Source organism: Mercenaria mercenaria, unplaced genomic scaffold (assembly GCF_021730395.1).
Source record: "Mercenaria mercenaria strain notata unplaced genomic scaffold, MADL_Memer_1 contig_3423, whole genome shotgun sequence".
Taxonomy (NCBI): domain Eukaryota; kingdom Metazoa; phylum Mollusca; class Bivalvia; order Venerida; family Veneridae; genus Mercenaria; species Mercenaria mercenaria.
The window spans coordinates 455-72,543 of record NW_026461559.1 but is presented as its reverse complement, the minus strand read 5'-3'; the positions used below and the strand labels follow the sequence as shown (position 1 = coordinate 72,543).

At 34.4% G+C, this 72,089-nt stretch overlaps 1 protein-coding gene across 1 annotated transcript; it reads right to left on the bottom strand.

Moving 5' to 3' along the window:
- Positions 1 to 40,106: 40,106 nt before the first annotated feature.
- Positions 40,107 to 69,513, bottom strand: LOC123542873 (interferon-induced very large GTPase 1-like). Its single transcript, XM_053534153.1, has 6 exons — positions 69,396 to 69,513; positions 67,701 to 67,908; positions 60,274 to 60,407; positions 57,756 to 57,978; positions 51,267 to 51,359; positions 40,107 to 49,862 (listed from the first exon to the last, which is right to left on the bottom strand). Exons 2-6 carry the CDS (start codon positions 67,882 to 67,884, stop codon positions 45,028 to 45,030), a joined length of 5,469 nt encoding a protein of 1,822 aa, XP_053390128.1. The 5' UTR covers positions 67,885 to 67,908; positions 69,396 to 69,513; the 3' UTR covers positions 40,107 to 45,027.
- Positions 69,514 to 72,089: the final 2,576 nt, after the last annotated feature.

Genomic DNA, 72,089 nt, shown 5'->3' with positions numbered 1-72,089 from the left:
AACACATCCATCATCTTTTATAGTTGCATTGCATACCGCCCGCTTAGCTCAATTGTTTAAGGGAAAGCGCAGTTATACGGGTCACGGGGTCGTGCATTTAACTCCCGTGCGAGGCGTATGTTCTCCGTACAAATTTGATAAATGACATTGTGTCTGAAATCATTTTCCCCCACCCCACCGCCTCTCTGACTCATGTGGAGAAGTTGGCAGCTACTAGCGGAGAACAAGTTATTACTGGTACAGAATCAAGGGACACTGGTTGGGTTAACAGCCCACCGTTACATAACTGATATACTGCTAATAATGGCGCAAACACACAAATCAAAATACCTCATTAAGGTGCTGAATGGCATCCTGGGCAAATGTGTCAGAGCTAAAGGCTTTTTTATCCAGCAGAACTCGAATCATTTCATCGATATATTTGATTACTTCGTCATCTTCCAGGGAGAAAGATGCAGAGTGAAGTATAAGGTTCCTTATGTCTTTCACCTGTTAAAATGAATGTGATAATTTATCAAACATTTGTTTATCAAAGTATAACAAGCAATGTCGGTGTGTAAAATATTTTGTTATCGTTGTTTAAATACACGCCGACTCTGCGCACCTGTCCGATTTAAGCTTTCAATTTTGGATGCTTTGAGTAATCGAGAACAATGTAGAGTTCTACATTACGTCTTCTTAACGCAAAAAAAGAGAATAAGTCCTTCTTTAACTCAATAGAGTTATCCACTTTATGCACTAAAGTGACGATTGATGCTCAAAATACCACAGTACGAGGGTCATTCAATATATAACGCAGTCAGTCTGACAACAATTAAACGGCATATCAATATATAGTATTAACTCTTGTTGCAAGCGACTCTACAGCATCAAGTACCCGCGTTGGTACACACTTGTGTTGTCACGTGCTGTCAATGTCATAGGTTATGACGTCATCAAATTTTACCTGTTAATTGATCTTATACTGATTTAAGTCTGAATCTGTGAATTATTTTTAAAAATAATCGAGTAAGTGTTATAGGTTATTAGCTTTGTACGAGGCCTGCAGCGGAAATATTGCACGACTTCCGGACCGAAATATTATTCCGCTAAGAAACGAGCACATATTTCTCGATGCAAAGCTAATAACCGTTTTATTACATACAAAATCACACGTGTATTGATATTTTATGAATATTATGAATTTGTTCAACAGCCTGAATGAAACTAAACACTGATGTTAATGAAAAAAAGTAACGCAACAAATTATGACACAAAATGACGTCACGTACCCGATTTGAAATTCAGACGTCAATATGGGAAAACCCATTGACGCTTCCTGTTCCGTTGAAACTTAACAAAGAGTAAAAATGAGTAGCTAATGATATGAAGTAGTGAATGCCACTTGTATTATAAGGTGAACGTCTTTAGTTGGTATCTCAACAACATGTTTGATATAATATACACTTTTAAATATTATTGTTCATAATGCGTGTGATTTGCGAGGTATTTGAGAGACAAGTTTCATTATATTTAGTTTAGTTTAAACATATTTTATTTCAGTAATACATGAAATATTTACAGAACATTAGTTAGGAATTAGACAGAATTGTCAGCTTACGGATGTCCTCTCCTTATTGGTACAGTTACATATTTACATATTTTTCATGGCATAACTGATTGTACATGAATACAGTCTTATATGAAAGAAAAGAAAAAAAATGACATATTTCAACAAAACAAATAATAATTTACATATCTAAAATAAATAGTAACCTTTACGTAAGCTTAATTAAGATATAAGAGTTTTGAAGCAATGAATTTAATCGAACCATTTCGAAAAGAGTTGTGAATTAACATAAACAATTGTCATTAAGAGTGGTATTGGAAACTAATTGAAATTGAAAGTGTAAAGTGAAATAATAATACATTGTAATGAAATAAAGAGTATAAATATATTATATTTCCTACTTTGTTTCATCTATACTTGTATAAACTATTTTCACAACAACTATGTTTAACGCATCAAACTAATAAATGAAATGTTGTCACTAATTAACTGTTGAAAGCGCATATATCTAAAATAACCAACCTTGGTAAGGGTTTCTATATCTGTATCCATCCTGTCTTGAATGTAGATATCGTTTATCGCTATACTGAGCAGACCTGTGGCATCAGTGTCCGCCGCACACTGCTTGTCCTCATAGCCGGGGGAATTGAGGAAGCACTTCCCAAGCTCCCAGTAGTCCGTAAACCAGTTACTTGGATTAGTGTTGGTCCATAATGGATCGGTAGTGCTGTGTGCTTTTACAATGTAGTCATACAAAGAGCTGCATATTTTGTTCGGGCAAGATCGTCTAAAAGTAGGTTGACTGCAAAAGCAGTGCCTACGGTTCTTTTGAATGCATTTCTTCCGGCTAAAGTGGTCAGGCAGGAGGTTTTCTGATGTACACTGGTCGCAATGTAAACACGAAATCCCCTTCTCTACTTTCAAACGCCTTAATAAATCTGTATGATGGCTTTCGATCTGTTTGTCAATAAACTGTTCAAATCCTTGTTTGAAGTACCTGAGACTCAGTGCTGCCCGAACCCAATTTCGATTTGACTTCTCATTTAAGTGTTGTTTAAGGTTTTTAGCCATGTTTTCTGAAATTAAATAATAACACTATCCAAGCATAGGAAATCTTTCTTCCTGAAACAAATTCTATTCTAAAATGTAGTACCTTTTACATTGTATATTCTATTCATGCTACCCTAATGCTTCTACAGTAGGACTTTTAAAAGCTTTTTTCAAGCTGATGGTTTTACAATAATTTATCAAATTGATTTTTTTTGTATCTAGAAAGCTAGCAATATTATGATAAATACCAATGGTTGGCTTAGTTTTACAAACTGCAGTGTGTATTGGTAATTGCATAATAATTTTTATTCAACCTATTCATAGAAGTGCTCTAATATGTAAAATGATACCACTGTATAGAGTTAACGTACAACGGGTGCATTAGATAGAAACAACAATATTGAGAGGAAACATAAAATAAAAATGTGTGTTTTTAGATATAAAACGATAAATTATTTTAAACTGCAAAAAAAATAAAAAAATTAAAAGGGTCGCGGTGTCTTTGCTATAATCTAAAAATATCATTTACTTGTACATTTATCTTGTTTATCGTTCTTCATTACAAATAAATACCCTGTCTTTATTTGCACCTTTTCAAGTAGTTGCTAGATTAGCAATAACCACAGAAAAGATAACGCTTGCAAACACTTGTTTCAGGATTAAAAAAAAAAATGTCACCATAAAATCCATGTCATTTTAAAACGCAATTAAATTACTTGATGACATTTATTTACTGTTTGTTTTAAACAATGTTTAATTAATCACAATTCCTTTACAACATATACATATATCAAAAAGGCATACAGGATTGAGTAGGAAGCTGAAATCTTATTTTAAACTCCCTCCTGATTTACTGTTTATTGGTACAATAAGTCACAGATCATTTATGTGTGTCGTTTAAGGAGGAACTTCTACACAACAAGCGGCAGGGGCACGATTGAAACGCGTGTTAGTATAGACAAGAGGACTCCAGCGCACTCGACAATAATGCTCATAAAACAGTCAAAATATGAACAGCTATCATTCTCTCTAGACTAGTACATTTTATTAATTTTTATTTAATAAACACTGTGCTGCTATGTTTTATTTCTTAGATATGAAATGAGAAAGAAATGATAAGTTAAAACATATAACTTTGATGGCAACTTTCTTTTCAAAATGCCTTATATAATGATAACGGAAAGGGAATTAACTAGTACTGGTGAACTACATTCAAGGTAAATAGCTACCATAAATGATTAAATGCCGTTTTATGATATCAAGACGAAGCATTTCTGAAAGACCCTGACTTTAACACAAGCACGATAGCTCGTTCGTCTACTTGTAAAGAGTGTAAAACTAAAATATCTGCATATTGCTATACAGGTACAAATATAAGATATAATAGCACTAAAGAAATGTAATAATCCTGCTTGGCTGGCTATTTATGACACACGTTAAAAGGATCCATAATGGACCTCCGTAGACCAGTGGTTAAGGTCGCTGACTACAAATCACTTGCCCCTCACCACTGTTAGTTCGACCCTTACTCGGGGCGTTCTTCATGAGAGGAAGCCATCAAGTTGGCCTACGTAAGGTCGGCGTGTATATCACATGTGTTTTAATAATGTACGAAGGAGCACCTAGGGTATTTCTCTACAATCAAAGCTGGAAAGTCGCCATATGACCTTAATTGTGTCGGTTCTACGTTAACAGTATGCTAAAAAACGTGGTGATAAGTATGGGCGGCGGTTACCGCCAAAATTAGTAAATATACAACCCACCCATAAACAAGTCAGTCAGTGCAGTGCATTTCAATGCCGTCTAGTCTAAAACTCCATCCCGTCCAATATATGTACATTCAACGCATTGTATTTTGAAACCATTTAATACAAAACTTCATTCCATCCATTTAAACATGGAACGATGCATTGAAAAACTTGTTGCGATGCACCGTAATATGAAATCATCCAATAAAACGTGACACCATGCAGCTCAAAGTGAACCCGTTTAACGCAACATGAGTACGTGCAGTGTAAGATGAAATGATTCATTACAACTTGACGCTGTTTAATGCACATTGACACCGTGCAGTCCAATGTGAAGTGAAACGATTAAAGTTTGGCGCCGTCTAATGCATACTGAAACGATGTCGTGTGATTTGGAGCGGCGTATCAAAATTTGATGCCATGCAGCCAAATGTGAAACCGTTTAATGAAACACGAGTTTGACCTGTTATAGATTATGGATCAGTTTTATAAAAAAAAAACATCTTGAAATTTTTCCTAAAACCAACTTTGTTATACTATTCTTACGTTTAACCTTAAACTGTTCCTGCGATTTATCTGAATATTAAAAGGGACCTTACTTTCGTGAAACATCTTTCTTCTTAGGTGAAGCTTGATCAGAAGTAGGCTTTTTTTTTTCTTTTTTTTTTGTTTTGGTTGGACAGGATCCTTTTCCGTTTTTAAACAATATTTCATTTAAGTTGAAAAGTCAGTTTTCTGGATTTCATACGACCGAGCGAACGTAGCAGATACTTGTGGATATAAAGTTAATACTAGCATGAAATCAAGGAAACTGACTGTCCATCTTCAATGAAGGACTGTTTAAAAACGGCTTATGATTCTCCGGCGCCACTCCCCTCCCACTCTCCACCTCTAACCTGCTCGCTTAGCTCAGTTAGGGTGAGCGCAGATGTACGGATCTTGGGGTCGCGAGTCCGATGCCCGGGCTTGGCTATGTTCTCCGTGACGATTTGATAAAAGACATTATGTCTCACATCATTCGTCCTCAGATTCATCAAAGACCTATAATATACATAATAGGTGTTGGATTCATGTAGGGAAGTTGGCAGTTACCTGCTGAGAACAGGTGTGTACTGGTACAAAATCCAAGAACACTGGTTAGGTTAACTGCCTGTCGTTACATAACTGAAATACTGCTGAAAAACGGCGTTAAACGAAAAACAATCAAACAACCCCGCCCCCACCCCCCACTCCCCCCCCCCAATCCCGACCCCAAAAAAATCAACATACCAACAAAAATTGTGAAGTACATATAAGTTTGATATACTGTCTAAAAGCATAAACATGTAAACATAAATTTCATAGGAATAAAAATTTACTCAATTTTGGCATTATTTTTTCTTTCACTGAGTCTGTTTCACGAAGCATACTTCTTACAAAGCTTTAACTGAGAAGAAAGATGTTTCACGAAATAAGGTCCCTTTAAATATTCAGATAAATCGCAGGAAATGTTTAAAATTAAATGTTAGATTTTTACTACAAGGTCGGTTTTAGGATAAATTTCAATATGTTTTTATGTAAAAACAAGAAAGAATATCCAACAGGGAAAACCACGTTCCAAATACACAGCCTCCCCAAAGGCACACACGAACAACACTCACAAACCACACATACAAACAAAATAAACATACAAGGACAAAACAAACAAATACAGGAACACAGTGGGGCACCGCCTTGGAACGGTTAGTGGCAAAACCACCACTGAGGAGTTTAAAGCGGTTTATAGTGCACCTAACCTCACTCTTAGTCCCATGTTATACCTAGCTGCCAGGTGAAACCCTAACATACGTTAAGGCAACAGAAGGAACGTATTGTAAAACTGAAAGGTCAAACCTATGAACTGATAGTCTTATTAACCTTTTACAATGCACGTACTGGTGTTTCATTAAACGGTTTCACATTTGGCTGCATGACATCAAATTTTGATACGCCGCTCCAAATCACACGACATGGTTTCAGTATGCATTAGACGGCGCCAAACTTAATGAATCGTTTCACTTTACACTGCACGAACTCGTGTTGCGTTAAACGTCTTCACATTGGACTGCATGGCATCAAGTTTTTATACACCGCTCTCAATTACACAAAGCGGTGTCAATATGCATAAGACAGCGTCAAGTTGTAATGAATCATTTCATTTTACACTGTACGTACTCATGTTGTGTTAAACGGCTTCGCATTGAGCTGCATGGTTTCATGTTTTATTGGATGATTTCATATTACGGTGCATCGCAACAAGTTTTTCAATGCATCGTTCCATGTTTAAATGGATGGAATGAAGTTTTGTATTAAATGGTTTCAAAATACAATGCATTGAGTGTAAATATATTGGATGGGATGGAGTTTTGAACTAGACGACATTGAAATGTATTGCATTGACTGACTTGTTTATGAATGGATTGTATATTTCCTAATTTTGGCGGTAACCGCCGCCCATAGATAAGTCATTTCATTTAAATATCAATTTTCGAGGCAAATGTTTAAAAATGTTTTCTTGTTTCTGTTTTTTATAAACGATACGTGGTATGGTACAAATAACATTATAGCCAAAGTGGATATCACTCTGAAAATATTTTCTGATATCGTGCAATATGCATGTATCTGACAACCTTTTGACAGTCAGATAAGATCTTCCCGCAATAATACAATTATAACTGGAGAGTAAATATCAAGGACTAGCCGCATGAGGGTAAGAAGTTTCAGAAATGATTAAACAGACTGCTTCATTGGGCATCTATCACTAAAATATCTTATCTTTAGATAATAAAATCCTTATAATTTGTATTTAGCTTTACTAAAGATATAAATTAAGTTTGCATTTAGAACTGCATTCATTATTAAATGTCATGATTTAGGTGGTAGTACACATTTACTGCATTTGTCTATGCATGTATACTGCGTTAACTATTCTTAACCTAATGCATAGTACTATTAATACATATAAACTTGTTTATGTTTATGTTTTTAATTATGAAATTTGGATATAATATACCTTTAAAAAGGATCAAGTTAGGACTTTAGTATTGTACTCGGTTTTAAATGTTATAGCTTTAGTTTTTAAAATGTTTTTCGTAGTTTTAAAATTTAAGGTACTATCTCTACAAAAAGGTTAGCACATGTTATCAAAATGGCCTCCATCGTCTACATATTAGGTAATTTGCTGGTGAACATGTGTTCGGTTTATACATTCTATTTTTGAACCTGAATTAACGGGATGATATGCATGTATGGTGTTGTATATGTGTACTTACTCTTTGAGGTTAATAAATAAAAAGAAAATTGAAAAATTACATACCTTTTCATTATATTCCAAAAATAGACACACGTTTACCTGCCGCACACCGTTTCGGCTAAATGGACGACCTTCAACGGTGTATTTATTCTATCCGCATGGTAGGATTTCGCTATCATTTAATCGCCCCTGTTGGATGAACGCACTTAGTGACATAAAGCATATTTGACCACCTTGATATTCTTTAAATGGTAATTATTACAAGTAATTCATGTATGAAACTTCTGGCGCTTTCAAAAATATATATTATCAATATCTTACCGATATTTTAACAAAATTGAGTTACATCGCTGTAAATTTAGAAATAAAAAGTGGAAAACCACATGTCGTCCAACACGACATAAACGAAAATGTTGCGGGCTCGGTTTAAGCCTGTTCATGGACTTTAGAGTAACTACAAGCTACCGTCCACGCCCTCTAGCCCCGGGTTGAACAGAATTCAACATTTACATGGTATAAGTACTAGAATATAATTTAGGCATTGTAACTGAAAATGCAGATTTCAAGTGGGAGCTATCTATATTAGATATATGTGTAGTTAAAATACAAGGACTGAAAAATGTTTAAAATATCATTTCCTGAAAAAAGAGTTATTTGAGCTGAAAAAAAATGATCCCGGGTAAAATATTGGGAGAAAATGGAGACAACTCCGCTAATACTTTATGATAGGCTTAGGTGGCTATTGACCTAGACCCTCATGCAAACTATGCACTTTTTACCTCTAAGCATGGAAAAAGCATGCATACTTGCCACATGGATTAGCAACCTAAATAGAAAACTACGTAAAGTTTAAATAATTGATTGCCCTTTGGGAAAGTGGGACATTTTAGGTGGTGAATTTGTCAATAAACAGACGATTTTTTTTAAAAAAGTCAAAACCCACAGAATTTCACAAGATGAAATATGTTGAAAAGGCTACTGCTGGAAAGAGAACAATCTCAACTAACAATATGCGGACACTATTAGAAAATATCTAGAAATATGAGAAAATCGAAGAAATCAATTTCAGGACTGTTAGATGCATAACTGTGTTATCGTGCATGACATATAGCTTAGATAGGTAACTTTTCCTTTGCACTGATATAACATGTACAGGTTTAGGATTAAAAAACAGTGTTCACTCAACAATTTCGCTATATAAACAGATTGTTTCCCTTGTGTAAAGAAGGCTTAGGGTAAGTCTCTATATAATTTAGAGACATTTGAATGCATATTCATACGGCGGTGCACAGAACCGTAAATGATGGACAGTGTGCAAATCCAAGAAAAGCGGCGTATCGTCCCCAGATTTAATAATGACTTTGTCCTAAAAGAGAAAACAATAGGCAGAACTAAACAAACTGGAAGAGGAAAACAAATAAATATACCTGAATGTTTTTAATATCATTTATAAAAGTTATTGAATGGTAGCAATGGAATTCTGATATATAACACACATTAGCACAAATTGTTGACCGTCTAAAAGGAGTAATATAATAGGAGAGCTTGTGCAAGAGTGAAAAAAAAAATCAACTAAAAACACATAAAACATAAAAAATTGAATGTTTCAGAAAAATTACAGACCATGCGTGATGAAATTATTAGGCTACTATTTACGTTTACACGTTAACCCTTTATTAAAAAGTGCGTTACTTTGATAAAACGTTTGAATACAAGTATAGAGAAATCAGTTTCTTATCGTTCTGATTTCGAAGCTTATACTTGACTTATGTAATATCTACGGTGATTGGTTTGGTAACTATTAAGTTATGGTCGATTTTTGGGCAGTTCAAAATGCCTCACATTTTCAATGCATATAGTCAGCTTTTTGGGGGTTTTGGGGTTTATACGGGGAAGGGTTCCATACTTGTAAATACTAGCGGATTAGTATTTGAAACTATTTCTATTTACAGGGAAATCCCGTAGGGTTATGCACTACAAAATGACAATGTAACCCCACCCGTAGTGTGAACTTGTTTGTCTGATACTTACGCACTAAAAAGGTTTATAATTTCAAATATCTGTAATATTTTATATATATTATATATATCTGTATATACGAGTATATTATACATAATACACGTTATTAAACGTAGCTACTTATGCCGTCCGTCCTGACGCCATTTTGGTAGATTAATCGAATAACAAAATATTTGAAGGTAGATCTTAGCATGATTTGATATACAATTATGTACCTAAATCTTTGTTACTACATGTATATCACAGATATCCAATGCACATCTTTCACTAAAATATTTTATCTTTTACAAACTATATGCAGTAACTGTGTACGTAGACCCGCTTTCATGACTGGATGTCATGTAGTTACAGTTGATTGTCGACTGTGTTTAGTTAAACATGCATTAGAAGTCTAAACCTATGCTTACTACTGTATATATACACATAAACTTGTTAATTTTATATTTACATAAACCATATGAAATTTGGGTCAAATATAACTTGAAAAGCTTAATTGTTATTAACTTTCCTACTATATTATGAACTTCGTTGTTACTATTTTATCAACCTTGTTACCATATTATAACCTTATTACAACTTTATTGCCATATCCTATTAATATCAATGTATAGATATCGCGTAGAAAGCAGTCGATAAATACTGTGGCTTACCTTAGTCTGTACTGTAACATAATTACAAGGTTAGATTTTTTGTAAAGTTTGTTTGTTATTCAAACGTTCAACATAACTGAGACTGAAAGCTTTCTGACGTATGCAATATTGATATACCATCGAGGAGGTCACTCAAAACGGAAACCCATTGCATGTAGAAAAAGACTCTTTGGGTTTATTTATGCCAATACAGTAGCTAGTTGTCAGCTTGACAATGCACTTGAAAATGCTCGCAGAGAAAGCAAGGTAAAAAAAGAAAACACCTGCATTCGATTCGAAAGATTCGGTTTTTTCGTTGTTTTTAAACCTTTCGTCGACCCGTCTAGAAATAATTCCACCTGAAAACGTGCATATCTCCGCTGCTGCCCGAGGAAGAACTTGATATGGAACAGGTTTATGCAACACTGCAGTTCTATGTAGCTGACAGTATTGACGAATATAAAGACCCTTAACACGAATATTACACTATTTATGAAGATGTTAAGAAATACCGATTAAATGATACAGATAGTAATAACATTTTGATAACTACAGATGCTGGTATTGGGGAAAAATCTTATATAATAATATCTGACATTGTATGGTTTGCAGCTCATAAAATCTTTGTCATGAAAATACTTCAGTCCTGAATATACAACAACAGCATTTCGTAGTATAGTATTTTCATGACAAAGATTTTCGCTTTCAGTATTGTGATCAGCAAATTCTGTGTCGAAGAAATGATCTTAAAGCGCGTAATGGACGAAATATACCAACCTCGGTTACAATGTGGATTGACAGCAGAAAATCTAAAACATTTTCCGGAAATTTGGATTTAGTAATTACGACTTTGTTACGGAAAGAGTATCTTAGAATGGTACAACACTATTGCGTTCATTCATGGAATTTTTCAGGATTTTTTGCCGCCGTCTATTTTTGCATATACTTGACTAAAATGTAAGGTTCACACCGTAAAGTATCCTGAAAATGAGTCTTTTGGTTCAGTTATTAAGTTGGTTGAAATTTGGTGCATTGCAGGTTATCTCGCACAGCATTATCGATAATGAAAACTGCATGAGACTAACGATGTGACATGTCATCCTACCATGGGAGTTAGTACAGAAGACGGTCTGCAAAGAAGAATCAAGATAAAGTATTTAGGGTTCTAGGATATCTAACTTATAAATATATGTCAGCAATACCTTGGATCTGTTTTTGGCTGACTGAGGTCGCTGTATTGTGATGCATACACAAACATACATTTAGTAGCTATATATATATATATATATATATATATATATATATATATATATATATATATATATATATGTATATATAGAGAGAGAGAGAGAGAAAGAGAGACATGCTGTACTTACATGTATGTCGAATGCTTGACAGATACCATATTTTGATACCTATTTAGAAGCAATAAAAGTACTTTAACATGTCCGAAAAAAGTTCTAAATGAAACCTGCGGAAGTGCATTTCAGATCGATAGTTTATTCCTTGCCTAAAATGTTAACATTCCAAAAAAGAAAAGAGAAAAAAAAGCATCCCACAAAAATTGACTGAAATACACAACAAAAGTACAAATTCAACGAAATCAGCAGTAAAGAATGTTGATTTAGGATCGGATGTCCAGCAAACTGTGTTTCAAAACAAACACAATTTCAATTATGTTACATACAAACCGTCGAATTAAGCCATATTTGCTTATCAGAATTTTTAGATGCTGTCGGCAATTTGCCATTTGAGATATAAGAGTTAACTTAGATGATTTACAACATGACGAAGGAACTTGTAAAAGTTCTACTACATCTTTTAAAGTACAATATTTTACAGATACAGTGTGCTTTTTGCGCAGTAAGAAATTGTGTAAAAAGTGCAGTTATGCTATATTTGACGGATTATCAAATTCTTAGCTTCTGCAGGCACCTTCCGCCACACTCTGATGATTATATTGAGCTGTCTTGTCTTTCTTTTCAAAGAGAATATAAGATATCAAACTAGGAAGTATAAACCGAAATGGATGTTCACACATTAAATCCATTCCTGGTAATACAGAATAATGAATGTCAAACATAAGCAAGTTTCTTTTCATTATACATTTCCAACATTGACACGTTTGCATACAAGCGTACAGATCAAGGCAAAAAAGTTTATGAATGAATGAAACAAAAGCACTTGTTGATTATTGAAATCTTAAATTGTAAACATTTCGATAAACTTTGTTATACATGTTGTGCACAAGTATCTCACTGTGGGGAATCACATGATCAAAATAATCTGTAAACCAAAGTTATATTTTGAAGAACATGAATAAATTTCCTATCATGATAAGATATGAAATTTAAACGTAGCCTAACATATGACTAATAAAAATTGTTATATCATTATGTAGTTGACAATAATGATAGATATCCTGTAATTACAAACACAAAGGAAAATGAGAAGTCTCAGCTTCTTTGAGTGCTCCAGATAATCAGAAGGTATTTGTGATTGACAACTATGTAGTTTTTAGATACATCTATGTTGCCATATGATAGGCTATATTTTAGATTTACAGCAAAATTTGCTTCATTATTAACCCATTGTATTCATAAATTTATTTTGGTTTAGAGATTATTTTGATCATGTGATTCCCCACAGTGGTATCTGTAAACTGACAATAGTACTTTAGATGAATTCAAAACATTTCATACAATAAAAATGACATGTGAAATACTTACTATATACCTATTTACTTCATTTCTCGTCATAGCGCAAATAAGCAATGAACATGTTAATTAAGGAAACAAGAAAAAATGCTGTAAACCCTATGTTTTGCTTTTTTTAAACAGAGCTTGGCATTGCATTGTCAACTTTGTTTACATGTGCCAGCTTCTTGAGAACTTTCAACGTTTTCAGATTTCTGAGACATGAGATTTTTTGCAATATTTAATTACAAATATTATTGGGGTATAACTTAACGATGATTTCATTATTGTCAGTAGATGTGACTTGTACCAATATCTATAGTTCGGTAATTTACAAGGAATCTTTCAAAACTATATAACTTTTTGTCATCGTTTATATGCATCAATTGATTTCAGATTCATGGTAGGCGATTCAAATTGATATTGGTTAGTTTTTTGAAAAAAAAAATGATAATTAGGAAATAATTGAATTATAAAGTTTGTATCATTTGCTTCATCCCTCCTAAGGTTTTGGCCTTTGTTCTTCAAAATAAATATTCCAGAGAGCTTGGTTTGAAACTGTCCAGTTGCATTTTATAAATATTATTTTGGTTGCACATGGTCTTGTATTTCGTAGACTTCCTTTCCAAAAATATTGTTTCATGAAATACGAGAATATTATATATGTTTTTCACAGGGACGCGGGTTCATTTGGTATAATCACGTTCAAAGAACACATTTTCCCAGAAAAAATAAGCCTTACATAAGAGTTTGCATAGATGTGTGAGTGATTAACATTTACGCAAAAATACATTGACAAAGTAAAACAACTGGATAGCAATAATAGCATAAGCAAACAAAGGAACAGTTGATATTACAGCAATAAGGAAATGATAATCTTGTACCGCCTTTTCTGCATTTTAACACTTTGACTTTCATTTTCATTTCGTAAATTATCTGAAATATATGTCTTAACGTTTTAAACACTGGTACTGTTAGATACATTATTATTTTAGAATTGTTGTATTTTTCAAAACAAATCACGGGTATTGTATTAACTAACATGATAAGGAAAAAAATTTGTCTAAGAAATGTTAAAAGCTTTTAAAGTCAAGGACGGAACGTATGTTTTTAAGAAATTGAAAAATAACAAAATAACCGACAGCTTTCCATATAACAAAAACTAATGAGACAAATACATATGTACTCAATGTATAATCATAACGGTAGTTCCGTGCGCCGTTTTATTAACTGAAAGTGACGGTGTAAATTCCTTTAGTATTTGGTAAACCCAGAATAATAGTGCGTAGTAACCGTAATATGGGTAGTATAAGCTACAGTCACACTGCCCCGGATTGGCTAGCGGATAAGTTTCGGATAGCACCTGTAACGCATCCGTAGAACTTCTAACTCATTCGTAAGTCATCTGGTGAATCCGTTCAGAAATTGGGGGCATCCGGGGGCTAGGGTGCAAATTTCGCCACAGATAATATATCCGTAAGGAATCCGTAATGAATCCGTTATATTTCTGTAAAGATAGCAACAGATCGCAAGAGTCCTGGAGACAATCACTGTGGCGGAATAATACGAGCTATTACGGTTTTATTCCGGTTCTAATAATATCAATTAAGGTTCTATTATGATTGATTTAGAGATTTATATCGTAACAAATTCACCAAACCCATTTTTTCTTACACATCTGGAGCAATCTGGGGATGGGAATCCGGAACTCATCCGCAAGCCCATCCGGGGCAGTGTGATTTTTATAAATGTTGCAGGAAATATTTTATAACCCATGTGTTTAGCAGCCAGCGCTACAGTCCTAATGCTAAATTTGACAATATAGAAGTTTAGATGTAAAATAATGAAAAATAACATCAAAAAATAAGAAGCAATATAAGGATTTCTATTGATGTTTGGCACATGGTAAAAAATCAAGTAAATATATACATATACATTTTATTTGGCCATATGATGGTACATATGTTAATTTAAAACAAAGAAATGTTTGATCAAAATCTACTTTGTTGAACTTTTTCGCTAAATCCAAGGCTACAGTTCTTGGGTGCTAAACTCCTAAATAAAAGCCAATATTGGCATTTGATGTATAGAGCTCGTCATGTTTGGACTGTTTAAATGGCTGCTATGTGTATTTGGGACAGTGATTATCATTTTTGCGTGCATACTGAAGGTAGACAATGACTAGTCTGGCAGGCAAATTATTCAAAAGACGAAATGTACTTGGAAGTAACATTTTTTTCGAAGTTTGGAACGATAACGCTTTTATTAAATTAATCCGTTCGAAAAAAAAAATGTATTATATTTCAAAGAAACACATGATTTAGATTTTATTTGAAGTTGTGGAATATTTTGCAAAATAACCTGTTAAATATTCTTGAAATACAAATGTAATTGACTGTACCACTGGAACAGTGCAATTTGATCTATAACACCTGTCTAGAATGATAATCGTGATAAAGGTAAACGGCAAGTAGAACTATCCTTTTTTATATTTGGCGGGAATTGAACAGAGTTTCTTAGTTCAATATTCATTTTTATCGCAACTAAAAAGTAGTCCGTCATGTCAACAAAGGATAAAAAAAATCGTTTGAAGCATTCTAATGTATATTTTTAAGCGCAAATTGCCAGCCCTTCAAAATTCAGTGGTGACATTTAAAGGGTTGCAGGAACTAGATACATGTCTTGTCTGTATATTAATACATTTTAAATGGACTCCGAATGCATTTTGAAGCAGCCCTTGATTTTGAAAAACAAGAGCAATTTTGTAAAAAATTTCGTCAACGTACGACTTACAAACGAGCCGTAGTCATAGTTTCACTTTTTGTTTAGTAACAAACTCGCAAATCTAAATTATATAGACCCACACTTTTTTTCTGATAGAATGCACGTTTAAATGCTACGCTTATACTAAACGAGCAGCATATCTTGGTGGTATATTACATGTATAATCAAGTCATAGTACCGTTAGATGCAAGATTTGTGTTCATTACCAATAATGTGGATTAACAGTATGACTGCACGTAGATAGTACTGTTCCCTATTTGATACCAATGTATTTAAGGCAAGTCGAAAAAAATCTGTTAAATGGGCCCCTGAACAGTGTCATGACAACAAGACCTACGACTTCTACAAACAAACCGGTTTTATGATCAGGATGTCATTGTGAACCTATAGTGACGACCTTTTCACTAGTATATTACATTTGACATTTGAGTACAGATGAGCGACAGTAAAACAGAAACAAAATTTGATAAGAATGCATCAAATGTCAGTTATACAGATGTGCAAGAATCTTTTGTCACATTGACAGATGCTTGAATATCTAAGCGAGTAACTTGCAAACTACATGTCTACACTGAACATTGTGACTGAGCATAAGCCCCACCATTGCCATTTACAACATGTTTTACATTCTAGACACATTTTCATAGCATATCCTTTCCATAGATAACGTACCAAAACGTACTAGCATCTGGTGGCCCGTTCACCGCTGCCGTAGAATCAACATTTATAACACGAAATTCATTTTGAAAATATTTCTGACATGCCTAGGTCTTCAGCTCTAAAATACGAATAAATCTGGCATCCGAGGCATAAAATGACTTTTTTAGACAACGTCAAAAAAAGTTCCAAAAATCTCCATACATTATATACCCATAACGGACCCCTGTGGGAATCGTGTTTTTTTCCGATTTTAAACACAGATATATTTTCATTGCAATATAGAAACAAATACTAAAATAATATCGTATTTAGTTCTCACTTGCAATGAGCCGTATAAGGATGTGTTTTGTGACGCAATGAAACAATTCAACCAGCACCAGATGTATTTAATAGGTAATGTGTACTTACTTTTGCAATGTGAAATTTTCATTTCTGTCTAAATTGAGACTTTCATCCTGTCCTTTCCACTGCACCAATTCCAAAGCAATACATCTCACAATGTTATTCACAAGCTAAATGCACACAAAGTAGAGGCCCGATCGTACTAAGTCATGTTATATCAAGTGCTGTTCTTATTTGCATTGCTCCGTATAAGGTTCACTGACGAACTCAAACAATTCAACCAAAACAATGTATTTCTCAGATGATATACATATAAACTTTTGCAATGTAAGGGATCAATTGTTGTCCAAATTGATAACGTTATCCAGCCCTATGCACCCAAGCGATTAGGCAGAGAAACGTCGGTTTTGTTTTGTTTGTTTTCGGTTTAACGCTGTTTTTCAACACTATTTCAGTCATGTAAAGGCGGGCAGTTAGCCGAACCAGTGTTCCTGGATTCTGTACCAGTACAAACCTGTTCTCCGCTAGTCAACTTCCCCACATGAATTATCAGAGATGGAGAACGAATGAATTCAGACACAATGTCTTTTATCAAATCGCCACGGAGAATATACGCCCCGTCCGGGGATCGAACTCGCGACCCCACGATCCGTTGACCAACGCTGTCCCTACTGAGCTAAGCGGGCGGGCTGAAAAACATCGGTAATTGTACTTCACAGACTTAATACACAGATGACTTTTCATAACAACAGATTGACAAACAGTAATTGTGGCCATATAATACTAAGGCTTGTATTTGGTTCGCACAAGTGTTGAGCCGTATTAAGAAGATTTCTTTAACAGAATGAAACAATTCAACCAGCGCCAGATATATATCAAGGTCATGTATATTGACATTTGCTATGGAAATTTATATTTTTTTATCTAAATTGAAAGCCCCCATCCTGTATTAATCACTGAACCATTCAGAAACGATGCAGCTCTAATGGTAGATCACAAGCTTAGGGGTCAAGGAACAGTAAATTTGAAAATTTCACAAATCTGCGTTGATACCAGTGCGAAAAAATCATTAAAATTCCAATTCTGAGAAATTCCCGGGAAGAGGTAGGCGAATGTATTTCATATATTTAGCACTTCATCAAATGACATTTTCAGCCTGCCGATTCCTTTGTTTCTATAATAAAAACGAGAAATCTCCGGTTTCAGGACACTTAATTTTGAGGCAAAAATGGCCCAAAATGTACACCTTGTGCGACCTGTACCGCATTATCAGAAAATGACAGACCTAAAACAAATGTATAGTTTTAAAGCATGTGACCAGACAAAAAACTTATGGAAAGAACAGTGTGTCATAACCGTTTGCTTTTTTCGCAAATTTGAGCTGAATCTAGATGTCATTGAATGGATGACCGTTTCTATTTTGTCAGATTTCCGTTACCTCAGGTTAGATTTTTCACGAAGCTAGGAAAATCGATTCATGCATTTATTTATTTTACATAATAATTATTCGGACGCAGGAATCTTTATTTCTTTAAAGACAATCAATAAGCAGTTGAATATAAATGCCTTTAAAGTATATCCACCTATTTTATTTACGCTGACTGAATATTAGCTCCATTTGCAACATGTTTTACATTCTAGACACATTTTCATAGCATATCCTTTCCATAGTCGTAACGTACTAAGACGTATTAGCCCCTCTAGTGGCCCTTTCACGCTGCCGCAGAATCAACATTTATAACATGAAATTCATTTTGGAAATATTTCTGAAATGCCTAGGTTTTCATCTCTAAATTACGAAAATATCTGACATCCATGAGCGGGGGCGTGGGCAGTGTTGCATTTTCCATTACTGCTCATGAACAGACTCAATGAAACATAGTCTGCAATTTTCACAGATTGTCTTGTTCTCGGTGCTTCCGAGGGATCTACTTTTCAGGCTGTATTCCGAGTGCAAATAATAAGCTTTAATAAATACATCGACATATTTTCATTGCAATTAAGAAACAAACACTAAAGTTACTATGGCTTGTAATACCGTGTCCAATTCTCACTTGCGTTGAGCCGTATAATGATGAGTTTTGTGACACAATAAAACAATTCAACCAGCACCAAATGTATTTAATAGGCCATGTGTATTAACAAATGCCAAATTTTTATTTCTGTATATTCTGTCCTTCCGAAGCGATACTCCTCTTATTGTAATTCACAAGCTTAATACACAAGAAGTAGAGCGACAAGCAATTTAGACACAGTGGACAAATAGTACTAAGGCATGTTATATCGGGTGCGGTTCTTATTTGCGTTGCGTCGTATAAGGATGAGTTCACTGACTGACTGCAGCAATTGAACCAAAGTCATATATTTTTCTGAGGATTTGCAAAGTAAAGCATTATTTTTTGTCCAAACTGATAACGTTTTCCTGTCCTAAGCACTGAAGCGATTAGGCAGAGAAACATTTGTAATTGTACTTCACAGACTTAATTCACATATATATTTTCAAGTGTAGTCCGTTTGCTTTTATTTTCTTTACGTCCGGAAAAAGCTGAAGGTCGTTTGACGTCATTTTATGTTTTATCAAAAACATACGTATGCCTGGCGAGATTGCCTACAAATGTGCCAGCCTTTCTATGGATATCTTTGCCATAACCGTAACGTACTGAAACGTATTCGCCTCTTATGGCCATTTCACGCTTCCGTAGAAATAACACGAAAATATTTCTGAATGCCTAGGTCTGCAGCTCTCAAACACCGAAATATCTGACATCCGAGGCATATACTACACTTTTAGACAACATCAAAAAGGACCTTTTGAACGATTTGTGACGTTCCAAAAATCTCCATATATTGTATACCCTTGCACCGTTACGGCCCCCTGTGGGATTTATTTAAGTGCAAATAATAAGCTTATTACACAGATATATTTCCATTGCGAAATAGAAACATATACTAAAATTACAAACGCTTCTGCTAGAGATTTTTAAATTTACTTCGACGCGGACTGCGGACAGCGAACTGCGTACTTACAGTAGGGGTGTATATCATGATCAGGTGACCAGGATAACTGAATGAATTCAGCACTGTATAAAACTCAATTTGAAGTTGTAGGTTTTGAAATGGTTAAGAATATAATTATAATACCACTTGCGACACTTTTTTTTACCGCGTGGCATTGCCATGTCACGCATCGTTTAGTGCATATTCAAAATTCTGCGACGTACAATAACATTTCCGCGCCGCGAGTGTAATAATACGAAACTCCATATTTCCATATACTATATATTTGTGTACAGTATATAAATTCTTTGATACCAAATATTCAGCTAAGCAATAACTTGTTACATATGTAATTGTAATCCCTATGCTTAGGGATCGCCTGATCTAAATTAGCTGAAACTCTTGCGGCGCAGGTGAAGGGTGTCTGTCTCCTCACCAGGAGGTCATTGGTTCAAATCATGTATAGGGTTTGTTGATGGTTGAATCAACAGCCGTTTTCACTGCTATAAGATACTGGCTAGAACCTCAAGAAATTGACAGAAAGCACATAAACAAGTTTGCGATACAGATCCTCTAGCTTCTTGTTCATAAATACGGTCGTCAAAAGATTTAAATAGACACATTATTCAAAAGCGATATAAAAGGTAAAAGGTTAAAAAATTAAAATGCGCCCACGCTGTTAGGAATGCTTGTTAGACAAAATATATCGGTAATTCATATACGGATATTAATAAATCTTACAACTTTTTTTCTTCTCAGATATTTCAGATTGAAACAGTATTGCGGCATTAGTACCGGATGCTAAATATGCCACTGTTCAGTTATGCATAACTTCCTTATTTACAGTTTGGGAAAACCCCTATAGTAAGTCCGCAGTCCTTGGTCCGCAGTACGCGTCGAAGTAATGGGTCAGTCATACTACACCGTATAGCGTTAACGGACGTCCAAGGTATAACAACATTTTCAATCCATTCGTGCCCGTTCAAATGATTTTCGTTTCCGTTTCTCATGCGGCGCCTGCGCTCTATGTCCGGCAATTCGTTCTATCCGGTGGAAAGATTTGAGCATGTTAAAAATTTGGAACGTATACCGGACAAAGTTGTCCGTTAGATGTACGGTAGCAATGCGCTGGTATGCGTTTTGTTTGTTACTCGTGCGTTCCTTATTCTGTACTTGTTCGGTTCGCATCCGTTCTTGTCTGGTGGACCTCATGCACGGCCGGACTACTACCGTACATGCAACGGATGTGACGTATGTTCTACGGACGATAACTGACAAAAACGTTCTGTCAGTTTCTCATGCGTTGCTCTTACGTTTTACGCGGTTCAAGTCCGTTACTAGTACGATGATATTCGTTAATTGAACATTGTTCGTCCTGTATAAGTGCGTTGATCTTGCGGTCATTGTGCGTTTTGTCCGTTTCATGCGCCCCATAAACCGATCGCGAGAGCCCCGAACAGCAGCGGGTGATAGATTTTGCACCGAATAACTTTTTGCCGCAATTTTTCTATACGTTGGCGTCCATTAACGCTTTACAGTGTAGTATGACTGACCCATTAGCTGAAAATCTCTAATACCGTATTCCGTTCTTACTTACGTTGAACCGTATAGTGATGACTTTTGTGTAACAATAACACAATTCAATCAGCACCAAATGTATCTAATACGTCATGTTTATTTACTTTTGCAATTTCATATTTTAATTTCTATCTAAATTAAGAACGTCATCATATCTTTACCACTGTATCGATTCCGAAGCGATATATCTCTTATTGTACTTCATAAGCTAAATACACACGAAGTAGAGCGTAACACACTTAACACACCGTAACCCGATAGTATAAAATCTTTAAAATAATCCATTCGAAACATAGAATGCAACCAAAAAAAAAACAATCATTATAACAGGCTCGGGTTGATTGAGTCTATTCATGAGAGGTAATAAAATGTGCAACATCTCTAACGCCCTCTAGCACCGGCTTGAGCGGAACTCTATTACACATCCAATGAATGCACTTCTACAATTTCTTAATCTTTAAGTATACCGGAAAAATAACGATATACTATAAGTGGCAAGAAAGTTTTCGGTATACCGACGATTGCAAATTAGTCACAATATTCATGTACTGAAATACATGTGTTCGATCGAAGATTCCATTAAAACCCTATAAACAAAACACTCAATACGTTTCAAGGGAACTTTCCGTTTTAAGGTATTCGGGCAAAACAAAACGATGTTTATTTGATAATCGGTACATCTTTTAAACGTATGCGCATGGGTGGAAGATTGCCGATATTGATAATCTAAAACTATCTATTAAAAGCACGAATTGTGCAGGTGGCATTGAATGGTACAAACCCTTCCCATCTTTGTGAGGTTACAGGTTAAACTCTTTTAACAATGTGTTATATTTGCAACACGATTTAAAATTTATTTACTGTGCATGATATGCAAAAGTCTGACAATTTGAACTTAGTCAGTTTAAGATATAAACACAACACTTAGAATAGAATATCACATTTTAATATCTCCTCTTTATGTGTAATGAAACATTGATAACAACACTTCCATTTCAAGATCATAAAACTATAAACTAGTATACGTGATAGTTACCAGTTTTGAGATACATAAACAATATTCATTACCACCCCTAAAAATTCAAAATCAAAACTCTTATTCTACCATAAAAAACAGCAGAAATAGTTCTATCATTTTAAAGAAACATTATATCATCTATCATATTGTAAATAAATGTTTTATATATTTCATTTATAATCTATTACATTTTATCTATTTTTTTTTGACAAAATACTCAAAACTGAATCATCAGTTTATTATCACCGACCAAAATGTTGTATGTTAGAGCATACAGGTTTAATAGATATATCAACTAGACAACAATAATTGCACATTTAGTCCAAATGTTTTTACAGCCGAGACTAACAGTAGCTGAGTCGTTTTATTTGAGTCCTTGCGTGAGAGGTAATAAACTGTGCAACATCTATAAGACTTCTAGCACCGGTTTAACTGGAACTCTATTATATGAAATTATTGACGTCAGTGGACTAGGCTTCAATAAACACAGAGTAGATGACCGTCACGTAATCTTAATTTATGCGTTTTGTTTCTGTTCCTGCAAATATCAAATCTGCATCATTTATCCAGTTATCAAATGTATCAATTTTTCTTATGCGGAGCAGTTTTGATATTTCAAGATATTGAAGCAAATCTTTTGCAGAAATGCCCTCATCTTGCATTAGATAACTTAACTTTACCTCAACTTGAATTGGAAGATTGCCAATGGCATTAAGCATTTTTGATAAGGACTGTTGACTTACTACTGATGTGTTTAACGAAAGTGATTTTAACATGTTAGTTTTGAAAAAGAGCTTGCTAATTCTTCACCAGATTCAAAGTTAACGTTATGTACTCTTACTTCCGTTAATTTGGTACACATTCAGAGTAGTTCTGTCAACAGTTTTAGACTGCTGCTTACAAAGTTTAAACTTTCGACAGAGGAAAAACGGCTTAAGCAGTTGCTTACGATGCAACACATTCTCAGGATTAAATGTCTTATACTGGAAACAATCGGCAGTGTATCACTTTCATAGGATTTTATTTCATCATTGGCCAAAACTGTAACGAGGTTTAATTGAACTTCCACTAAATAGCATGAATTCGTTAAGTTTAAAAATTGGTCGTAATCTAATTCTGTTTCAGAGAGCATTAGCCGGCGTAGCTGCTGAAACATGTTTGCTGAAATTTGTATTTCTTTTAGACATATTTTAGATAGTATAAGACATTTCGAAGTACTCTCATTATTTCTTAAAAGGTTTCGTAATATGGTGTCTTTCAAGCAATCAGAACTGGTACAAGCTAGCATGTCTAATTGTCAAGCCGTTGCAATGTATGTCTATGTAAAATATGGAATTTCCATATCACAATATAGCGATCTCATTTCGCGGAAATTAATACCACATATTGGTGATATGCAATCAGCTGTTGAATAACCTAGATAGACATCTCTAAGCGCCAAAGGCTCTATCTTTATTCCGCTTCGACATCCTTCTTCTATACAAGTTGATAACATGCGTTGCATTTCAATAGCAAAACCTTTGTACGATGATATGCCACAACGGTAGTCTTGACAGTTTTTATCGTGGTCGATTATACTTAATGTTCTGTGCGAGATAATTTGCAATGCGCAAAAATTCAGCCCGCTAAGAAATCGAAACACGAGACCCATTTTCAGGATGCTTTCTGCTGTTTTGCAGCGTGAAATTTCGTTTGGGTATATACTTAAATAGACGGCAGCGAAAAATTCATAAAACATGTCATGAACAAACGAAATTGTTTTGCATCTTTTCAAGACACTCTGTCCGTATGATATTCGCTCTGACAGAATACCAATATCTCTAAAAGGTTGAAGTTTGTCTTGGGTTAATCCATACATACCGAGACCGGTCGATTCATATATGTAACGGAAATGCCTTTGGTTCTGACATAAACGGAATGCAAACATAGCAAGTGGTAAAATTACAGTATAAAAACTTTTCTTTACACATTCTTTATCTGCAAATGCTTTCAAAAATTTACACTGGTTATCAGTTGTCACATCATAAGTGTCCGGATATGATGATGCACCTTTTTTATATGATTTATCAATCAGAGAGTCAACGACTGAGCTATAGATTCCTGCAAGCGAAATGTCGAGATTCGATTTTTCGTACCATAAACACAGTAAGAATTTTGACAACAAAGGGTACCTTTTCAGGTTAGCCAGACTTTTGTCTTTAAATCTAGCAAGAAAATCTTCAGTATGTCGACGGCGGCGGGTCATCTTATTAAGGTGCAGAGACACATGATGTATGTGCTCGATCGAATATTCCTGAGCCATGCCATCTAGCCCTACGATCATGTCAAATTCTCCTGATTTAGGCCTAACTGTTGTTAGTTTCCACGGTCGTGTGGTGTAAATGGTTGCATATCTACTTTTTAGCTGTCTTAGTGGGATACTTTGAGAAATTGTTGGAGATTTTGGAGAACCTTTAGTGGGTGACCACTCACTGAGATCATCAAGAATAATAAGACATTTTTCTTTTTCAGTTTGGAGGAGTTCTTATAGGGTGTCACGGTATCTATCATCTACAAGATGTTTTAAGATCATTTCTTCAATGCTTGACTGATTTTCGCAATATTTCAGCGAAATGAAAAATAGAAAGTCAATATCACGTAAATAGCAGCTGCAGCTATTGCTGTTCGCGATATTCTCTTCTGTAGAATTGGAGGGTGGTGCAGAATTTGGAGACGTACTTTCATGAGCCGCACACCAGGCAGATATCATGTTATAACATAGAGCCGTTGTTCCCATACCAGCATCAGCCATTAGCAAAATGTTTTTCTTAACTATGTTGGCAAAGAAGTTTTTTTCGCTCAATCTTATTTTATTCTTCACGTCTCCGTAAATGTTGTAATATTCGTGCGGAAACTACAATGTCACCTGTTGTATAAAGCTGTGGTGACACATATACACTGTCCACATCAATTTTTTTCTCGGGTATATACGGAGTGACATCCGTTTTTATGAAAAATTGTTTGAATAATCTGACTTATTCTTCCTTCATATCTGAAATTGTGAAAAAAACTTTATTTATAAAGTACATATTCCTGAAAAAACACAACAAATTGAAGTATGCGACGCTGTTTGCGTAGCTGATTGGTTCGGCGTTATATAGGCAAAAAGTCACAATAACTTGAGTAACGTCTAGAAGTTATTGTAGAGAAAACACACAATGTGAAGCAGTATATAGATACAACAGAAAAGCGGGCATTTGTCTGGTATTTTGGCAACATCGTTAGTAACGTTTGTGCTATCATTTTACATATATCAACGATTACTGTTACCTTTTGCACATGTCGATTGTTTTTATAGCCATGGTATTGAACATGCAAGTCGGATTCAAAACAAGACTATCTTGAGAAAAAGAAAATTTTACCCATTTATGCTTGACACGACGGATTATGCCTTTGCAACCAGTGTAGTTCATGATCAGCCTGCAGATTGATCAAGATATGCACTGTTCACCATTCAGTCTGTATGTGTGTGGTAAGCACCCCTTTTAACAATTAGCGGTACTGTCCAAATTGCAAGACGGACAAGTTCATTATAGAAATTTAGCAGGGTAAGGGTTAACAGGACTAAGAGCGTTTAGTATTATCTAATGAACATTGGCCCATTTCATTTATTCCATTGTTATATGTTAATTGTCAATGTTTATTTAACAAATAATCTAGGCCTTCGAGTGGTTTATCGTCTGATTTAACACGGTTCAGAGTTCAGATGCGTAGGAATTGAACCACGAGGGTGCTAGCCCGAGTGGTTAAATACTGAAGCATATGAACGATGAACTGTGGTAAATTAGACGATAAATCACAAGAAGGCCTAGATTATTTTCATTCTGACATGCTCATTGATATATTTTAATAAATATAATGCTGGACTTCATTTACGCGAGGAGTAATGTATCAGACGTCATGCGGTAATTTGACGTCATAATTGACGTCATAATGCTCTCGCACGTCAACCGTTGTTTATCGCTGAATATACAGAGCTTGATTTCCTTCTTTGTTTAACTGGAAATCAAACCGAGTCATGTTAGAATGTTTAATACAATTCCATTATTTCTGAGTCTAACTTTCAATGGTTTATTAGCTACGTAATGTACGAAACAATATTTACGTGGTCTATCTTGAATGTCTTTCTATGTTTGTTTTGCTTTGTCCTTGTTTTTGTACGTGGTTATATGCGTATGCGGTCATGCATGGGTGTGTGTTGGTTTTGTGCTCGTCCATGCTATCTTGGCTATGGTTTGTGGTCTCGGGAGGCTAACCATTTTGAGTGTGGATTTCCCTGTAGAAAATCGTCATTTTTTCCCCAAAATCCCTAACAACTCTAAGCCCTTACTCTACTATCCCCCATTTTCTTGCAAATAATTAATATGCACTTTTTGTTTAATTATAACCAAGCTGTCTGCTATATCTTTCGATTGCTAAAGTTTTTTTGTTTGGCTCTCGCTATATTTGCTGTGTTCGGTGCTTCAGGGAGATATACATTGACCTTTAAATTTCGATATCTTTTCTGAGCATTAATGGTTTAGAGTTGATCATCTCGATCTAACACAATTGTGTACTTTAACACTTAAATAAAATATTGAGCTTAATTTGGTATGATGACGAAAGATGTTGGGAAATTATAAGTCGAGTGCTAGAGATGTTTACCAGTTAGAACGTCAGTACAACACACCTGATCAATTACTGTAATATATATATCTTTACTTGATACATATTGCCGAGAATTCCAATATCACAAACGATGATGATTTTGTTTTACTGTAATGTTTCTATGTATGATTAACTTTTGTATTCTAATAAGAATGGGTAATTTAAGTAAAAGTAAGCGTACCTTCTTACTAATGTCAACTGGTTTTAAACGCTTAGAGTGTTCTCGCAGAATTAAATCTTTTATTTGATCTCGTTGAAGTTTTATCCCATCCAAGACATGTGTTTCAGTTACCCGAATTTTGTGGACAGCGTCACGTGTCATCTCCTCGATAGCTTTTAAACTTTCTTCTCTCACTTTTAATTCATCTTCAAAGCTAATGTGGCACTGTACATTTTTCAACTAAAGAAAAACAAAGTAAATGAAAAATAGTATTGATATCTTACACGCATATTAACATGTAATGTATTTTGGAATGGATGCTACATATGTATATCATTTATACCGCTTCAAGTGAATATTTCAATTTCTTATTCTAATATGCTTTTCTCCGTTAAAATACTCTTACGCTAGAATGACGTCATGTTAACGTGCCGTGGCGTCAATTGTTTTGTTTGTACTCTTTTAGATTAAGGGCATATTAGAATCGAAATAATTTATAGCAAAACCGTGTTTTAACACTATTTATACTCTCGGGCGGGAATACGTCGTACAAATAATTTCACTCCTATACCGTAGAAGTGGGCAGATATACGTTTGATCTAGAGATTCAATCCGTAAATGTGGCCAGATTCTTTACAAATATGACCGTTAATGTGGGCAGACTAACGGTACTGGAAAATAAAGGAATCTGCCCAGATTTACGGAGGCCTGTGACTATATATATATGGTTTCTTATATGGCAGTTAAAGGAATCTCATGCAATTTAACCTACATTCAAAGTTCCCCCCATAAGAATAAATAGTGACAACCAAATAACAAATCATACAGTATTGTCTGAATACAGGTGATTTATTAAAACAAAATCAGTTCAGCTATTTTAGCGGCATGAAGTGCCGAACAGCATCCTTTGAAGCCGTGTCAGATCTAAAGGCTTTTTTGTCTTACAAAACGTGAATCATTTCGTCGATATATTTGATAACTTCATCATCATCTAGAGAGAAAGTCATCTAGAGAGAAAGATGCAGAGTGAAGTATGAGGTTCCTTATCTCTCTCACCTGTAAAATAAGTAATATACAGGTAAACAAACATTATTTTATTTTAGCGGCATGGACATACCTCATTGAAGTGCCGAACAGCATCCTTTGAAGCCTTGTCAGATCTAAAGGGTTTTTTGTCTTTCAAAACGTAAATCATTTCGTCGAATTATTTGATAACTACATCATCATCTAGATAGAAAGATGCAGAGTTAAGTATGAGGTTCCTTATCTCTCTCACCTGTAAAATAGGTAAAAGCTTTTTTTGTATAAAATATATTGTCACGTGTCTGTGTTTATTTACAGGTACTGGTAAACAAACAATATTTTATTTTAATAAGAAACAATGGCGACTCCGATTCTTTGCTTGAAAGAAATGATCATGATTTGAGTAACGTAGTTTTTAAATATTCAAGCAAACAAAATATTACCAAAAACGCGTTTAAGCAAAGTTTAACATTTTTTCAATTATCTATGCATTATAAATGTTTAACCAGAACCAAATGGAAATGTTTGATTTATTTTTTTGTCTAGTTCTTTACATTTACGGCTTTTCGAATGATTTCCTTATTTTGCTCAAGATAAACCTATCCGAACTAGATTTTCAAACGGCAATTGCCGCCAAATGCCTGATTAGAATAATTACGAGGCATGTGGCTAATTGGAATTCCCTCCACCCCCGCCGTGCTATGTGCTTTATCAATATAGTCATACAAACAACCACATATTTTGTTCGGGCAATGTCGTCTAAAACACGACTGACTACAAAAGCAAGATCTACGGGATTTTTGAATGCATTTCTTCTGGTTTGAGAGGTCAGGAAGAAGGTTTTCAGATGTACGTCGGTCGCATTGTAGACTCGAGACCCCTTTCTCTCCTCATATCAGCATGGTGACATCTTATCTGTTTGTCAAATGTTTCAAATCCTTGTTTGAAGTAACGCAGATTTAGAGCCGCTCGAACGCAGTTTCGATTTGATCTTTTGTTCAAGTTTTTTTCGGAATTTCTTCAGACATTTTCTTCTGAAAAAATTAATATGCATTAATCATAAACTTAATCTAAGCCTACGATTTAGTCGCCATTTTCTGTGGTGTAATAAACTCACGTAAAATGAGATACTAACTGTTCTTTACTAAATAGACGTATCATTATAATATATCTAGATGCACCGCCATGAAACCTGATTCTTTAAACTTCTAAAATACAACATTGACTTATTCAAGTCTTTACAATGACTACTAAAGACCAAATTACTTTGAGGCTAATGCTTTTTTGCATATCAAAATAAATCAGTAAAAGATCCTTTGGAAGCAGAGAATACAACCAAGAATAATAATAGCAGACTCGGTTTGATTGAGTCTGTTCGTGAAAGGTAATGAAATGTGCAACACGGAACTCTATTACACATATATTGAATAGACTCCATGATCCCAAAGGACCAGAAAATATAACAACACTGAATCCAAGTACGGGGAGACTTTTTACAACTGCCACACGGCACTTAAAAATTGTGTTAGTTAAATAAATCAGTAAAAAGATCCTTTGGAAGCAGAGAATGCAACCAAGAATAATAACACAAGACTCAGTTTGATTGTGTCTGTTCATGAGAGGTAATGAAATGTGCAACACACCTCTCATGTTGCACACAGACATAAATGTCGGGATACATCGTCAGGTAAACTGCCTCTTTAAACTTATAAAATATGGAATTGACTTACTCAGGTCTTTACAACAATTACTATAGTCCAAGTCACCTTGACACTATAATTAGGGCATATCAAGTTGCACACAAACATATCTAATTCAAAAATTTTAAAAGATTTTCTGTATCATAAATAAAATGTTTCGTCAACTCTATCCCTGTTTCATTTTAAACATTAATTTCTGCATCGCCATAACGTAACAATTACATTTTTATTAATGCAAAGTTTGAAAATAAATATGCAATTTACAGATGTTTCAACACAGGTGATGGCGTTCATGTATTACTTTTAAGATCCAAATTTCATGTTTACAAACCATGAACTTTTTTGATTGATTTAGGAGAAATGTCGCACATGACAGTGCTTATCCGAAATCGTTAATAAACGTAATGAAATGTGCAATACCCTAATGCCCTCTAGCACCAGTTTAAGTGGAATTGTATATACAAACAAGAGTTGTCCGTAAGACAGCGGGCTCCACTATTTGGCGATTTTACAGTAAAATGAATTTATATCTCAATAAGAGAGTTTTACTATAAAAGGGAGATACACCAAGATACAAAAAGACTACTTCTCAGAGGGGTTAAAGGTCAAGAATGAAAGGGTTAATGATGATGATAGTAAGATATATTTTGAGTTTCAATTCATTGTCTTATATAGTACCAAAGAAAACAAAGTTTTTCAAAATGTTTAAGTATGAAAGGGACATAATGTGGTCAAAAGTATAAATTAGAGTTATGCGGATTGTCACCACACATGCAGATGATGATAATAAAGATATATTTTAAGTTTCAAGACATTATGTTATATTGTACTAAAGTTATATCCAGAAAAACTTTAACCTTAAAATAACCTAAGTATAACACCTTTGTGACATTGACCTTGAGTTTATTGGACCCAGTCCCTGCACTTACTTTGTTTGTACGCTGGAGATTGTTTATGTGAAGTTACAGTAAGGTATAAGTCATAATAACAAATATTTGACAGAAAAACAATGGTTGCCTAAAAACTTTAACCTTAAAAATAACCTACGTATAACACCTTGGTTACCTTGACCTTAAGTTTATTGGACCCAGTCCCTGCACATACTTTGTTTGTATGCTAGATAATGTTTATGTGAAGTTACAGTAAGGTATAAGTTATAGCAACAAATATTTGTCATAAAAAACAAAGGTTGCCTAAAACCTTTAACCTTAAAAATAACCTAAGACCATGGGTATAATCGGCCCAGCCCCTGCACATACTTTGTTTGTATGCAGGACAATGTTTATGTGAAGTTACAGCAAGATATAAGCAAAAGTATTAATAACATCAAAGGTTGCCGAAAAAAATTAACCAAGAAAACTGACACCGACGCCGACACCGACGCTGGGACGAGTAGAATAGTCTCCTTCTATTCTTCGAATAGTTGACCTAAAACGAATGATCTCCATGATCCCAAAGGACAAGAAGATATGAACAATACTGAATCCAAGTACTAGGAGAACATTTACAGCCTCCTACGGGTACTTTAAAAAACACTTTTAGATGTTCTAACATTTAATACAAATGTAGCCTGGCTTTCTTTGCATTCCTGATCTCTATATATATTCATGAAACACGCTTCTTTCTGTGCATAAATGCATCATTGTTTTTCTACAGATGCTTTTCGAATTTATTTCCAAATTCTATATACATTCATTACAACCATACATACTGGAAATACATGGTTTTAGTCTGTAAATAAAAAGCAAGGGATTACCTCAGGCAGGACTGCGAAAATATAAGTATGGTGTAATCAATTCGTACTTTACCCTGAGTTTAAGGCTTCGTAAAATACGCCAGTAAGACAGTGATGTTCAAATACTAGAAACAAGTATATGTATGTATATTTAAATATGCAATGAGTTAACATATATCGATACACCTTTACACCATAAAATGTAATTTTCTGTTCTGTATAATTTGAATGACTGTATTTAAAGAATTATATCAATGTAATACCTGTATTTTCTATCCTCAGTTCACCTGTCGATAGACTTGATGCGCGAGCATTCCGAATGAAAAGTAGGCGCACACATTCAGAATAAAAATAGACCTAAAAGATAAGACTTCAAACAAGGGTAGTTTTCAATCTAATTAATCGTTAAAAGTTGAAGGTCAGTGTTACTTAATTCATAATAACAAGATAAATTATCCACATTTTCAATATATGCATTTTTCGTGAAAACTGTACAAAGATCTCCATTAAATTGCGGTATTTAAGATCTATTTCATGTGTGTCAGTCATTAAGTAAGTCGATCTAAAGTCATTTAAACATGGTATCGTGTAAAAGGCGTAGTTGTATCGCTGAAATAATGCCTAAGTTTGCAAATATAATTTCCCTTAGTAACATGAAATTAGATGAGTAAACATGATATTTGAGAGATGTCATAACAAGTAACTTTCTCAAAATGGACCACAGACGTGAAAAATCTAACATATTATCAAATAAAATGAATATCATCCCAATGTTTGATTCATACAGGATAGAAATTTGTATACTACTTTATTTCAACCCAGATATACGGGTAATGTGTGACAAATCGATAAAATGAAGAAAAAAATCTTAGATAATATAAGGTATGCAATGGATATGCTGTAGATGCATCAAAAACATTTTATCCTTCTGTTGGTACTGTCCAGTCTGCAGAAAGGAACTACCAGACACATTAGATTTTCTGCTGTCGTCAATGTTTTCAGAAAAGGAAACTGAAATAAAAGATTGCAGCGACTGACCAGTCAATTATGCAGACCAAAGTCTTTAATCGCACCATTACAACTTGGTTTAGCAGTTTAGGATCACCATTTATTTTCTTCCAGATTTCTTGTAGATGAGCTTATCAGGTGGGATTTTCATCTTCCTAATCTGAGATGCAAACTTTTGCAGCTTTATACAGAATCCCATGCTCATCCAGGTAAATCAAGTATCAAAATACTTCCCATGATAGACATGAATCCAAGTGATAGATCTTGTATCAATTCAACGCTCCACTTTGTAAATAACAAGTTTAAGAAGTATGGTGTCACTCCTGTATTAACAGTTGTTCAGCTATTATTCCAAAAGGCGACATTTATCATCAGATGTGATCCTCTCTTGAGAAACATAGTTTTACGACTAGGAGGCTTTCATACAGAGATGAGTTGCCTGGCCAGTATAAGACACATCATGTCATCCATCGGACTGCAAGAGGTACTTGAGACAATTTATGCTCCAAACGCTGTAAGACATGTTAGCAGGTAAGGCTGTTCACAGAGCCATACGAGGCCATTTTCTAGTCGATACCGCCCTGCACACTTTGATGCTTTCGGATGCCCTTGAGGTACCATTGCCACTAAAGGAAGCTAATTCCTCTGAAAACGAAGACAGAGCCTCTATAAATGAAGAGTCCAATTCAGAACTTGAAGATGTTCCAGAGATGCTTAAATAGTTAAAGGAAATGTACGAAAATCTTGAAAAGAACAAGGTTTCCGTCAGTGACGTTTGTGGCTCTTAACTTCTCCAAGAAGTGTCACAAGTCATGAATTCGGAGAAAACAAAATTAAAAAGAGTAACCGCACAGCAAGCTTATGGCTGCAATATATGAAAAATGCTGAATATAATTCGGTGTAACTTTAAGGTCAATTGTGATACTAGAAGATGCACCTGTAGAAAACATGGTCTTGAATGTTCGGTTGGTTGCATGCAGAGGTGTCAGTTGTTCGAACTCAATGACTCTTGCAGAAGTAGAGGCTGATGAAAGTACTGAATAGAAGTTGGTCGTACCCGTGATGTATCACGTTCAAATTAGAGTCCATGTTTAACTTGGTGACACACATTATTTATGTTATGAGACAAACTGAAAATCATAATATAACACCATAAAAAGACATATAATTTGCTTTGAAACAATAACGCCAGTCTAAGCAGCAATAGCCTAGATTTAATTTGGTTTATTCCCATTTAGTAGATGAATGAAAAGTCTTAGAGCATGACTTGATATATTATACTGTATAAAATTCAGTCTGTTACATCTGATGTATCATTATTACTGAAATTACTGGCACGGTATCATAGAATAATGAGTCAAAGGCTTATTCAGGTGTCAAAGATAACTGCTTTTTAAGCTTTTTACCAACGCAATGTGCATTTGATTAGTAGTTAAAGTTCTAATGATTTTTGCACTTGACTATTTGCTATTTTCGTAATGCTTTGAAATTGAAATTGAAAATATATTCATTTAAATGTTTTTGAGGTAGTTAGGTACAGTTCTAAATACTTGATGTAATGTTAATCTTCAAGTAAATGTTGATGCAATGTTTCTCTTCAAGTAAATGTGTATCATTTTCTTTCATCAAATTAATATACGTCATGATATTTTTTACTACATTTCCATGGCAACATATACTTTAAATGATGTGTGCAAATATTTTATGTCCTAAGAAAGTAGTGGTAAACTCATATAATAATTAATAATTATATTTGTTGTCATAAGTAAGAAAATTATGATTATTTTCAAAATATCATTGTAAGAAGTAACATTGTCATTTTGTCTTTATTTTTATTGTCAATGCAGTTTTGATATAAATAAAATAAAATAAAATCTAATTAATTTCATTTGAAAACAATTGTATGAAATGTTCAAAAATATTTCTGGACATGATAAATACTAAGTCTTTATAATTTATACGAGTTTTGCATTTTATGTCGAAATATAACTATTTGTTCGAAAGTGGGTGGGGTAATTTTACCCCTATAATTACACCAATGTGCAAAATTATATCTCGAAGTGACATAAAAATGTGCCAGTTACTTATTACAGGTAGTGTTTTATGTGAAAGCAAACGTCCCGATACAAAATAAACAAGAAAACATAGGCAACTGATTACAGTTACTATTTAGTGTTATTATAGCGTATTTTAAATTTTCCCATGTACATTCTCATAAAGCTCCACAAAAAGTCATTTCCATTGACCTGAAAGATGGAGATTTTGTACACAATAAACTCATAATATGTAGAAAACGAAACTTTTGCAATTAGTTCAAGGTTAGGTGCATTTTCCAGCTAGATTTACTGGACTAATAGTATTAATTTATATAAAAGAAACATTCAGTTAGAATAACGTCATATGACGTTTAAAACGAATGTGCCGCAAAGAATAAAACTTTAGCAAATTCTGCCAGTGAACATACTGTGCATCCATAACAAGAAAGAAGACAGCTGCGAAGTTTAATTAGGCTGCACACGTTTATCTAAAAGTAGATATAGGACCCGTGATGACACTAGACAATTTCCGTATGACTACACATTCTCGTTATGTAGTCCGACATTCTTCAGACGTAAACGGAGAATGCTGAAATCGCATACGGAGAAAACGTAATTTGCAAATTACCGTTACAGTTCAACCTCTTCAGAGCGTCCCTCTCTTAAGCGAAAACCTCTCTATAATAACATCATCAAGATTTCCCTAAGCTGAAATATACTATCAAATTTACCTCTCTAGAACATCAACTTCTACATAACAGTTAATATTTGTATTGCCCAAGGGTGTCAAACGTGGTCTACAGAGGTTGCACTGTACATTAAACCACTTATCTTGCATGAGTAACTTTAAACGTAATGTAACGTACGCAATTACAATCATTACGCGGTATTATGTAAAATGAAAAATAGTAATATTGACATTGAAAGAAGTGTTTAGTGTCCTTTCCAGGCCAACTTAAATTTCGCTTGTAACACGCGATAATTATTGCTTCTATCCAGACTAAAAGATACATATGGTTACAAAAATTCAACAATTCTCGCGGAGGTTTAGTACGATAAATATCGTGTAAATTCCGCATGCAGTGTAAATTTAAGCACAGGCAAATTAAGTTAACATTCTTTTTAGTCCTAGGATAAAATTTCCATTTACAATTCGTGCGCATTCTGTTTCGATTGATTCTATGTCTTTTCTGTTCTTTGAACCGCCTCGATAGGCTAGTGATAGAACGCCCGTTTCTAGCACGGTAGGTCATGGCTTTCGTTCCCTGCATACCAAAGACAAAAACAATGAAGTGTGTTTGTTTTCATTTTCTTCATTTGAATTATGTAGGAACAGTCATTTTAGATTTTTATGGTTTAAGTAAGTTTGAACCATTTTTTTGCTGACAGCGTATTTTCATTTGTTTTTGTTTTTTTTTAAGTTCATTTGGTGTGATGTTCTTTCTTAATCGCCTTAGTAACATCGTTCTTTTAACTACAATATTTGGCCTAGAGATGTTCTATTTTGTGAGATTTCGCTATTTCAGCGATTCGATTTCACTGGCCTTTACTGGTACTTGAGTAAGACCAAGGGACATCAATGGGAAAAGACAAATGGACTGTTTTGCTCCACAGATAACCTTTGTAACCATGTCATTCACCAAACGACATAATTTCTCACCATTCGGGTACATACCGAATATTTAAATTTTTCATAATCACCTTTTTCGTATTCCAAAGTCCCATTAAAATGTATTACTTCTTGATGTATGAAATTTTAAAACCATAACAATATTGGCCAGTGGAATTTAATTTGGTCTGAAAAAATGGTCAGAAACAAAACTTGTGAATACATTGTCTATATCTTAACGATAATAGGTAACTAAAAAGCATAAGGATTCAGTAAGGTGCGTCGGTGATTGTGTCTATACGATGCAGTCAAGCTGTTTACTTTATTTAAATTCAGAGCATTAAGGATAAAGTTCAAATACCTATATTTGATATATATTTGATAGTTATGAAACTGGGACTTGTCAACCTTACCCTATTTTCAACTAGTCAAACAAGACAGTGTAAATAAAAGTAATTAGCCGATGAGGTAAATTTTATCATTATCGACAAAATAGCAGACTTTAAAAAGGAATTTTTAAACATATAAATAGTGTCAGTTTGAAGTATCACCAATGCATTCAGTAAGTTTTCTGAGGGCAGAGCACCCACCTTGAGCTGATCTTTTAAGGACACAAATACCCGAGTTGTAAGACAAAACCCACTCCCTCTGTTCATTATTTAGGAAAGCATCACAGTGTCTCACACTTGTGTAGTTCTTTCACCATCAAATACGAAAGCGTAGCGACTAATTGTTAAGGTGCCAATCACCAAACATGCACTCGGTTTCACGTTCGTGTCGTCTTTTGATTACTTATCGTACAAAATTTATAATTGTTTTATTAAATCAAACAGTATGTTTAATTTTCCGCAGTTTATAAACTATATTCTGCAAGCACAGAGTGTGTGTAAAATAGCGGATGTGAAGGTCATGATGGGAGTAATAGAACCCTCGGGGATGTAAGATCTTGGGATAAGTTAGACTATTGGGTGTGTAAGATCATGTAAACAATAGGTTTGTGTTTTTTCTCAACTGTAGCAACTTGCAAAACGCTTTTTCGAGATATTGCACTATCGAATCAATGGTATTTAACTGGGCCAAAGGAAACTGTAGCAACCAACTTGCATAACGCTTATTCTGGCCATTGCTCCCTCAGATGGATGGTATTTAACTGTTCCAAAGGTAATGCAGCAACTTGCAAAGGGCTTATTCATGATATTGTTCCTTCAGATATATGGAATGTAACTGCTCCCAAGGTAACTGTAGCAACTTGCACAAAGCTTATTCTTGTCCCTCGGATGGACAGTATTTCACTGTTCTAAATGTAACTGCAGCAACTTGTAAAACTCTTATTCGTGTCATTGTTCTTTCAGACCGATGCTATTTAACTGTTTTCTAAGGTAACTACTGCACCTTGCAAAACACTATTTTTTGTAATTATACCCCAAGATCAATGACATTTAACTGTACCCAAGGTAACTGCAGCAATTTGCAAAACGCTTATTTCTTTGGAACCACAGACTTACCCTTGCATGATCGTTGCAGGAGTAGAACATTTGGGCGGAGGGTGGAGGGAGAAGACAAGTTTGGTCTCATTTGGTCGTTTCCATGCACACATATTTTAACTTTCATTAAGGAAAGGAACATGTTCACCGTAACCCCTATTTGATTCCATTTTCTTACTTGTGTCCAAAGAAACACCTAAATGAGAACAAACTTGTGTTGAAACATCCCGCACTATTGCTATATCTCTTTGATTCAAACGGGTACAGAAATTTGATTCGATACGGCATATTTTCATTTCGATGTAAATAAGTTGTGAAACCAAACTTGTAGTCTAGTCATCGAAATATCATCTGTACAGTTCTGGTTCGAAGTAAACCCAGTTTGGGTTTGATTTTCTTTGTACATGTGTCCAAAAAGTTCCGCAGGGCAAAGCCCTAGAGTGCCATGATAGTGCTTTGTGACTTTGAACGAAGTTCATGTACTTTAAAATAGTTACCACATTTATCAATATTTGAAAGCAACCAAAGAAAATTACATGACAGTATCCTAGATAGATCATGCACTGTATCCTAAGGATGACTTTCCCCACAAAAATAATTATAGTATACTATCATATCACTAGAGATTGCCAGCTGTGTTGGTTGGATAACCAAGGACTAAGATATGGAAAAACAAATCGCAACGGATAAAATTATAACAAACAATTCAAACGTATTTTATTGTGATTTGATTGGTTTATTAACAAAACCATGAAATTATATAAGTAAACTAAAATAATTTATACATGTGTATATGCAAATACACAAATATAAGTGTGTTAACCGTTTATTCTGTTTGAGAGTTTACAGTTAAATACAAAATATACAATTGTAGAACATCTATTAACATAAATACCAATATAGGTCAAACTACAGAAAATGATGATGTAATAGACAGTAAAATCATCTGACGCTTTCACAACTTTGACGCTGTTTGAGCGAAATAAAGTAATTACATAATTTTTGGTGTTACAATAGTATGGATTTCTTTATTTCAGTCTCTGCTATGTACAATACAATATTGAAACATATCAGATTAAAATAAGTACATAGCCCTTCTAATATCAGAATTATAATAGACTTATCACAGGTACAAATCAAACTCATTACAAGAATAAGCATTTGTTTATATTTACTGAAATAAGAAAGACAGATACATCGGGTAAAAATATTAGGTAACTGTTAGAGAATAGTTACAAATCAATAATAAACCCGGCCTATTACTGTCTGCAGATTTAAAAAAAGCATTTGACAGCATCGGACACGCTTTTGTGTTTCAGTGCTTCTTTTATTGATTGTGTGAAAATATTTTAAAGTGATATAAGAAGCGTAGTTATAAATAACAGAGGCTTGTACGAAAACTTTCCAGTAAAGAGGGGTGTAAGGCAAGGAAGTTCATTATCATGTCTCCTTTTCATAATATGTATTGAATTCTTAGCAAATTATACTAACACTGATAACACAATTAAAGGTGCAACTATCAATGGTAAAAAAATAAAACAAACTCTTTTTTGCAGATAATGTTACCTTCTTAAACAACGGAAAAAAATTAACTAATTCAAAAAACTTTATAATACAATCAGTAATTTTGGATGTGTGTCGGATTTAAAACTTAAGGTTTAGGAGTATACCACCAAAACACAGAAATATTTTATAAACGAACAACATCGTTACTAATATTTTACCTGACCATTACATGTTCTGCCGTACTGTCCCGTACTTAAAATATTCTGAAAAAGTTGTCCCCCTTTAAAAATGAATGCCATTTGTAAAGAAATAAAAATAAACAATTGCTGAAAACTGTGTTCCACCTAGTTATGTGAAATTTCAACACTCGCACGCTATTGCAAATGCATCAAAACGAACATGTGTAACAGTTCCTTGAAAATGGTGAGTTTTTAAAGGCGTTTGACTGTCCGGAAGTAGGGTTCCTTTAGGCAGTCCTTTTCCGGAATTCAATGTTTATATCAGTATACTGACACTTGTTTTGTAGTTTTTGTAATGATAGCGTGTATATTACTCTACAACACAAGTGTCAGTTTACTGATATAAACAGTGAATTCCGGAAAAGGACAGCCTAAAGGGGCCCCACTTCCGGACAGTCAAACGCCTTTAAAAACTCACCATTTTCAAGGAACTGTTACACATGTTCGTTTTGATGCATTTGCAATAGCGTGCGAGTGTTGAAATTTCACATAACTAGGGAGATCAAAGGGAGACAACTTTTTCAGAATATTTTAAGTACGGGACAGTACGGCAGAACATTTAATGGTCAGGTTAAATATTTGTAACGATGTTGTTCGTTTATAAAATATTTCTGCGTTTTGGTGATATACTCCTAAACCTTAATTCAGTTAAACGAACATTGTAAAAGCTGGATCGTTAGTAAACAAAGATATAGAACTATGTAATTGTAAACATTTTAATTGGCATCTGAATCGGAAAAAACATTTGAAATGATATTCTCGAACAATGCTTAAATTAAATAGCATTAAAACTGATTGAAACAATGGAAAAAATACACACACAAAAAAAAAAAACAAATAAAAAAACAAAAAAAAAACAACAACAGGAAATCAACATTATTAGGACAAAGTACAGTGATAAAAATCTTACCATTACCGAAATTTATAAATCCGTTTACAGTAATAGAGATTTTCAGCTTACTTCGACGCGTACTGCGGACCACGGACTGCGAACTTACTGTAGGGGTTTTCTCAAACTGTATATACGTTTTTATGCATAACTGAACAGCGCCATATTTAACATGTAATACGTACTATCCGGGAAAAGACAGTTATAGGATATATTAATATCCTTTGTACTGTATATATGAATTACCGATGTACATGTATTTCGTCTTACAAGCATTCTTAACAGCGTGGGTGCATTTAAAAACCCCGCCCGCTTAGCTCAATAGGTAAGAGCGTTGGTCTACGGATCTCGGGGTCGCGAGTTCGATCCTCGGACAGGGCGTATGTTCTCCGTGACTATTTGATAAACGACATTGTGTCTGATATCATTAGTCCTCCACCTCTGATTCATGTGGGGAAGTTGGCACTTACTTGCGGAGAACAGGTTTGTACTGGTACAGAATCCAGGAACACTGGTTAGGTTAACTGCCCGTCGTTACATGACTGAAATACTGTTGAAAAACGGCGTTAAAGCCAAAACAAACAAACAAACAAACAAAGCATTTAAAAACAATATCGTTTCACCTTTTATATTTCTTTTTATAAATGTATCTATCTACTCAAATCTTTCTGCTACCCTACCGTATTTATAAACAAGATATCACAAACTTATTCGTTTCATTCTCCCCTCTCCCCCCCCCCCCCCCCCCCTACCCCTTTCGAAGAAGGAGAGGGGTATATTTTTTGCAGATGTCGGTCGGTCTTTCGGTCGATCGGTCGGGCGGAATGTAGACCTATCCGTTTCCTGATGATAACTCAAGAACGCTTTGGCCTAGGACCATGAACGTTTATAGAAAAGTTGGCCATTACCAGCAAATGACACCTATTGATTTTGAGATCTTTATGTCAAAGGTCAAGGTCACAGTGACCCTGAATAGTTAAACGGGTTTTGGATGATGACTTGAACACTTGGCCCTAGGATTATGAAAGTTAATAGGGAGGATGGTCATAACTAAGAGAAGACCCCTATCAATTTTGAGGTCAGTATGTCAAAGATCAAGTTGACCCTGAACAGTTAAAGATTTCCAGATGGTAACTCAAGATTGCTTGGGCCTAGGATCGTTAAAGTTAATAGGGAGGTTGGTCATCACAAGCAGATGTCCCCTATTGATTTTGAGATCAGTAGGTCAAAGGTCAAGGTCACAGTGACCAGGAACAGTAAAACGGTTTCCGGACAATAACTCATGAATGCTTGGGCCTATAACGCTTGGACCTATTATACGCTACTGAATTAATTCAGTTATCCTGGCCACGTTATCAGGATATAAAAGATGGCTACATTATAAAATTTTAAACCATATACCGTAAGTTTTCATGAGTTTAAATCTTTGTCCAAGTTACCCACAGCCGAGTATCTACACATACCATATGTATACATGTGTTCGAAAAAGTACTCGAGTAAAAAGGCTTTGATAAAGGCTAGTCTCGACTACAGAGCTGGTTGTATCAAATGACCATACAGAATTCAAGCCCCACTGGGACCCAATGTTTTTCCATATTTTCCTTTTTCTAGTAAGATTTTACTTCTTTCAAGACTTATTATGGATGTATTGTACAAAAGTGAAAACTTTTTATTTTATAAACGATTTCTTGCTGTTCAGAGTAAATTTACCTCTGAATCAAGAGGGGTAGAGTTAGACATCTTTAAAAATACTGAGTTACATGCGGTAAACGTTCTCTATTTTGCCTTCATTCTTTAGATTACATATTGTGGAAGAAATGCCAGTAGGTTTTACTTCTCTCCCAAGGTTATTTTTGAATAAAGTGAGCAAAATTCAAAACAAGCCCACAGTATCTGACCTTTATTTTTCAATGTTGGAGTTAAAATTCTGTCTCATTATTTCTGTATCCTTGAGGCACCCTAGAAAAAAATGATATTTACAGTTTTATTTTGTGTTTTATAATTGTTAAACAATAGTTTGATGTTTCTTTAGTCATAATTAATGATGTAATGAATTCTCTGCAAACGTTTTAGATAGTGGCCATCACATTGAAATTTGTCTCAACTTGGGCTTGAGGAAATACAATAAACTGTACATAATTTACAAAAAACGGCACGGTAAACGTTGTTTTAAATTTGCAACACAGTGCAAAAATGGTCAACGTTAAGAATATACCAAGCAAATGCCATGTTTTAAACATTACTATTAGGGGTCCAATACCTTTAAACCAGGAATCACCGTTATCTTCAAATCCATGTTTCAAGTTATATTTTTTAATGCATGAACATATTAAGCTAAGGTTTTGTAGTACAGTGGGTTAACATGTCATGTCGTTCGATTCGCGTGGAGGTAAAGTAACGCCAGAAATGTTTCAAAATATAGAAACAAAATGTTAAAGCATATGGATAATTGAAGATTCTGCTTAACGCAAGTACAACAGAGTAGTTAGATGACATCTGCATATTGCGATTACGTGTTTTAAATGTAGCCTGTTCACTATCAATATATTTTCAAACGTTGGTATTGCATAATAGTAGATAATTATATCACAATACCCTAATTTGTACAATGAAGGCAAAAGTTACTACACTTATAGGTGAAAGAATCATATATACCCTAAATATGTTTTTGTTTGCGAACCTTTAAATATCTTGTGAAAAACCCTACTGTAAGTACGCATTCCACTGTCGTCAGTTCGCGTTAAAGTAAGTTGAAAACATCTATTACCAAGTCTGAAGAAAATTTACAGAAATGACGAAAACATGTATAACTTCATATGGAACAATAAACCAGAAAAAATAAATTGTTGTGCAAATTGAAAGAAGAAGAATTACATTTACAAAAATCTATCAACTGAAGTGGATTATTTATTTAACAACTTCTACACCTACTCAGATGTAATGAAACTGCACAAATAGAATTTAAAAAAATGTTAACCGATACTATTTATTATCTGCTATTAATTATTTTATTAAATAAAACTATTTCATTCCAATTCTAGTTTAGTCGTGACTAATGGAGTATCAATATTATACATTAGCTCAAAGAGATTCCGAATTACAACGATATATTTCACATAATTATTAACACAATAAGCAACATTTGACAGCAAAAGTCTACGTTATGTTTGAACAGTCCTCGTACAATCGTATTCTAAAGTATGTGTAGCAAGAAGTTAACAAAATATATGAAGTAAATTGATAGTTGTAATTAAAATAATTGTGTCAGTTACAGCACAATTTTCCATATTCTACATCAATGCTTAAACATACATTCATGCATACTTGACGGGCGTTTCTGGTAATTTTACACATGCCGGCAAGACCAATCTGGCACCCCCATGCCAGATGACTCTTGTGCTGTTAATGACAACTAGTGGTTCATGCACGCAAACCTCATTACCGCACAATGTGCAGGTGCCCTCAGGACTAATTCGTATCCGATTCGTAAACACATGGCAGATATTATTAATATTCCTTATTTAAATACCTTTAGACAAAACATCTCCGTCACATCGTCATAAAAAATATATCGTCTAGATATCTTATTCAAAATCGACCTATGTTCCATCTACTGAGCTTACTAACATGTCTGTAAGCAGTGGAACCTACTTTTAAAATTATGAAACACAAATTGTATGATGTCTAACGTATGCTCGGTTCTTTAAATTCAAAAAATGTTGCCAAAAGTACCGAGATGCGATCAATTTCTAACGTAAATTAACAACTGTATCTTATCAAATATTTTATTATTAAATATACAAAATGCATTTTTATATTAACATTGCTTCAGGTTGAATGATGTCAACGTATGTTATAGTGTCAATGTTAATCTACATTTTCACGTAGCATTAATTATGTCCGTGATTCGCATGTTCGTTATCAGAGAGTTGGCCATTTTAAACTTGTATAGGTATATGTATGTGTAGGATTTTATGTTTTGTTTCATTTAGCGTCTACAGAGTCAAAATGTTAATCAATTTGCTTGCTATTATAGCTATTTCTCAATTAAAAATATTTATTCATGGTAAGACTTTACCAAAAGCATTTTTTGCTTCCAACTCCTTTAAAAGGAAAGGAAGGTTTTACGATAGAAAATATCTGTCTGGCAATAGTTTTAAAATTGTTTACTAATAGTTTGATGTTTCTTTTATTAAAATAAATGCTAAAATAAGTTCTCTGCAAACGTTTTGGATAGTGGCTATCAGTTTGAAATTTGTCTCTACTTTAGCTTGAGGAGATGAGGAGATACCATAAGTTATACAAAATTTATAAAAAAAAAAAAACGGCACGGTAAAAGTTTTTAAAGAATTGCAAAAATGTGCAAAACACGGTTACCTTTCAGAATATACCAAGCAAAAGCCATTTTGTAAACATTACTATTAGTGACCTAGTACCTTAATTAAATATTAAAAAACCATACTGTCACAAATTATAGGAAGAAATGATGCTTGTTTTACAATGTAACTAAAATTAAGAAAGAATAATGCTCCTTATTATGAGCATCTTTCAATTCTTATAAAATTACGTCGATGGGTACAGGTTATTTCGAGAAAGCGTAACATGTTTATACTAAGAAAACTGCCGAGAGCTGACGAGATAGCTTAACTTTAAATCTGTCAATGCATCCTCAACTTGTATACTTTTCCACCAGTCTGGTACGTTTGTCAGTTTTGCTTTGTAATAACTGCTTAGTTCTTTATCATATCTACTCATAAACCACATCCAAAATTGTGAGCAATCCGAATAACTTTTTGGTTCTATGTCCCAATCAGAAACAAATAATTTATAATCTTTAAATGGATGCCTTCCTGTTTTGCAAGGACTTCTGTTTTGTGGGTTGCATTTAAAATCAAATATGTAGCATGGTGCATCTGCATCCCCAACAACATTAACATGGCATGGTCGTAAAAATAACGTGTTTTCTTTGTCACCAAACACTCCGCAAATTCCTATTGGCCTATGTTGTGCACATTTATGGCTGATTTCTCCATCATGGGTATACCCAAGTATGCAAGGTTCTCCACAAAATAAACACGCTTCGGGACAACCCCATACTTTTTCAAATAAATCGTTTATTGGATTTGAACCGCTCCAAGTAACTTCTGTCAATTCATTTGTTGCTTTAAACTCATTGAGGAGAGCTGTTGATATGCTTTGCAAATTTTCAATTATCTTATCTTTAAAGTAAAGAATATTTACATGTTCCATTCGTTCTAACTCTTTTTCCGCGTCAGAAAAACATTCTTTTGGAAGTTGCAATGTTGTAAGCAAAGATATGAAATATTCAAACCATTGTTTAATGATGACTGTATCTCCTGGAAAGGATTTGCTGCATTTAGAGAGGCACATTTCAATATCATGCATATATGCAGAAATTTCAGCTTCGGCTAATTTTTCATATAGTTTTGAGTCGTCAGAGAAAAGAATATGATCAGCCTTCTTTTGTACCCAATCTTGGGCATAGAATCTAGGACTGAGTATGTAACGCATAAAACTGATAAACGAGTCTTCACTTACCAATTCTGTTACAATTTCTAATAACAGTTTATGTTTAAGTGATGGCAATTTATCATTCAACGCGAGTTTCACCTTCTTTGATATTTTGTCGTACAAGATTACACGAAGATTGTCTTTGATTGCATGCTGCATCAGACAAGCGGCAGTATCTTCAGATCTTCGCTCCATTAAATAAGCAAAAAAACGTTCTCGTTCTATTTGTTTGTACATTTCTAGGCGACTTTCTAAACTTTGCGACTGCCGATATGTAGAATTAACCTGCTTAAATCGAAAATATGAATAGCAGCTTACGTGAACAACAACCTTCAATATACCTGTAATCGTAAAGGTGAAAGAAGAGCTATTCCGCGTATTGGCGTCTTTCATCAAACTATCAACTTTATTTAGAAATTGTCTTATATCCCTATATGTAATATCTTGTTTTTTCTGACAAACATGTTTGATATTTAGATCGACATCATGATATATACTTTGTACTGCTTCCTTCGCTCTAGAAAATATTGTTTTCAAAGACGCATCCTCGTTTTTACCGCCTCTTGAAACAATGCTTATATCGTTTTCATCAATTCCAGTTGTCTCATGTGATTCAGACAACATTCTAATTCCAGGACTTTTCTCTAAAAAACTGTGGTCACTGAGAGACCGTTGCAGTTCTGTATCGTGACTTTTATATATGTCTCTTAAACATTCTAGAAAGTATTTTCTTAACGAATATTCTGACTCAAAACTCCTGGAGATATCTGCGCTCAACGATTTCTCAACAAAAGTTGCCCATATTTGCTCAAACATTTTATTTGCTTTTTCTAAGTCGATATTCTTTCCTGAAGGTGTCAGTTCTTTCTGAAGTTCCAGTGACTTTCGTCGAAGGTCTTCTTCATGTTTTATACGCAATGTGCTAACTACAATATCAATCTTTCGATTAGTTGACAATCTCTCAATTTCTGGCTTTCTATTGTCAACCACATCCTTACAAAATGTTTGTATATGCTTCATAGTATGTTCTTTCCAGTTTATCATTGTTTCTTTATAATCGTGTTCATTAAAGAATTTTTCCATCTTTTCAAGTGTTTGCGATTTAAGATTTGTAATAGTATGTGCCATTTCCAATATTACTTCTTCTTTTTTCGTTATTACACTTGAAACGCTTTCACATTGATTAAAACTGTTTTGTGCCTTTTGAAACATTATATCATCAAACGAACATTCTAAAGACCACAGTTCCTCTTTCATTTTCTTTTCTAGTACGATGTTAGCTTTCTTTTCAATGCTATTACGAAAGGAAAACACAAAATTTTCAGCAAGAACACCTTTCCACAAATCTTCTATATACAAAACTGTATCTTTCAGAGTTTTAAACGACTTATCATGCGTAACAGTTGATTTATTCACTAAGTGATACTTCAGTTTTACACCCATTTCACAATACTTTTGGTTTAGTCTGGCTACGGGAGGGTGGCCTTGCCAAGCATTAGGTAAATACCATACATGAGATTTTGGAACAAATTCAATTACCTCACTAAATTTAGTAATATCAGAAATACATTCAAAGCTAGCCGCTTCTTCTGTTGCTTTGTCTAGGGTTTTCACTGACTGCCACAAACCTTGTTTCATTTTCAAAGAAGCTTGCATATCAGATACGTTTTGATGTAAGAAATAACAACTTTTATGAATGTTCGATCTTTTATTTGCGAGTTTAAGTCTCAAAAATGCGTGTACTAAAATCTGTAAAATATCACGCATTTCACTTGAATTCTCGCCCATGACATTAAGTAGTGTAATGTCCCCTATACCTGTTGTGATTGTCGACATTTCATTGTCTCTTCTGTAACCAGTGCTGTGTGTGTCGAGCAGTTCTGGGGCTCGAACACCCTCTGTATCAATAAGTAGAACGTATTCAAACGGGTGTTTTCGATCAGAAATACCCTTTTGCTTTACTTGTATCATCTGCATCTGTATTCCTTTTGTGCATCTGCCAGAACCAGTAGGAAATTCTGAACCAAACATAGTATTCAGCAAAGTTGATTTTCCAGAGCTTTGAATGCCTAAAACAGATACAGCCAATACTTTCCGCTGACCTGTTAGTTCATGCACAAACGTAAGTACTAATTTGATCCATTCAGTCGGCAAAAAAAAATTATTTCCGTCGAGCAATTCTAACTTATATCCACCTGCTACAAGAGCTGCAACAACTTTAGCTAAGTCCGAAATTGGTGGAAAGCCTATCGCATAATGGTTTGTTTTGGAGATTATAGCCGAATCGGCTATATGCCCAATTTCGCGAAAAATATGATCAATTTCGAGGTAAGAAGAATCAGTGTTATTCACAGGGTTTGTTCTATCCGATACATCGTCAGAACGCAGAGGTGAAGAGTTGACAGCTCTTCTCTCACAGGTTCTCTTTTGGCGTTCCAGAAGTATCTTCACCCACCTCAAAAGATAATGAATGTATGACACATTGTTCTGGTGTTTGACGAGACAGTGGCTTAATGATTTGATCGAAGAAGATATGTGAGATTCTTCTAGATTTCTTATCTCTGACATTCTTGTTCTAATGTCGTCGACTGAGTCAATGTCTTTACTTCTAAAACTTTCTTTTACAAGCATGCCCAGTTTTTTTGAATTTTTGTGTTGAATTGGTGTCACAAGTTCAACCCATTTATCCGGTAAAGATATTTTATCCATTAATGCTATGATAGAGTTAGCTGATTTCTTTGCCTCTGTACAACACACACTTTCGTCAGTTTCTATTGACAAATTTTCAAACCTGTCTAACCTGTCTTCTAAAGATTGAGGGTCAATCGAATCACTAAGAAGCAAATCAGATATCATTTCTCGCGTTTCCTTGGTGATAACATCTTCATTCTTTTCATCGATTTCCGAGTATGTCGACAAAATCATTAGCCTTATTGTGTGGCAATCCCGGATGTTACTTTCAAACTTTTGCAACATCCGAAATGTTTTGCCATTGGGCCGACCTATCGGGCCATTGAAAATTAATAAAACTCTTGAAAAACGTTTTACTGTTTCTTCTAGAAAAGCGTTGTTTTCGCTAAAGGTATTTGAATCAACGATTACTGCTGTTACATCAGATATTCTTGAGACAGTTTCATAAACGGGTTCTGTGAAATCCGTTTTTACATCGCCCCTTACATTTAAAAGCAAAACCGGCTGCTTTAAATCGCCGCTTCCACCAGATATTACAGGCAGTACAAACATTTCAACATACCCACCGGAGCAATACCTTGTACTCATACCTAATGGGCGATCTTTATGAAAAAATGTTTCGCACCATTTATCACACAGAAAACCATTGATAAGTTTCGATTTAGAAAAGTTTGGTCTTCCGAAACGCATGAAAGAAACGACATTACTCGGTAGGTCAAATAACTCATATTCTACCGTTTTACCTTCAGCATTGCTAGTCTCAACTACAAGAGAACGGAGTGGCCAGACGGACATAACAGGTTTTGTGGATGGGTACTCTGTATAGATAAAGGGTAAAGCTAGTTTACAGATGTAAAGCTTTTGAAATAAGAGTTGTTTTAGCATAGGATCACAACATTGAAAAACTAACAAAAATAGATCTAACGGACTGATCTTACGCTTTTTTTTACGTTGATACATATCAACCACAGATCCGCTTGATTTTGAATCAATGTTTTTCCTGCTGCTGTAAGACTCATAATCCATAGCATCACTGTTCCCAGCTAAAAGCCTTTGTAGAAACTTGAAAGGTATGTCATCGTATTTAGGGGTTTTACTTTCGTCGCCGGAGAGGTCAATTTGAATTGCTTCCGAAGTCGTTATCTTTGTTTTCATATGTTCAGTCAACCCGAGCACGTGAAGTATATGTTTTATTGCAGCAGCTGTCTTTGAGACAGAATCCTCTAAAAGAAAAAAATGTCCGTATCTATAATCTGCTAGTTTCCCCTGAGACATTTTATATTTGACCGATAAGCCGTAGCAGGAGAACTAATGTGATCGTTCTCTAAACCCTACGTTTTCTATAGCATAACTCCGCATAAGAAAATATTTTCTCTTTGCAACTTCTTGCGGTCAGTTTCTTAGCCATTTTCGCAATGATGCAAAGCGAGACGTCTGAACTTTCTTATCATATAGTAGGATGAAGCACTTGGTATTTATAAATCTGAGATATTATTTAACTGGTAATCTAACGGCATTAACTACCTGAAATTTTCCAGCTATGTTAAGGCTTATAACCGTTTATTTTCCGTCCTAGATTTACTAAATAGCATGAGACTTTTAAAATAACCAGACGTCTCCACAGGTCCAAGATTTTGACACAAAATGTCATGCTAAAAGAAAACCAACAAAGTGCGCATGTGCATACGCGCAGTCTGGTCAGAATCCATGCTGTTCACTTTCAAAGCCTAATGCAATTAGAGAAATCGCAAGTTGGTCTGGATCTATGCCGGTTGCAAATGTATTATGTTAGTTTTTTATGGTGAGACTCAAATATCCTTCCGAAAGTGCTCGAAATGTTTGTTACCATGCTTCTGTGCTTTTTAGTATATAACAATTTCTGTAAAATTATGTTGAGAAAGACAAATTGTAATATGCATCCTGAAACGTTTTCAGTGATAATATTAATAACGGGAATGATGTCATGTACATGTTTAGTATAACAAGCTAAACCCATTTTTAAACAAAGGGAAATTGAACACAACTTTGATATACAAATCGAAAACCTATGTCATTTTTGCAAAAGCAAAACGTGATTAATGAATCATACATATCATTAATTTGTAAATTCATTTTATATTTTAGATAAAGAAAAGGAACGGGATCCTTCTTTTGAGTCAAATTTTAATCATTTGGAAAAAAGGATCAATGTAAAAAGAGATATAATATTCATTCGTGTTAGAAACTATCATGAAATAAAAAGGTCGTTTGTTCAAATAACGGCAGATGAAAATCATAATTATTCAGCCCTTTTGAAATATAATAATAATTAAAACAAAATGTCCCGAAACAAAATAGAGAAAAATAAAAAATGAAGCATTTTTTATCCCAATCAACTTTTAGAAAAAGTCATAAAATAGTGTATATCAGTATACACTGAAGACAACAAAATAGAACTCTTTATATTGTTATTCATAATTCGTGAATTCTCTTTTATTTCAAATTGATTCTGATAATTCAAATCAAAATAACTCATATCATGTCTTTGTTATGTATTTACTATTGACTAATTATGCAAAAGTTTACCATGGCAATCACTATTTTGATATAAATTGTAAATTATAGAAGCTTTTAAGGTTAATAATTACCTTTTGTGTTTCGGGATTTGTCAACTATTTCGTTACATATGTCTGAGCCCTTTAGTACCTGGTCTGGTGTTGAGGTCAGTTCATTTGCAGAAGCTGAAATAGAAGCAATCAAGCGTTATAAAATAGAAAAAGTGGAAACTACTGCTCGCTCAACACGCCAAAGAATAGAAAATACCGTCCACGCCCATTACCCACGGGTCTAGCGTAACTCAACATTTACATATGCTACAAGATTTGTGGCTGATTTCTACCATTTCGTTTTGGCGGGGCGAAAACACGACAACACGAAAACTCGACTAATTTGGTTTTTGTCGGGTTGTCGTGTTTTCGTGTCGGCAGGGCTAAACGGTTAGAGGATGCAAACACGACAATTTTATCTGTCGTGTGTTCGTGTTGGCGAATATGAATATTTATTTGTCGTGTTTGTCGTGCTGTCATGTTTTCGCCCTGCCGACACGAAAACACGAAAACTTGAGAAAATAGGTCTTTGTCGAGTGTTCGTGTTGTCGTGGTTTGGCCCCTCCAACAAGAGAACACGACAAATACCTAATTTGTCATGTTTGTGTCTTTTAGTTTCAGCGGGATATTTTGTGTTTTCGTGTATTTGCCCCGCCGACATGAAAGCATGAATTCCCAAAAACACCACAATTATCTGATTTGTTTTTGTGTAGGCGTCTTCCGTTAGACAGGCGCACAATAATTACTGAACTGAACACAGTATAACTGCATGCAAAAAGATACAAAAACAACAAGGAAATATAAGTTTAAGAATGAAAAATGACTTATATTCTATGTATTTTTCGGCCTTATACCATTTTGTTACATAAAAACTAGAACTGTCACCGGAGTGACGAATAACCCAACTATACGGTCATGTCATAGAAGAATGGCAACCATAAGAAAGACATGGCCAAAAAAGGTGCGATTTAAGTCGAACTTTATCTGTATTTTATGATGTTACACCTGTGTACCAAAACGTATCTAAATCTGACAAGTATTTCGTTAGTAACTGTCCGGTAACCCTGAATTTGGCAAATGTTAAGTTTGAACGGGGTCATAACTACATAAAAAGATTAGTGGTTTGTAGCCAAAGTCGAACTTTCAATAGAATGTTTAATGACTCCAATTGTGAATGAATATTGCACAATAGCTTGAGTCTGTGTTAAATGTATCAAATAGTAAAAGAGGTTCAGATAAAATAAAAATTCAAAATTGGGGCATTATTCATGAAATATTGGTGCAAGTGTTATGCATCTTGTGTCATATGATGTTGGTGATGATGTGAAACCTACTTCAAGAATCAAACGCATTTCGTAACAATTGATTTGTAATGAAAATACATCAAAATTAACCTTAAAGTCTAAGTAAAAGGGGGTATAATTCATGAAAAAAATGTTGTTAAAGTTATGCACCTAGAGTCACATGATGTGGGTGATAAGGTGGAGCACCTATTTTAAGTTTGAATCAAATCCATTTATTAATAACTGAGATAAAGTAAAAGTGTATCAAAACTTTAACCTGAAATTCTAAATAAAAAGGGGCATAATTAATGAAATATCGGTGCAAGAGTTATGGCCTTGTGTGATATGATATGGGTGGTGATGTTAAACAACTACTTTAAATTTGAATAAAATCCATTGACAATAAAAACCTTTCCAGGCACATAGAAGTTACGTAGCAAAAACCAAATATCTAAGCTTTGACCTTGAATTGTGACCTTCACCTTTGACCAAAGCATAGATGATGTGTTCAACACGTCATCTGGTCATGAGGAATAATTTTGTGAATTTAAATTAAAATCCTGCAAACTGACACCTATATAGCCCCCATCCACCCCCAAACCCTACCCCCAGGAGAGGATATAAATATCGATGGACGAACGTCTAATATTAATTAACTAATCACTTCTGTCTTTTTATTCTTTTTCCTCATTTTATGTATTTCCTCATTATGTATCAGTACAATTTCTTACTAGAATATTAAGATTAACATTAAAATAAAATTAACATTTTTATATTGATCAAGTCTGTTTAGTCTTTGTTTTTGACTGCTTATTTTTTTATATTTGATATTGTATTACAGCGAAGATATTGCGGGTACGAAAGTGGCGGGTCAGCCGTTAGCTAATATATACACATATGGTTGATATTAATATATATATATATTTTTTTTTATTTTTTTATTATTTTTTTTTTGATATGAATGATATTATAAAATTGTTGCACAAATATTTAATACCTGATATCAATTCCGCCCGACGACAATACAAATTTATACGCAGGGAAAGACTAGTATCATAATAAGGTTGTGCTCTGTCATAATGTTTTATAAGAACAATATCATTATAATAAAATCAAAACCCTTATTAACGAGGTAACTCGCTAAATAAATAAGCTAATCTTCATTAAGACCCACGCGTATACCATCCCTACACCCGAACCCAAAATCGGGCGGTTGTGAAACGACCTGTACTCATCAAAGTTGCACCCAGACCAACTATTTTGGCAAAAGAGTAATATTTTCTCCCAATTTAGACCCAAAAATGCACCAGTGACCACCACTTTATTCCTATACTTCAAAAATGTCAGATAACCTCTGCTCCGAACCCTTAAATAGGAGGGCATGACCCCTCTCACGTATCTCAAATTTTGGACAAAAAATGCAACAGGGACCACCATTCATATCTATACAAATGTATTTAAAAACTTACAAGGGAGAGACTCTGTGACTCCACTGTCAGGAGAGGGTAAAGTCGAATACCTCGAAATCTGGACTCAAAAACTGCAACAGGGGCAACAATTTTATAAAAATATTTCAAACATTTTCAGGCGGACACGCCTTGACCTACCTGACATGAGGAGTTTTTGCATAAAATATGTCGTGTTTTCGTGTTAGAAATTAGATTTTGGTCGAGTTTTCGTGTTGAAATGTTTTCGCCCCGCCAACAAGAAATTGCAGAAATCAGCCACCATAGTATAATCAATCAAAGCGCTCAAAGCGCTGATGGTGGCTGCTAATCAATGTTTAAAATATTACAAAGAAAGTGACAACTGAGGAATTGTTAATATAAACTATAAGAACTTTTTTTGCATTTTTTTATATTCGGCTTTGGTTTCAAAATTAATCCTTTTTCACTGCCAGTCATTGTTTACTTAACACTGATTCAGTCTTTAACGAATAGTTTTGATTATTTGTGAGGAAAACGACAACATAAATTACATGGAAAATGTTTTACTATGAATAAATAATATAAGCTTTTTCTCCAAATCATTCAGCTTTTAAGATTTCTTTTTAAAGCTTTTGGGCAGTGTCTGTCATGAATTATTATACACACTGATTTAGTCCGTATCAGATAGCTGTGGTTTTCATGAGACTTTTGTGAAAGAAAACAACACAAACATGCACCACAGATGCACCTCAGAATGTCAGTTCTGCAGCTAGTGTATTTTAGACGTGAATTAATTATCACTCCTTGGCAAAAATGCTGGACATTAAGTCAGACAAACTTACAACTTTAGTCAGACCGAGAAAAAAGTCGAAAATATGTAACTGGCCAAACGAAACCGTTTTACTTTTTATACATATATTTGTATCCAGATATATTGAGACGCACCATGAGAAAACCAGCATAGTGCGTTAGCGAACAGCAAGGATTCTGACCAGAGTGGTGTATGGATCCGCAGTTTGATTTGGGCCCATGCTGGTCACAAATGCACTATGTTGTTTTTCTCATGGTGCGACTCGAATGAATTTAGCTGAAGTGAGCAGAATCTGTCTTGAAACAATTTAATTTTTAAGTTGTTCAAATCTGTTAACCGACGACTTGCTACAGTCTGACACATTGCCTTTTCAAAAAGGCGAGTGAGTATCATCGCTGCGCCCACTTTCATGGGCTTACAAGTTGATGAAATCGTGATACAGTAGCACCACTTAGTCAAAGCGAGCTTGAAACACTTCTGAGCTTGGGCGACCTGTGGCTTTCCACGTTGATAATTCGTGTTTTGTCTGACAAAATTATACCGAATACATGTGTATCTATGCATACATATAGTATCTTATATTGTACATTTGCTGAAGGAAGATTATCCGTGAGAAAATATTATTTAGAAAACATACATGTCTTTGATTCTCACGGCAGGTCACATTGCAAACAATATCGAATGAATTTTAACTGAATGTTCTTCCATTTTTGTTCACTCTCGTATTGTAAGCATGTTTAAGTATAATTTGTTCTTGATATAACGATGAACTGTACATGTTCAAGTTATATCAATAAAGTACTGTTCTGTTCATAAATCATCTCACTAAATTTGCGCTAATAAGTGTTAATTGGCAGTATCAACGCCTGAGGAAATCCATATCACTGCTGATTATCGATTTTCTATAAATAGCCTAATCAACATGCGGTCATATTTTTGCGTGCTTGAAACGAAAACGAGACAATACAGTCGAAAATTCAGTAACATTCTTAGATCACTAGGGTTGCATTAATATAATATCTTACAATTTGATAGCTATGACGAAATTTAAGTTTGTTCTAGCATATTTGAAAAGTATTACAACTTGCTGGAAAAGCTATCAGCAGTACAAACTGGTATTGTCTATGGACCGGAAATGTTTGGAAACTTTTCCGTTGAAATTCCGTTTCTATTTTTAGCCGCGGATTATTGCTATCAGAAGTCATTGTTCTTCAAATAAAGCCTTAAATTTCGGAAGTTATACATGGGACACTGCGGTTAGGAAACATTTTTGAATTGTCAGTCTGGATTCCCAGGCTAGGTTTCTATATACATAAGCTACCTTTTTCAACGTTATAAGCTACGTGACCTCTGGGGCAGTACCATGCAATAGCTAATCAATATCATCGCTCCAGTTCAGGTGACATGAGGTCATCGTTTATTCACGTGACCATAAATTTGCATATTTGTATTCATACACGTTGTTGTTTTAATTAAAACGTTTACCTCAGTTTGTATTGATTTTAGTCGCCGAATTTACATTAAAAATGGTAGTAAGGCATATATTGTAGCTTTTCAAATTATGCACGTTGTGTAGATAATTGTTTACCTAGAAAGCTTGGAACTATTTTTGGTTGTGTTGTTAGGATGGTCTTAAGAACTGACAAGATTTTTCAAACGGAGTATTCTTTTTGACACTGGTGGCAGCTAGCAGCCACCAAAAACAGTTTAGAGACATCCGCACACATGTTCATATGGCGGAGGCCATGGATAACATGTGTGGAATTCATAACAAGTGGCTTATTGTCCCCAGTTAAAATAATGGGTTTGCCCTAAACGAGAAAACAATGGCCAGAACTAAACAAAGGGAGTCTGTGGTTATTGACACTGCATATCATAAAAACTGCCAAAAGACAAAATTTAAAGGACGGTATCATATACAAGTGGTGATGATACAATACCAAAGGCTATGAAAGTGTGTTTGCTTCTGATTTTCCGATTCCAACAATAACAATAACCCCGTCCTTAATACTTTACACACATTTATGAACAAATCGGGGCCTGTTCAGGCGAAAACCCCATCTCATTTTTTTCTGATATCGTATTATTAGCATGTCCTATCGATTATCACTTCGCCCTAGATTTCCGACTCTTGTAGTAAACAGATTCTGGAAAAAAAATGCATACACTCCAGGTGTAGGCAATGTCGTTTCCGGTAACACGGTAAAGTAATTAGGATGGGTAGTCGTTTTTTAAATATCTAGTTTGACTTTTCTGAAATTATTTTTGTTTCAAAAATGCAGTACAAATAAGGTTGTTATGCTTTTCGAATAGGTAACAGTCACATTGTTTCATCTTACAACAAATATAAATAAAAAAGTCTGAATACATATGGTACTTTTTCAAAGACCTTATTACGAAATTTTATGGTTATTACAGGCGCCTTTTCGAGTGTTCTTTTTTTGTACAAAATAAAGGTAAATGATTACAACGACAGAAGTTGAGTACCAGATTGATTTTTGCCTGGACGACTACTTAAAACTGATAAAACAAAGTTGATGAGAAAACCGAGATTTATGTAGGATCCTAAAAGACCTACCACAATTTAGTGACCTAATGTATTTACTCCAACATGAACAAATCATTCTAATAATGCTATTTTACACGGTGGCAGGCGCACAATTAAGACCCTTTGTGAATAAATGTTTAAAAAAGTTCACCTGCAAACTTCTTCTGTCTATCTCTTTTAGCTATCTTACACTGTCTTTTTGGTATTGTATATGTCATAGTTAATTTTTAACTTGATTTATTTCCTGTTATATCTAAATAAATCTTGAATTTTATTGTCATGGTATAAAGCATCGCGCAAACATTCAGTTAAGAGTTTGTTCCCCTTATAATCTATCTATCTATCTATCTATCTATCTATGTAAACAAACAAATAATCTCTCTTTCTCACGTAAATTAAAGTTTTGCTTTTCAGTTGAAGATGCATAGATACGTTATGATATCATTAACCAATCCAACCTACCTTGTGGCGGTTCTCTTTCTGTGGCTGACAAGCTCGACAAATTTGTATTCACGTCGTCCCCGTCTGAAGAAGTAAACTCTTTTTCAACTTCCTCTATGTAATTTGCAAGGTATTCTTGGTCGGATTCTTTCAGAGCTGTCTTTAACACATTATAAGCATCTTCACCTTTTTTACTAATTTCCGATACAAAGGCGCTCATACGATCTGATATCGTTTTCTGTGTCTATAATGAAAATCCATGATATTGTATAGAAAATGAAGAAAACTAAAAGTTTTTTTTAACTCTTGTGAATAATTCGGATCGAGTTTAATAATGCTTTTGCACAGAAATGTGACCAAATAATTGCAATTTTGCAGTGTGACATTTTATTTGTTTTTATTTTTATATCCATTACTATCTCAACATAAACAAACAGGAATAGATGTTCCGTGGAAACCATTATAAATCCCTACAGCAGAGTATGTATGTATATGTATGTAACCGATACATAGACAATTCAAACTAGAGCTATCACTAAAGGTGATGAATGTCCCCCCCCCCACCCCCACGGCATGCACTGACTCACGACATTGCAATTTGACGCACACAAGGTTGCATAATTATGTGGACTGTATGTTTTTAGACTGTATGTATACAGTATAGTTACAAAAAAACAAAGTCCCATAACTATGCAGAATATTTATATTTATATTCTGTTGTTACTCATCACTCGTGTGAAGTTTCATTAAATTGTGTCAAGGGGATGAGGAGAGATGGTGCGCACAAGATTGTGTCTATGTATAATATATAATTATAGTATAGTAACAAAAAACAAAGTCCCGTAACTCTGCAATTTTTTTTCTGAAAGAACTTAACATGTCCTATGCACAACTACTGTTGTTACTAATCACTTATGTGAAGTTTCATTAAATTGTGTCAAGGGGCTGAGGAGAGATGGTGCGCACAAAATTGTGTCTACGGACAGACGGACGGACGGACAGACAGGCGGACGGACAGACAGACAGACAACCTGAAACCAGTATACACCCCTTACAACTTTGTTGTCGGGGAGGTAGGGGGGTTACATAAACAACAGCAAGACAATCACATGATGTCACACAAATGGGAAATGTCATGGAGAGATCTCTTGCTAAAGAGCAATAAGTATCTTAAACTGGCTGTTTGTTTGCTAGTATTAACTCTTTTTTCCAACCATCTTCAAACGTTACAAGACAATGTTTCCTGAAAGTAATCTCCACCGTGTGAATCCTTTATACCATTGGCTTATCAAGGCACAATTTTAACTTAAGTATATGAAATACTTTTTGGAAGCAAAGAAAACAAACAAGCAATATGACATCTGATTCGGGTTTTAAAGTCTGTTCAACAGACACAAAAATATGTTAGTAAACATATAGGTGGCAAAGAAAATTGAAAAATGGCTTGGATATTCCAAGGAATGCAACAAAAAAAACATCAAAGGAATACAGAAAGACAATATCTTTTAAAACCCGCAGTGTAATACTGACAAGAGAGTAAAGACAAAAGACAAAATCAAAACATGTGTCAAACTGTTCCAATTTAACATTGTTCTATATAGTTTGTAGAATTATGAGGTGACTGAAATTACTTTGAAACAGAAGCAGCGTCAATTATTTAAGTCTGTTTACTTCAAAGTTAATATAGATCCCGTCGCAAAGTATGTTCCAGAACTGTTACCGCAAAAGGTGTGCACGTATTATTAAAGGTGACAGGCGTTGACTAGTGATGCCTGGGTTATGGTAAAACCCCATTTGAAAGGGACAGATCTGTAGTCATCTGATTTAGGAAAGGGGAACAATTAATTATAGTTTGTAGTAGAATTAATTTGTATTTATCTCAAAACTGCAGTGAAAGTGTATATATAGCATTTGTTTAATTGCTTAAATTCTTCAAAACATAAATTATGACGGGGCAGGTTATAAGCACCAACTTGATTATGTTTGATCATTTGTTGGATGTTTGATAACTGCATTCAAACATTTATGTTTATCCGCTGGAACCAAGAAAATATATACGACCGGGGGCTATGCCAAGTATATGAATTTCGATGAAAAAGTAGATAAATTCAAGTTCAAAGTAATAGTGAGCTAATGTTATTTTTCCTGCATTTTTATAATGTTTTATATTTTTTTTTCATCTACGCAAACTTTACTTTTATATTATTTGAAACGTTTCAAACGTTATACCTTTTGGCAAAAGGCATATGCTCTTTTCTTATTTATGTCGAATACACACCGTAAACTACCTTTTGTCCTTTCACCGAATACGGACAGAAAAAAGTAACATTTTTGTATCTTATATGCTTGTAATGAGAAATACATATATTTTTCACCGATCTTAGTATTTTACTAATACTTGTCCCGTAAACTTTTCTCAATCTAATATTTATTCTTGTTTACATAATGAATGTGTTGCTGACAAATCATACAAGGAAATAACTCTAAAACATGTCGGCTGCTACCGACATAAAACGAACTTCTATATTGAAAAGCTTACTTTAATATCCTTTAGCTTGTCGGCTGAAAGTATGCCTTCTGTCAGGAGACTAATCAAGATTGAATCTAAATTCAGCTTCTCGGTGAAAGTCTGCAGAACCTTTGTTAAAACTCTTGTATATATGGCTTTTTCTTCTGAAAGTGACAAAGGAAACAAATTAGAAAACTGAATAGCAATCAGTAGTTTAACTTCTTGAATCTATTTCAGGTAATGCCTTTCATTCTCAAGAGTATGCTTCCTCAACGCAGCGCTTTATAAACTCATATCTTTCAGGAATTTTAAAGTTATGGTATTAACTGAGTAAAGTTAATTTTTACCCGTTTTGTACAGGGCTAAGCATTTAAAGATATGCACTTCCACACTTCATCAAATAATCATTTTTCCCCATTTTGCATGTTTCATTTGATTTTTGTATACAGCAAAAGAGATAGAAATATCCTAACATATCCACAATGATACAGAAGCGCAGCTAATGGGATATCTCTGCATTTAAGGCATTGTTGTTACGATACATTTTCATTTCCTGACTTCAAGCTTTGAAACGGAGGTTTACAATATAATATACAATATAAATGATAATTGTCTTATCCTTAAAACAGCTCATAAAGTTATTTACTGTCACAACTCGGACACAATGTTTACTTTGTTCTTCGCTTATTGACAAAAGTGCCGAGCGGTCACGAAATAGATCGACAGGCAAATGATCACCGATGTGCTACTCTGAGTAGGTCACATCAGCATGCACGACTCGTCAAAGACACATATACCGCTAAGTCAACGGAATCATGACTGAATTTCGTCGCCGATATAACTTCCTACAGGTGAGCCACTAGCCTTAGATCTGCTGCAGTATTCGACGGGACAATTAAAGGACACGCAAGCATGCATAACTGATTAGTATCTCAGCGGAGAAATACAGCGATCACTTAGGGAGAACACTTGTCTCGATACTTGTCCATGAATCGACTCTCAATAGGCGTTATAGGCTACATTTAGCTGGATCCGGTCATACATAGGGTACCATATTTATCCGCAGTTTACGTCGAAAATGACAAATGCTGCATGGCACTAGAGAGCAGCTACAGATCCAAATTAACCGTTGACGTAACAGCTCAGATAATGCAAAGAGATGAACCGCAAAGTCCTTAGATTTAATACTTGTCTCAACACTGCACTCATGTAATATTAGACTAAGTTCTGACACTTTTATTGTACCACATGCTAATAGTTCTAGATCAGCTCACGCGGAAAACCAATTTTCCGTGTGTGTGTGCTTTTTTTTTTTTTTTTTCGAGTACTGTCCGGACTCGGAGTACCGATCATTATACTTTTATTAATTTAGCGGAATTTCGGTACTTGACGGAACTCCAAGTCGAAATTTTACTGGAAATACTATGATATATAGCAGTATTTTTAGAAATAGATTTATGCTTAATCATTCAACTTTAGAATAATGTATTACTACACTTTATAAAACACCCGCTAAATAGTAAAGTGTTAAGTATAATATTGTAATAGTTTCTGACTATGTTATTTAATCCGCCAAGAAAGGATACATTATAGAGATGGACTGTGTGTCATGATATAGAAATTTAGAAGTAAAGCTGTCATTGGAAACTGTTCAGAGGTATATGCCATTTCATTTCTAAGCTATTTAATTAGGGCTGGGATGAAATGTTTATGTAAATATTGTGAAAATCAAGAATAATCAACAGACTACATGGTTACGTTCGTTTCTTTGATATGTACTCTAATACAGCAGACTGATACTTAAGTTTTCATAGTGACTGAACACAAGGCAGAAACTGGTAGCCGACTATGTTATTTAAATTAAAATAGATTTATGTAAAATGGATCAAAGTTAACAATTATATAAAATTAAGCAAACTTTCAAATAACTGTCCTTCAAGAATAGATTTAATAAATATTATATTGAAATAGTTTCCGATTGTCACAGTACAAATTAAGTTTAGAGATAAATTTATGTAAAACGGACTAAACTAAGACCTATATAACTAGATAGTGGCCGTTAGTGAGCCGATCTGTATATATAAAAAATACCTCTATCAAACTATTCAAGATTACAACAGTATTCTAATAAAAATACAGGAAATAAAAAAATCCATAAGAGTGACGTCAAAGCGACAAATATGACGTTTAGTTTTGAATAAAAAGTTTACGTTAATCTTGTCGCATGTAAAACTCAAACGATAGAATTTGACAACAAATTAACATGATGATGAATTTTTATTTTCTGTCGATTGAAGGAATAAAATTATTGGGTCACCGAATTTATTTTTGCGTAAAATTACTTTGCGCTACCCTACCCCTAAATCACAAGATAGTGATTTTTTATGTATCACCTCTTTTAGGATGAACTCTACTGTTTCATTTTTCCTGATAAAATTAAATCAAAATAACCTTTAAAAACCTGTTACATTACCGAAATAATTTCTGTGTAAAACTCAGATTTAAATATATGAGAATGCGACAAAATCAACACCGAATTACCATTGGCGCTGAATTACATTACTCTACTCCTACCCCAAAAAATGCGTAATTCAATGTATTTTCTGATTCTCGTGATATAGACAAACTCATTTTAACCTATTTTAAGTAGAATTTAATCAAAAGAGGCCTTTACAGCTATTAATTATTTCATTCAACGTTACAGGTGAAATAAGTTATCTCGCAATTTAATAATGATACATGAAAACTCATGTATCGATGCGCATTACATTGTTAACATTTAAAAAATAAATATAAAAAAACGACAGATATATAGTGAAAATCTTTTATTTGAATTATCTCAACCTTTTAATTTTAATAAATCCATCACAGGCCGCTATTTCCGTGACGTATTATTTATGCGCAAAAACATTGTTACATAAAGAATTTTAAGCATCTTACAGCACTGAGAAAAACAAATATAGGCCTACATTATAAATATATGCCATAAATATCTTATTAGTTAACATATAAGGTGTCTTCTTAATAAAGCAGATTCAAACGACAACCAGTCTTCCGAAAATAATTCTGGGGTAAACAAAACCTGGCCAACTTCGGCACAGTTCGAAAAAAGTAAAACGTAAGTGACAATGAGAATTTATTTTTTTTTTTGTTGGATTTAACGTCGCACCGACACATGGTCATATGGCGACTTTCCAGCTTTAATGGTGGAGGAAGACCCCAGGTGCCCTTCCGTGCATTATTTCATCACGAGCCGGCACCTGGGTAGAACCACCGACCTTCCGTAAGCCCGCTGGATGGCTTCCTCACATGAAGAATTCAACGCCCCGAGTGAGGCTCGAACCAACATCGATGAGGGGCAAGTGATTTGAAGTCAGCGACCTTAACCACTCGGCCACGGAGGCCCCTACAATGAGAAATATTCATTTAAAACATAACACATAACTCGGAAAGAAGTGCTAATACTTAAGAAATAATATATCTCATCCAGTGATTTGTCGTTGAATAAATCATTGTTTGGAGTTCAGATGCGAAGGAATTATTATTATTATTATTATTATTATCATACCAGATTTGTTGAGCGCCCTTTTCATATGGAATATACGTTCAAAGGCGCTTTACAATTAAACATGTGACATATCGCAGATATGTAGGAAAATAACAAAACATGACATATGCAATCACAAAACTGAAACTGAACAATTTGATTAAACGCCTTTTTCATAAATGATAATTATATTCAATGGCGTTGTACATAATAATAAAAATAATAGTTATTACAACAATATCATCAATGAACAATGATAATATTTACAGCCTTATTGTAACAAACAGCCATAACCGCACCCCTCCCCCTGAGGTCGACTTACCCCTATTGCCAATACCAGTGCTTTAAGCACCAGGTACGCCCAGACGGGCTGCATATAGAGGTTCCCCCCCCCCACCCCCCGGTTAATGGTGCCATCATATACTGTATTAGATAGAAATACCACACACTTCAAGTGAAACTCAAGTCTTGCAAGAAACACACATAGAACGTCATAACACTTAAAATGTGACCTGATGAAATAAAAGATGAATTGTCAATTTAGTTAATTATATGATGAATTGTACAGTTAAGAGATCTTCGTCAGCGACGAATGACTTGCCGTATTTCTGTATCACAAAAATAACAATGGCGTATTTATTATGGGTAGAACAGTCACAGTTGGTATCTATATGTTGTAGAAAATTTTGAAAAGGTGTGTTTTGAGAGCTCTTTTAAATGAATTAAGTAATGAATCTTTTCTGAGATTGTCAGGGAGAGAGTTCCATAGTTTTGCGGCGGCAACTCTGAAACTTCTATCCCCGTAGGTAACCAGTCGACTTTTTTGTGGCACAAGGGTTGTTGCTGCACTTGCTGACCTCAGATTTCTATTATATCACGAGGGCGGAGCAATTCATTAAATGAGATATATTATTTCGATTCTAACACGTTACCAAGATTTTTAAGTATATCCTTGACGACATTCATTAAATATTTGCCCGTTTTCAATCGGTTTCTTTTCCAGTGCGCCGCTATGCCGTTTAACACCATGACGTCATAATTGTGACGTCAGAACAGTGATTTGTTGTAGTATAATTCACTGTTTTCTGCCTTCTTTGTTTAATAGGAAAATGAATCGGATCATGTTAGAATATACGATATCATTAAGTTTTTTAAAATTTAGAAATCCTTTATATGATAATAACATCATGTTCGAGTATATATCATTTTATCTAACTTTGTTACAAATTTACGTTTTGGAAATATTTCGATTGTTTGGAGAGTAGTCGGGCACCCCGATTTCGAATAAAGTGCATTCTCATGAATAACCGCGGGGAAACAGCATATTTGTTGTACGGAGGCTGTTGCTCTGAAAAGGTTAATTTATTTAGCAACTTGGCATTTTTTTTGTTTGAGCTCTGTTTTTTCTACGTTACTGTGGGCAGTTTACCTAAACAGTGTTCCTGGATTCTGTATCCTCAACAAATAACTTCTACTGATCTTCACCACATAAATCAGAGGTGGAGGAAGAATGATTTCGGACACGTGCCTTCTATCAAACGTCACGCACTACCCGGGGACCGAACTCGCGATCCATAGATCTGCGCTCCATCAATTGAGCTAAGCGGATGGGGTAAAAGAAAGAAACGAAGAAAGAAAGAAAGAAATAAAAACAGCGGTTGTGACTGACACTCGCTGTCAACAAAACCTCTCTTATATCATGAATACTGAACTTGTAGAAGTTATGATTTATTTCAAATAGCGTCTGTGGTATAAAATTTCAAAATAATGAAAAAAATAACTTTAATTTGTAAAACCAAATTCCGCCGTCAAATTATTTGAACTTATGCGTGGAGCGGGTAATTAACCGGACAAGCTCATGGCAACTTATCTGATGGTCAGATGCTACTAGGGCGGTGAAGCAAGAAACGCAATAGTAAAAATTAAGACCTTGGGATGTGCGTACGTGCGTGTGTGCTTAAGGAGGGTAAGGGGTATTATTAAGAAAAACAAGATACAAACAACCTTCACCCCCTTGTAGGAGCAGTAGAGTCAAAGTGATACGTATGAAATCACAAACTTTAGAATATTTGAATCTGTTGTATAATATTGATTAATGATATTGTACAATAATTATAGGTTATTAGCTTTGTACCAGGAAATATGCACGAGTTCTTCAGCGGATATATTGCGCGACTTTAGGAGCGCAACATTCTTCCGCTGAAGAACGAGTGCATAATAGACATTTCTAAAGTAAACGTAAATCGGAAACGGATTACTGAATCCGTAAATGTTATTTGCCAATAATGGTCTAAGGGAGGTTACTATTGCATTACTATTGGATGAAATTGTCTCCCATAGACCACAAATTAGCCTAAAATTTTACGGATTCAGTATTCCGTTTCGTAATTACGTTTACGTTAGAAAGGTCTATTTCCCGATGCAAAGATAATGACCTTTTTATAATATACGCATCTACACGTATAAATAAAATGGAAATATAACAAATTTGTTCAATAGCTTGAATAGGCTTGACAATACTGTACTATAGAAAAAGTAGTGCAACAACAAACACTGAAATACGTCATGCTACCGGTATGAAATTCAGGTGTCAGTGTATGGAAAAAATATTGACGTTTCTGGTACCAGTATAACTTAGAATAGATACGAGTATATAATGATGATGCTTTCTGTTTGTGTTTCAAGTGTGAATACTCCGAATAATATACACAAATGCATATGCAAATATTCTTCTTGTTCGCAGTGTTTTAAAACGGAAAACATGTCTATTGGTACTTTGAATTAGAAAATTATGAAAGAAAATAAGCTTTATCATATAGAAAGTATATTTAAAGCGACTTTCAATAATAACATGATCAGTATTTAAAGCAAAGTTGTCGTATTGTATGTCATACAATCTGCATTCAAACCATTTCGCAATGAAGTCGACCATTTTACAGTTATAAAGACCTCTTTTGAAAAGAAAACTCTCTTTCTTACGTTCCATAAATCGTTCAGGCCTGTAGTGAACAACTGATGGATGAGAATGTAAAATACTAAGATTTGAAAAGGGATACTAGTATATCAGTAACAACACCCAAACTAAGCTATGTTGTGATTTTGGGGTAGGGGTAGCGTAATGTAATTTTACGCGAAAATGGATATGGAGACCCTATAATTTTATTCTATAAATAGACAGAAAATAAAGTTTTCATCAACATGTCAGTTTTTTATCAAATTCTATCGTTTGGTTTTTACATGACGCATAATTAACGCAAACTTTTTATTCAAAACTAAATGTTATATATGTCGCTCTGACGTCATATTAACGTAAATATCGACTTCAAAGTAAAAATGATCTCCATAGCTTATGCACCATTTCAAAGACATTTTTAAACGAAAATATAATTAGAAAAAGCAAATCGATACTTGTTGACTGAACAGAATAATTTACGAAAACAGTCTGACGGACTTGAAAATTATAATCATGATTCATCAAAAATGGACGTCAATGGTCGTGTTTGAAGGTTTATAGAGAAACAATTGCAAGTTACAGAAATATCATAAAAGTAAAATACGTATCATATGAGGAATATGCTGTATTTTATATTAAGCAAAAATTCGAAACGGAACCCAACAACTTCAAATTTGACGTATTCCACCTTAATACGTCAGAGTTTAATTGAGTCTGTTCATGAGAAGTAATGGAAAGTGCAACACCTCTCACGCCCCCTAGCACCGGCTTAAGCGGAATTCTATTACAAAGATATTGAATAGACTCCATGATCCCAATGGACCAGAAAATATAACAACATTGAATCCAAGTACGGGGAGACTTTATACATGACATGGTCACTTTTTTCCTTTTTGAAGATACATAGTTTCAATACGGTACCATGAATAAGAATACGTTCTCCATACTTCAACTTACCTTGTGGCGGTACACTTTCTGTGGCTGATACATTCACTTCGTCCCCGTCTGTAGAAATGAACTCTTTTTCAACTTCCTCTATGTAATTTGCAAGGTGTTCTTGGCCGGATTCTTTCAGAGCTGTCTTTAATACGTTATAAGCATCTGCACCATTTTTACTAATTGCAGATACAAAGGCGTTCATGCGATCTGATTTCGTTAGTTTTTTCTATAACGAAATTCATAATACTCTATAAAATATGAAGAAAATGGCATTTTATGAACTTTGGTGCATAATACAATCATTCACATATGTCACGTCATATATGTTACCAGCCGTTACCAATTGAAAACGAGCTGCAACACGACGTTTTAACAGTATCCATTGAACATTCGCCGTCTGCTGACGATTTGGGCTTTGCAAATATTTAAGATTTTGATATGCAACATCGGATCAAGTTCAATAATGCTATTACACAGAAGTGTGTCCGAATACTGACATTTTGGCAGTTTGAAATTTCAGTACTTTTTATAATCCAATACCGACATTTATTCAGTGTGATATTTTCACTGATTGTTTGTCAGTTACTGTCAGGAACAGCTATGTTCTAAGAAATGTATGCATATGTATGTAACCTATAGACATATACACATTGGTACATATAAAATTCAAAAACAAAAACAAGACGGTCACATTTGGGAACACAAAGGGGAATCGTCAAGGGAAGATCAGTTGCAAAACAGCAATAAGGACCTTAGACTGGCTATTTGCATATAAGTACTCACTCTTTATTTCCAATATGTTCAAACGTTATAGGACATTGTTAATGAAAGTTATCCCTGCCAGCTGAATCTCTTATACGTTAAGGCATAAAAACTATATGAAAAGATTCTTTGGAAGCAAAGAACACTAACAAGCAAAAATCACATCACATTCAGATTTTTCAGACTGTTCAACAGACATGAAAATGCTACTGTAGATTTTGAAACACGCCTGCATTAACAAAACGCATATACTCTTTGCATATTTATGTATTACACACCATGATTTACCTTTTGTCCTTTCACTGAATGTTGATAGATGAAGTAACAATTTTGTATCTTATATGCCTTTTGTGTTTGCTTTTTATATATTTATACACGAGCATTTTTGTGTTTTACATGTCATGCCTTTTTGTTTCCATTACGTGTGTTAGAGATACACCTGGAGGGGATTACTTTTATTTACACTGTCCCGTGTCTTTGGAACATGGTGGGGATAAGAGTGAGGTTGGGTGCGCACCATAAACCGGTTTAAGCTCCCCAGTGGTGTTTTTGCCACAGACCGTTCCAAGGCGGTGCCCCACTTTGTTCCTTTGTTTGTTCGTTTTGTCCTAATGTGTTGGCTGTGTGTGTGACCGTGTCTATGTGTATGTGTGTGTGCGCGTGTGTATGTGTGTGTGTGTTTGTGGTGTGCGCGTCTGCGTGCTGTGGGTTTCGTTTTGGGGAGGCTGCGTTTTTGGTACGTGGCATTCCCTGTTTGATATTTGTCTTTGTTTTTTGTTGTTTTTTTTAATATATTTTCACCGGTTTTTATGTTTTACAAATGTTTTTTTCCGTAAACGCTTTATTTTGATTTACATAATGGATATCATGCTAAAAATATGCAAGGAAATAACTCTAAAATGTGTCGACTGCTACAAAAAGAAATACAAATTTCTATATTGTAAGGCTTACTTTGATTTCCTTCAGCTGGTCGATTGAAAGTACGCCTTCCGTCAGGAGACTAATCAATACATTATCTAAATTCAGCTTTTCGATGAAAGTCGGCAGAACCTTTGTCAAAACGTTTGTATCTAAAGATTTTTCTTCTGGAAATTACAAAGGAAAGAAAAGTTGAAAATATCAGACAGTAGTTTAACTACTTCAATTTATTTCAAATAATGCCTTTAATTCTTTAGAGTATGTCCCATTAACGCAGTCTATTACAAACTCATATCTTTCGGGAATTTTATTGTTACGGTATGTTAGCCGTGTCAAGTTATTTTTTACCCATATATACAGAACTAACAAATTGAAGATGCTCTTCTCCACTACATAAAATATTGATCATTTTTCCCATTTCGTATGTTTCATTCTATTATTATATATAGAGTAAAAGATGTGAAAATATCCTCTCAGGCAGACTGACAAGTATTCACAATGATACTAAAGCGTAGTCAATGGGATATCTCTGCATCTATGGCATTGTTGTTACTATTAATTTTCATTTTCGGACTTTGAAATAGAGATTTACAAAACAAACAATGATAATTGTCTTATCCTTAAAACTGCTAATAAAGTTATTAACTGTCATAACTCAAATACAATACTGTAGGCTTACTTATTTTAGCGGTGTACTGATAACAGTGCGTTTAGCAGGTGCGCTAATGCATGTCCTCGCATTAATTTGTCCAAGCATTTTAATGTAAATTTTCATTTGATGATGTTTTCTTCGAACATTTGCAAATAAATACTCTTGAGAGTTTGCAGTAGTTACACTGCTTGCTAAACTTTTAAGGTTCGTATGATATTCCTGTTTATTGTTCATATTATAATTTTAAATATATGGTCATGCAAAATAAAATATTTAAGCTTGTAGTTTGTGTTTTTTTTTCCGATTTGATCAAGTTGTTATCGATTTCCGTATCACCTTCGGGCATGTCCGTTGTTGCAGTCGCTCGTTTACGGAAAGGTGTGAACGTTTGTATTAAGACACATTGTATTAAGACACAATGTATGTAGGACAAAGGGGATTCAGTGATTAAAATGTGACAATCTCGTTTTATTTCAGCAATTATAACTAGTATACAGAACATAAAACACGCAGATTATTATAATTAAATGCAAGAAGACAATACAGTTACGTTGGCAATATTATACTGGGAGCGCAACAAAAGATCGACAAAATACATCGACATACACATTGACAAAACATCGACACATATTTTATCTACTCTTTTTCTTTATTTTCAGGGTTTAAATTACCTTGAATATTTTACACATATCTGAAAGGTTTGGTCTAAATCTTCAGACCGTCAGGATTAAGACTCGAAAATTTACGGCTAATGTTCAGTTAATGGGTGGTGGTATTAAAATGTACAGTTGTGAAAATTGTTGTCAGGTACTGACCAAACTTACACAGCTGACACAAAATTTAATACCAGTTCGATAAAGTGCAACACTGATATCTTTTATGTGACAACAACTCAATTTTGATGACAATGAGCTTAGTTTGGACATACTAGGACATACTAGACAAGTTTCGTATCAAATAATATCATTCTATGTCACATATAATAGCTCAATTCTGCATTTCTATATGTTCATATTCGTAAGATAATATCTGTAATTTAGTCAATAATGAAAAAAATGTTAGCAATCTGGTTTAAATTCATTAAAATTAATTGAAGTGTGACAAAACATGATATACGTTCCCTTAAATAGACTGGTTTTCATTGTACCGTTCAAACCGATGTATTTGTCACAAGTTGTTGAACTGTATACATTTAATAATTATAAACAAAAGCATAAAACAATAAAACAGATATAATTTGACAATCATGTATACAATACTTTGACTTTTAACTAATTGATTATTTAGAAGGACATATTAGCCTAAGAGTTATTGTTAAAATCAACGCCATAACCGTTTTTTACGAGTTGTTAATAAATAACCACTGAATACTTAATGTAGTTAAACTATAGATTTTCACTAACGCCGCGCCACATTGTCTCAAACGTCGTTAATTTTGATCATCATATCATGATGGATAGATAACCTTTAAGTAACTTACAAGAAATTAAGCCTTGTCATGGCCTAATAACACCTGTTTTTATCTCCTAGGAAGGTATTCATTTCATAATAGTCGACGTAGCCTTTTTTCAAGTGCAGTTATATATGTATATGCAGTTATATTTAGTTTTTTTGTTTGCCTTCACTTATTGTTCTTTGATAGCATGTTTAGCGCAAAGTTTACCATGGTTTTTTTTAGTCCACGAACACGAATCTCACAGGTAAAAACTTTCAGGAGATGTAATTCAGTTAGTATACTTTTTTAAAATATTATGTATTCAGAAAAGATCGTCCATGTAATTTGATGTTCACGATCAATTTAATCCAACAATATATATAATACACATTTAAAAACTAATATTCGTTCATGTTCGGTTATTTATGGTGGTACAGGCCTGAAACAGATCGCGTGTGAAAAAATACAAACGTTCTTATTGCCACTATAATTTACTTCAAGAGTAAGTTCTTGCTTTCTTTTTCAGTTTGTTTATTAGATATTAGTAATTCCAAGGGCCTCTATGATGGTGTAGCGTTTTGTTCCTCGGGCATCTTCGATATTCGTTGGTTCCCCGATGGTTACAGCTCGACCTGAACAT

Bases quoted from the DNA above. Each gene is read 5' to 3' on its own strand.
- LOC123542873 (XM_053534153.1), bottom strand. From the start codon at position 67,884: ATGAACGCCTTTGTATCTGCAATTAGTAAAAATGGTGCAGATGCTTAT. The intron at 57,979-60,273 runs GTAAGCTTTTCA...TTTTCATTATAG, and splicing joins ACAAGCTAAAGGATATTAAA to ACACAGAAAACGATATCAGA. The intron at 51,360-57,755 runs GTAGGTTGGATT...CTTCTATTTCAG, and splicing joins AGAAAGAGAACCGCCACAAG to CTTCTGCAAATGAACTGACC.